The sequence below is a fragment of the Stylophora pistillata genome, chromosome 12, assembly GCF_964205215.1.
Source record: "Stylophora pistillata chromosome 12, jaStyPist1.2, whole genome shotgun sequence".
NCBI classification, from domain to species: Eukaryota; Metazoa; Cnidaria; class Anthozoa; order Scleractinia; family Pocilloporidae; genus Stylophora; species Stylophora pistillata.
The window spans coordinates 7931308-8003396 of record NC_142530.1 but is presented as its reverse complement, the minus strand read 5'-3'; the positions used below and the strand labels follow the sequence as shown (position 1 = coordinate 8003396).

At 39.2% G+C, this 72089-nt stretch overlaps 5 protein-coding genes, 1 long non-coding RNA gene and 2 pseudogenes across 7 annotated transcripts; 3 read left to right on the top strand and 5 right to left on the bottom strand.

Moving 5' to 3' along the window:
* Positions 1–488: 488 nt before the first annotated feature.
* On the bottom strand, positions 489–1975 carry LOC148718649 (uncharacterized). The gene is made up of 3 exons (XM_088742083.1): positions 1809–1975; positions 1080–1325; positions 489–604 (listed from the first exon to the last, which is right to left on the bottom strand). The coding sequence occupies exons 1-2, from the start codon at positions 1955–1957 to the stop codon at positions 1109–1111; spliced, it is 366 nt and encodes a 121-aa protein (XP_088598209.1). The 5' UTR covers positions 1958–1975; the 3' UTR covers positions 489–604; positions 1080–1108.
* Positions 1976–8764: 6789 nt separating this feature from the next.
* Positions 8765–10338, top strand: LOC148718648 (uncharacterized; annotated as a pseudogene).
* Positions 10339–19664: 9326 nt separating this feature from the next.
* Positions 19665–20566, bottom strand: LOC148718647 (5-hydroxytryptamine receptor 4-like; annotated as a pseudogene).
* A 639-nt stretch (positions 20567–21205) lies between these two features.
* On the bottom strand, positions 21206–23223 carry LOC148718646 (uncharacterized). Of its 2 annotated transcripts, none has more exons than XR_015994230.1 (3): positions 22961–23223; positions 22335–22502; positions 21206–21407 (listed from the first exon to the last, which is right to left on the bottom strand). It is a non-coding gene; the product is annotated as an uncharacterized LOC148718646 (long non-coding RNA). The 2 variants fall into 2 exon arrangements; XR_015994229.1 differs by having other exon boundaries at positions 22340–22502; positions 22961–23221.
* A 3479-nt stretch (positions 23224–26702) lies between these two features.
* LOC111347514 (uncharacterized) lies at positions 26703–28063 on the top strand. Its single transcript, XM_088741808.1, has 3 exons — positions 26703–26869; positions 27137–27340; positions 27924–28063. The coding sequence occupies exons 1-2, from the start codon at positions 26736–26738 to the stop codon at positions 27303–27305; spliced, it is 303 nt and encodes a 100-aa protein (XP_088597934.1). The 5' UTR covers positions 26703–26735; the 3' UTR covers positions 27306–27340; positions 27924–28063.
* A 6992-nt stretch (positions 28064–35055) lies between these two features.
* On the bottom strand, positions 35056–50581 carry LOC111347515 (uncharacterized). The gene is given in 20 exon segments (XM_088741771.1): positions 35056–35648; positions 35650–35751; positions 35954–35995; positions 37257–37377; positions 38475–38557; positions 38689–38755; positions 39217–39298; positions 39423–39573; positions 39661–39763; positions 39861–39964; positions 40058–40190; positions 41456–41505; positions 41634–41724; positions 45357–45426; positions 45564–45671; positions 45945–46149; positions 46591–46650; positions 46753–47414; positions 48143–48481; positions 50338–50581. Coding segments are annotated over 20 exon segments (2733 nt in total). The 5' UTR covers positions 50399–50581; the 3' UTR covers positions 35056–35549.
* A 9330-nt stretch (positions 50582–59911) lies between these two features.
* LOC148718645 (uncharacterized) lies at positions 59912–61477 on the bottom strand. Its single transcript, XM_088739884.1, has 3 exons — positions 61286–61477; positions 60557–60802; positions 59912–60081 (listed from the first exon to the last, which is right to left on the bottom strand). Exons 1-2 carry the CDS (start codon positions 61432–61434, stop codon positions 60586–60588), a joined length of 366 nt encoding a protein of 121 aa, XP_088596010.1. The 5' UTR covers positions 61435–61477; the 3' UTR covers positions 59912–60081; positions 60557–60585.
* Positions 61478–69224: 7747 nt separating this feature from the next.
* Positions 69225–69827, top strand: LOC148718644 (uncharacterized). Its single transcript, XM_088741490.1, has one exon. The coding sequence runs from the start codon at positions 69318–69320 to the stop codon at positions 69825–69827; it is 510 nt and encodes a 169-aa protein (XP_088597616.1). The 5' UTR covers positions 69225–69317.
* The last annotated feature ends 2262 nt before the right edge of the window (positions 69828–72089 follow it).

Genomic DNA, 72089 nt, shown 5'->3' with positions numbered 1-72089 from the left:
TGCTAACGTCTTCTGAGTGTCAAATTACTATACCCTAGTATTTTCTGATATTTGAGCTGTGCATGTTGAGCATAAGCGAAACTTTCTCGAAATAAAACATTGACGTCACAGATTTGAAAAGATTTGAAAACAATCCTGTCTTAAAATGAGAATATAATAATCGAAAGTAGAAGTGTTTTGTATTCCCTTCTTAAAAAAAAGCGTGTTTCTTTCAGCTCAAAATGGACCTCTAGAGGGAACCTCTGGAACTTTCGCTGTCTTTAATTAATGTACTAGCCGTGTAGCGGCTAAACTGGATACTAGGTTTATTGTATTTATTGAAGAACAGAGTCACAAAAGGGAACGAAGTGAGACGAGACCCTCCCCCCCCCCCACCCCACCACTGTGCACAAGAGTGTTTGAATCAGATATTATTCCTTACGTTTTTTGAGGCCACGTTTACTTCAAGGTTGTATTCATCAGTTTCAAAAATAAGTTCAAAAATAAATACAATGAGACTAACACCTCGATAAAGTGATTTAAAACGTGTTTTATTCAGTCCCACAGGAATAAAGGCCAATATCTTCGTCATGTCAGTCTTCGAGTCTGGACGATCTCTCTAAATCTGATATAATAAAAGAAACAAATAGAGATAAAATGGATGTTTGATACCTAGAAGCCCTTTAAATGGTCCTTAAGTGTTAAGTGTAGGATCCCTATATATAGGAAATGTCTCAGTTTAAGTGCAAAAATATGGATATCCCATTGGTAAGCTTTCTTACTTGATGGCCCTTTTGCATTTATATGTGCAAATAATAAAATGGCAAAGAGTATATCATACCTAGTGTTTGTGTAACCGCGCATGCATAACTGATAAATTGAAGAACGGTTGTTGTGGAATTTATAATTTGACTTGTTGCTTGTTGACCTGATCATAATAAAGTCCTCCGGATCACATAAGAGAAGCAGGATCAAACTGTATCGAAACCCGACGCAAGATAGGAAAATCAAACCCAGAAATCCAGACCACAGTTGTAGGAGATGAGCACGCTCACCAAAGTGTAATCCCAGCTTAAATCAACTTTATCAACAGTCCCTACCTTCCTTATGATTATCAACTGTTTACTTTTCAACCGCGACGGTAATAACGACGTCTAAACCATGGGCGTACTGCCCGGGGGACTGGACGTGGGAGTCTGAACCGCGATATCGGATCCGATGATTTCTTCAATACGTTGAAAAGACCATTCTTCCCCTCGACATCTTCAGTGTCTTCTTCATCATCGTTGTAAGCTTCTCGTTCGTTTTCATCGAGGCCATCACCTTCTACATTCCAGTCTAAGTCACTTAAGATGAAAAAGATATTGTAAGCTCTTCTGATTTTCAACTTTTAGCCGGTGCGTCATTTTTCTCCTTGACGAGGCCAAGTGCATTAATCGTTAAGTCTAGATAGACACCCACTTCAAAACGGCAGTATTTTTGGAACGGCGTTAGCCGCAAAAGTCCAATATTACAAATGGCTGTATTTGTTGAACTTAGCTAGAGTGTCCAGCATATAACAGGTAAACCTAAGCCCAAGTAATTGCATGAGATCGAAAGTTTCTGGAAATTTAAACCTCTCTTTAGTGTTTGATTTTTTTGTACTTAGTTGATACAATCATTGAAAGATTCTTTATGCCAACCATGTCGTATGTAAAGCTGGACATAAATATCGGCATCCAGAAGCAAATTTCTGTCACCCCTATTTAAGGCAAATTCGACCGGGCTGAAAGAGCCCTGCGAAACTTAATGCGACCGGAAGATTTAACAGGTAATCCCAAACTTATTACCTGAAAGTATCTTCGAACACTGATTCTAAGTCCATCGTAGATTCTTTTAACACTGGTGAATTTCCTTCATGTTCATGACTGGTAAAAGATACAGCCAAGCTGATGGCAAAAGCCGATCCAAATACGGCAATAAGGTGAGATCTGTTCATGACGACGTCTTCTTTAGCTCTGGCTTGTTAGCAAAGGTAAAGGTGCATCTTATATCTTTAGAGCATGCATTTTATCCCTTATCGCGTGGCCTTTTTCATCTAATAACCAAGAGCCCACTTCAGTTAAAAAAGTGCCCACCACCAATACTAAAGCCTCGAATATCAACCTGACACTGTTCTGCAAACCACTGAAATCGACCTTAGAGACAGTAGCGACGTAAAAATAATTATCAAACGTTAAGTTCACCAACTCTCCAATCCTTCAGCTACGCCAACAATACACTAAAGAATCAAATACTGCATTCTTTAAACTTCATTTCTCTTCACCAGCAAAATTACCAAAAGTAACCAGTGGATGACATCACTCGATGGTTTCTAGAAACACAACATTTTTTTACCAGAAAAAAGAGAAAAAGAAGTAATTTTTGATGAATATTTCCTTGTCGACTTCTGCTGGCCTTAATGCTATGGCTTTTCAAGCCTCATCATTACAACATTATAGTAAGGGACCTCTGGTGAATTTTTGGTCAGCCAAACAATACATTTTAAACCTAAAATAAATTTTGATTAATAGTTATGATGACGATGTTACTATTTATAAAAATTATCACAATCATACTTATAATAAGACGATAAATCGCATAAGAGGTACATGAGTGTTGAAACTAAAAATAAAACAAATATTGTAATGGTGAAAACTTGCGATAGCTTCTCGAAAGTGCTCCGGCATTGAAGAGTGACTGTATTGTAGTGTACTTCCCTTTTTCTGTTATCATCAGTCGAGTGTTTCTAAATCTGGTTGTTTTAGCAGTTCATTCACGATTTGTATTATGCTCATTACGCTTGTATTCCCGTTTTAGTCACATATTACACTTATTAATCAAAATACTACACATTACTACGGGGAAAGATCTCCAAGATTGAATTTTCCATCAGTCTTCGAGTTTGGACGGTCCTTATAAATCTGTTGCGATAAAAGGATTCAATATTAATAAATTCATCAACATCATAATTAAGGGTCCCTAGTTGCACAGTGCATGTACAAGAAATGTATTTCATAGCAAATGTGAGAGGTGACCTGTGAATATGCGATATTCAAAGATAGTATTTCTGTTTTTTTGTACAACCGTATAACGTGAAACAGTCAAGTAACTCAGTCGCTTGAAACCATGCATTCAGAAAGGCCCTTTGGAGTACAAAATACAACTAAATGTGAAGGCAGGTAAGATGATCAAACCCAGACCGAAGCTGTGAGAGGTGAGCACCCTAAAAAAAGCGCCGCCCTTGCTGATGCACAATCGGTTTGCGTCTAGTTTCTTGTATTTTGAAGGATGTTATTTCCAATCTGTTTTTGTCTTCTCCATTTTTACCCTTCTCTGTTCCTTCGTGATTTACCACTATCTCCTTTGTGTTTTTTTTTTTTAATCTTACTAAACTAATATTTTGTGGTCATTTACAATCTGTGTTTACTGATCTTTTCTATTCTTCTCCATTGTTTATCCCTTCAAATCTATCATACGAATGAGTTTGGAGAGACGATCAATATAAAGTATTGCACCAGAGTATCTGTAGAATCTGCAAGTCCGCATTAGAATTAGCTCGAACCCCCGCTCGAAAAACCTTTTGACGGGTATTTCATAATCATTAATATAATTTTTTTATCATCATCATCATTAGTATCAACATTTTCATTATTATCATTATTATCATTGTTCTCATTATTACCATGCGGCAGTATATACATCTGTATGCCCAGAATAAAAACAAAACTATAGTTGGGGTTGGGCGTTAAGCCATGGCCACCCACAGCGTCGACTATTATCTATACATACAATTAGAAATATAAATGGGTAAAAATGATTAAAAGAATTTGTAAATACTTTGAATGTCTTGATGTTCAATAACGTTCGATGGAAATAAATTCTATTGTAACTATGTAATATCTAGTGACTTAGCTTAATGTTCTTGCAATATGAAGTGAACTTATAAGGATGGCCTTCTGCATTTGTCCCAAGATAGATTTACTCTTGTCTTTCACCAGTTCCTTGATATTCTGCTCCACCTCTCTTGAGCAACCACCAAGGACATCTATGATTATATTGTATTGAATGATCTTGTACCCAGGGTATCTGTTTGTGAACTCTAATCATAGTTGGTGATACTTTGTGATCTTTCAATGTCTTTCGCCTCTCTGTTTTCCAGCCACGGGCAGCTATTCTCGATGACTGCATCTCTCCTGATTAATTTGTCGATAATTGTAACATCTCTTCTGTTAGCTTTCACCAATGTTGTATCTGCATGTAAGGAGACGTCCCAGTAGGCGGTAGCACGTTTATTCTCGTACATTGACTTTGATATAGCTGTTGAGAACCATGGCTCCACTTTGCTAATGAAGTTCAAGGGTCCCAGGACTTCGAAGAATAGGATCTTAAGGGCATTGTTATGTCTCTGTAAGGACTTGGTTTGGGCCAAAGCGATGCAGCCAAATAGAATGTGTTGTACCTTCTCTGTGAACGTTCCACATAAACAGCAATTTTCATCAATGACTTGCGAACTAATCTTTCAGTTGTAGCATAGGTAAAGCTCTTGTATTCCTGCTATGGTGTTTGTAGAGGCATTCTTCCATGAAGAAAGCCACGCAAAGCATTTCTGAAGATCAACTTCTTCGTCTTCCCATCTGTTCCTGATGAATTTTCCTTGACATCTCTCCTCAGATACAGTTGATTGAGTCTCCTGCTCCCGTGACTTGTTGATTACTGGCTTCACCTGTTTGGACTGTACTTCTTTATCCCCATCGATGACAGTTGGGTTTGGATAACTTAGCCTAGTTGAAAACCCAGATCAGCTGCATACGTCGTTACATCTTGGATCTTGGAGTGACGACCTTTTTGTCCAGCAAGCTCTTCAAAGGATCTTACAGTAGCCATCGTTGGGTCAGCATTACAGTAGAGCTTTATTGCTGCTTTCATATTGGTCTTCTTGTATTCCTTCTCCACCGACTTAAGACCTCTTCCATCGTGCCTCCGTGACATATAGAGTACTGCCTTTGATCCACGAGGGTGATTTCCTCCATTCTCTTCAATGATCTTTCTTTCCTCGCGGTCTACCTGTTTAATGTTTGCTATCGGCCACGTTTGTGTCTACATCAGGTATGTAAGTACCGGAAGTGCGTACTGATCGGTTGCCTTAACCTTCGAGCGGTCTGACAATGGGTTAGACCAGATGGTCAATAGCCTTCGCCGCAACCTCTAAGATTTCCTTGTCCTCTTGCTTGGTGTTTTTTAAGGACGACCAGAAATTTATAGGTGATATCTTTACCTAAGTTCTTAGGTTTAAGGTTAGCAATATTCATGTCTTCTCTACCTTGCTCGGTATGAGCTTTCTTCACATTTACCACAGCACACTTTTTCTCATTCCACGTTAACCAGATACATCCCATTCCGTTCTTTACAGCCGTCAATTATTATTATTATTAGTGTTATTAGTGTTATTAGTGTTACTGTTATTTTGTTATAATTATTATAAATATCATCGTTATAATCATCAGCTTCATTATTAACAACATGGCGTCTGTGTCATGAATATGTAACTTGGTGTCAGGATTGGGATTACGAGCGCCACTGAATAAAACCAAACACAACAAGATGGCTAAAGGATACGCCAATTCGTCGATCAACTGGCCAAGAATGAACTGGGCCGCTACGGACATGAGCAAAGAATGGGAGAGATTTTACTAACACTGTGAATTCACGTTCGGAAGACCGCTCAGCAAATGCACTGAGAAGGAAGAAATATGCAACCTTATGAGCTTCGTCGGCGACAAAGGCCGAAACATTTACCTCACTTTCCAATGGGAAATTGTTCAAGTTGGATCTGGAGAAAGTGCACAAAATGTAAATGAAAAAGAGATATTCCATAGAGTCGTTGGAAAGTTCAAAGCACATCTTGAAGCAAAGAAGAACCCGATTATGGCGGCTGTTAAATTTGATCGAAGACGCCAGTTACAAGGGGAAACGTTTGACTCCTTTGTCACCGATCTTTAGCTCCTGGCCTGTGGTCTGGACATGACAGTGTCAAATAACTTGATCCGAAACGCCATTGCATGCAAATCTCTGGACGAACGAGTAAGACAACGTTGCTTAGAAAAAAGTAAAAACCTTACCCTGGTAATGGCAATTGACATAATAATAATAATAATCATAATAATAATAATAATGATAATAATAATAATTTATCTACTTATATAGCGCCCTTTAACAGTATGGGATGATCAAAGGCGCTTTACAATCCAGGAGAATTAACATTTACAGTCGGATGTTCGAAGCGACCAAAGATGGAATGCAAGTGATGCCTGGCGAAGACCCGAACGTGGAAGTAATAAACTTGCATGGAAGAATAGCTCGTCTAAGAAGAATTGCTCGTCAAAGAAGAAACATGAACAAGTTCAAAAATGCGATAGGTGTGGATAAAATGCTCACAAGCCACGTGAACAATGCCCAGCCAAAAATGAATCATGCAACAAGTGCAGAAAAACTGGATATTTTGCAAAAGTGTGCAGAAGTAAGAAAAACAATGTCCAGACACTGCAGGAAATTGTCTACCCTGGAGAAGACTTCTCTAGTGACGAGGAGGGCTCTAACAGCAATGTACAACTACTTCACATAGCTATCTTAGAAATGAATGGCATCACAGACAGGCAAAAACGTATGAAAATAATGAATGGTGGGAAGTTGTCGAAGTGGACAATAATGCCCTGCATTGTCAAGTTGACACTGGTGCCTATGCAAGTGTAATTAACACCACTCAGCTCAAGCAAGTAGCACCCAATGCCCAGATCAAAAAAACAAGAAGACACTGGTGTCATACAGCCAACAGCGAATCACACCAAAGGGTTACGTCACTCTTCCAATAAGATTCAAGGACAGGGATTTAAATGTGAACTTCTATGTCATAGATAGTAAGCAGAAGCCAATATTGTCAGGCAAAGTTTGTCAAGCACTCAACTTGGTTCAGCAGGTACATAACCTACAGACACATGTTGATAAAAACCTAAAAGAGCTACTTTATCAGTACCCAGATTTACAAAGTGCATCCGGAACCATGCCTGGAACTTACTCTATGAAGATTGACCCCACAGCAACACCTGTAGTGCATTGGCCTCGCAGACAACCTGCAGCACTCCTTCCCAAGATCATTGCCAAGCTCAAAGAGATGGAAAAAGAACGACAGCTATCCAATGTCGCACAGCCCACTTACTGGGTTAACTCAAGCTGAACTTTTTGAAGGTCAGAGTACGAAACAGCAAGTTCAATATGTGGGCCACATTATCTCAGCAGAAGGCCTCAAACCAGATCCAGAAAAAGTAAGAGGTATGAAGGACATGCCACCTCCTAGAACGAAAGAAGTCGTGCGTCGGTTCTAAAATCTACATAGTATTTGGCCAAATTCCTCCCGATACTGGCAGAAGTCGAAACACCACTGCGTGAACTAACCAGAAAAGATGTACTCTTCCACTGGGACAAGCCACAGGTAGCTGCCTTTCAAAGGCTTAAGGATATGTGCTGTGAAGTCGCAGTGCTATCCTACTATGACGTCACAAAAGATGTGACCATAAAATGTGACGCCAGCAAGAGCGCGGTGGGTGCTGTCCTACAGCAAGAGGGAAAGCCGATAACCTACGCATCCCGTAAACTTAGAGCATGAGAGCTTAATTGGGCGCCAATAGAGAAGGAAATGCTGGCAATCGTGTTCAGTATACAGAAATTCAGAGAGTACGCTCTGGGAAAAGAGACTTTGGTCCAGACTGACCATAACCGCCTCCCAGTTAGCTCAACTGATAGAGCACTGGACTGTTGTGCGGGAGGTCGAGGGTTCGAGCCCCAGCCGGACAAATACTTAAGGTCTTAAAATAATTGAAAAGAGTATGCTTCCTTTCTATAACATCAAGAAATGGTTAGATATTCTAGTCTTCTCGGATAGGGACGAATAAATGAAGGTCCCGTCTCCTGCAGGAGGGTTAGGAGACGTTAATTTCCCACGCACGAGATAACTGTGTGATGGATGTCCCTCCCCAGGGTAGGGTGGGTGGGTTGGGTTTAAGTAGATGAACCTAGTAGGGGACTACGTGTCCTATTGTTTTTCCACCTGTACAATGTACAAATATTTAGAAGACGAAGAAGAAGAAGAATAAACCCCTAGAAATGATACTGCGCAAGCCCATGGCAACGACACCATTACGATTGCATGCAATGATGCTGAAAGTATCTGGCTATGATCTAAAAGTGGAATATCTTCCAGGCAAGAAGCAAGTCCTCGCAGACACCCTCAGCCGAGTAAGTCTAAATGAGGCACCACCGGAAGAAGAAGGGATACAAGTAAACATGTTGGAAAGAATCTCGACTTCTGAACCGAGGTATGTAGAACTTCAAAAAAAAAACAGCAAATGAGCTCCATGAGCTGTATGTTATGATTCAAGCTGGTTAGCCAGAAACTAAGCAACAAGTCCCACACAGCATCCGCCAATACTGGGACACTCGGGATGAGCTTGCTGTACTCGATGGAGCAGCATACCGAGTAATGTGAATAGTAGTACCTCCCTCGATGAGGCCAGCCATGCTGGAGATAATGCATGGAAGACACCTGGGAATTTTAAAGTGTAAGCAAAGAGCCAGGGAAGCCCTCTACTGGCCCGGCACGAGGGCACAAATAGAAGACAAAGTGAAGGACTGTACCATATCTTGTAAGTATGTCCCTGCACAGCAGAAAGAGCCTCTGTTACCAAGCTCTGTCCCAGACCTGCCTTGGGAAATGGCCGCTTCGGACATATTTACCTTTGAAGGTGAACATTACCTGTTGCTAGTTGATTATTACATTAAGTTTATCGAGGTGACCAGACTGAAGGATCTCACATCACAGGTGACCATTGGAGTCCTAAAAGAACATTTCAGTCAGCATGGCATCCCCGCAAAACTGGTCACTGACTGTGGCAGCAAGTACACAAATAACAAATTTGAGACCTTTGCTAAAAGGTACAGCTTTTAACACGTCCAAGCTAGCCCAGAGCACCTAAAGGCGAATGGAGAAGCGGAAGCTGCAGTTAAAGCAGTGAAGTCTCTATAGAGAAAGAATAAAGGCAAGAAAAAAAGCACTCCTTGAGTACAGATCGTCCCTGCCTCCAGGAATTGACTTTTCTCCATCATACGGCTCTCTATGGGACGCAGGCTACGAACAACACTACCAATAGCACGTAGCCTGTTGGAGCCTGAAACACACAACACCCAGAAGATAAGAAAAGGAAACTCTTTATTCGCACTATTTCAAGAGGTTACTACAGATTATAAAAGTCAGAATACATGAAAGAAATTAAATTACATCAATAATCAAAAGTAAAATGTGCACAGTGGCCAAAGTAACATAGCTTTCGAGTTGGCCACTGTCACGCATAGTTAAGTGGTGTATCTTAACATTTACACAAGACTTACTTTAATTCTATATTTACACTAACCAAGGTATTTATACACAATTAGTATTAAAAACAAAGAGAATAGAGAAGTGAGTAAATAAGTAAATAAATAAATAAAAATTTAATTAAGTTAAAAGAAGGAGAATTAAATTTTTTTATATTGAATCAAAAGAACAACGACTAAGAACAAAAAAACTAAAGTAAACTAAACCAATGCATTCTAAGAAGTAGATTGTGAAGTTAGCAGATATAGCTTGAATTGTTTGGAGAAGCGAAAATAACATAGTTTTTTTAAATGCAGTGGAATAGTCTCCCATATTTTCGATGCAATGAAAGTAAAAGTAGGAGCTCCATAATTATTACGTATTAGAGGCCTACGGAAGTTAAGGTTAGAAACAAATCTATTGTAATGGCTATGATAAAGGCAAGAATGAAACATAGCAAGGATAAGCAAAAGTACTACCATGACTGCCAGGGTGCCAACGAGCTACCACCACTCAAATCGGGTTATTACGTCAGAGTCAAACCGGAGCCAAGGTCAAAGGAGTGGAGAGCGGCAACAATAGTGCAGAAACATGCCCTGCCTAGGTCATATGTGGTAGAGATGGGCGGCCAAAGAATCAGACATAATCGAATAGCCCTGAGAAACGACTCAACAAAGTCCCATATGGGATACCTGAAACGTCAAGGAAACATCGCACAGCAGACAGAGCCTGAGCTAGACAAATCAAATGCAGGACTCACGTTCCCAGCAAGCCCACAAATGGAGAGTTCACTACAGGGATTCCACTGAAGTCCTTCAGCTGCTGAGGAAATCCCAGCTGAAGATGTACCACCTTCAACAGACGTAGCGGAAGCCAAAGACCAGCCCTGGTATACAACCCAAAGTGGAAGACTTGTCAAAAAGCAGTCAGACTAGACCTGTGACCAGTTGTTCGGAGGCAAGAGAGTGTGGGACATGAACAATGATAGACACTCATTGATGTTGAGATAACTGTTCCTTTAGTTTAGTTTTTTTTTTCTGTTTCCTTAAGTGTGATGTGAATAAGGGGGGATGTTATGAATGGCAATACCACTGGTCATTATTCACAGTTATGTAATTTTCGAGTTGTTTGTTAACCAATCACATTAAACCACGCGGTTTGGATTGGAGACCCAACATGGCGTCTGTGTCATGAATATGTAACTCCTCGTAAGCATAAGTTTCTTTCCTCCAGAGTTAAGCACTATGCCAAAGGCTAGTTCTAAGCGGAGATGTCTATTTAAATCCTGACCTTACGGCTTTAAACTCAAGTTGCACCAGGAAAAATTCAAAGTTGAACTGTGTTCTGTCGAACAGTCGCTCTCTTTGCGACAAAATAGTAAAATTCCAAGGGTAAGTTTATGGTAGAAACTTGGATGTGGTCGCTGTTACTGAGACATGGCTCCATGATGGCTATTTTGATGAGGTAATACTATTTTCTTCACCATATACAATATTCCGAAAGGATAGAGGCGGCTGTAAAAGAGGTGGTGGTGTTACTTGCTGTGAAAACAGACGTCTTGGCCTACAGAATACCTGACCTTTAGCCACAAAACTCTGAAATTCTCGTGTGTGATCTTGTCTTCCGAATAGCTTTAAAATAACGTTTTGATTGTGTTACAGACCGCAGAACTGTTATTCATTTATGGATAACTTTGAGTGTTTAGTTGCAAATTTGCATGAAATCAGGTAGAATTTGCATCGTTGCCGATTTCAACATGCCTTCCATTAACTGGGTTCATGTTATTGACTCGAAAAATTCTATTGATGGAATCAAGTTCTGCAATCTACTCAATTCCCATTTTCTTACTCAAGTTGTGAAGGAACCTCCTAGAATTTCTAAATCCAACATGACTATTTTGGATCTGGTTTTTTTACATTTGTCCTTAAGAAATACTTAATGTTAGCCCCATTGAGGACTTCAGTTCTAACTATCTCGTGGTCAGTTTCTCTATGTTAACAAAACGCAAGCGCCTGAAGAAATCAGGTCGGACAGTTTACAATCAAGAAGGCTGATTTACCCGGCTTGAGGTCCGCTCTGAGGAATCTCTTGGAACACTGTGTTTGTGGATAATGACATTGACGCCAGTATTGCATGTCATGACATGTCTGGTATGATATGTCTTTATCACGTGTGGATGAATTTGTTCCGAAAGTGGTATTCAAAGATTCCAATAGACCGCCGTGGATTGCTAAAGAGGTATTATTGTTAATATGAAAGAAGAACAGAACTCGACGTAAGGCTAAGTTAAAGGATTCTGTAAAGTTATGGGAGATTCCGTGAGCTCAGACGAAAGGTTGAGAAAACAGTTAAATTTAAAAACTGTAGTCACCTCACTAAGCTTAGTTGTTCCTTAAGGGACAATCCTCACAAATTCTGTTCATATTACAAAGCAACTACTTAAACTACCAGAACTCCTGGGTTAATGAAACACGAATTGGTACAGGCTACCAGACCTATTCATCAAGCTAACTTATTCAACGTGTTTTTTCACTCAATTTTTGCCCTATCTGACTTTAGCAGCGCTACTGTATGTTTACCCATTGTAATGTTTTGATAGTATTGTTTACTGGAAGTTGTGTTTGCGGAAGTTCTTGGTGTTTGTACACATGCAAAGGATCAAGGATAGTTGTGTGGGCCATGCTTCGGGGTGTCATGGCGGCTGAATAAAGTGTAGTTTCTTTTTAAAGTTACATCTGGTTTATTATACGGCCATCCAGGTGACATCGTTACATTGGCGACAAGGATTCAATTCGTTTTGTGAGGTAGTGGATGTTTTTGGAAGTCATTTCTGCGGAAAGTCCTGGCATATTCTCAAAAGATGATGGGTGGTGGAACCGGTTCGAGTACAACGTCAAGTTCACAAGCTTCGCCAGCTGCGACGTTTGTGCCTCTTCTTGATGTGGGCAGCCTTACTCCCTTCAATCCAAAGGAAGATCCAAACACACTTTCAGTTCACTGGAAGTTGTGGAAACGCTCGTTTAATCTGTATTTGGTGGCAAAAGGTATCACGAAGGATGAACATAAAACTGCATTGCTGTTGCATACTGGAGGCTTGAATTTACAAGACCTTTATTACACGTTATTGACCGGTGCGGATATCAAGCCGTTCGCTGAGTATGGAGTTGTTGGATAACTATTTTATTTTATTTATTTCGCACCACAGTTAAATGTTCCATTCGAAAGGCATCAGTTTAGGCAAATGGACGAAGCGTCAGGAGAGTCGGTGGATCAGTTTCTTTGTCAGTTGAGGCAGAAAGCAATCTCATGCGAGTTTGAAAATGTCGATGAGGCAATAAGAGATCAGCTTATTGAGAAATGTAGGGATCCCAGCCTTCGCTGAAGGATTTACAAGATTCGGCTCGTGTGCGGGAAGCAGTGAACTTGCAGGCCAAGGCTATGGATCAGTCATCCGGTCAAGTAAATACTGTTTCCGGCAGACCTCACAGCATAGGAAAAGGAATAAGGAAAGTACAGGGTAGAGGCACAATAATAATAATAATAATAATAATAATAATAATAATAAAAATAATAATAATAACAATAATAATAATAATAACAATAATAATAATAATAACAATAATAATAATAATAACAATAATAATAATAATAATAAACAGTTTAATGTGGAGAAACACTTAGCTAGAAGCTAGTTTACAGGTTTTCCCCGAAACAACGTAAACAAATCATTCAAATTGAAAATAACGTTGTTAAGAATCCCAACTGGCCGAAGGCAAACCTGTTGGCTATATTACAAGCATGGCCGAGGATTTGAAACTGGGGCTACCGGGAAACAAATCCAAGTAGTGGCCAGGGCGGGACTTGAATCCGGGAGCGACGGATTGCAAGTCCGACCCGCTGACCACTCGAGCATGCTGCCTTCAGCAATTTCCTTCAGGCAGAGGAAATAAGCCCGGTAAAACCGTCTAGTGGTTCTCAGGAGACAAAAGTGAGAGGCTGTTTTCGCTGTAATTGCACTGACCATATGGCACGTGACCAGAATTGTCCTGCCCGTAGCAAGAAATGTAAAACATACGGCGAGATTGGACATTTTGCAGTCTGTTCCACAACAAAGGAACTAAAACCTTTCGCAAGGGATGACGAGCGAAGGAATAATACACGGGAGATAGCTTACCAACTATCAGAGGATTCAGCCCCTGGCCAACAAGATTATTATGCATTTGCAGTTGGAGTTGGTCAGCCTACAAGTTGTAGTGAAGTAGATTTGAGGATTGGAGGAGTGATGTTACCCGCGGTACTTATTGACTCTGGCGCGTCATGTAACGTGATCAACCAAGCAACCTGGGAAGTTTTGAAGGAGAGTGTCCAGTGTCAATCCAAGAAATCAAGCAAAAGGTTGTTTGCTTATGGGCAGAAAGATCATATTGAGGTGATCGGGACATTTGTGTCTGAGATTGTATGCGAGATCAGTGGCATCAGTTGTGTGGACGAATTCACAGTGGTTAAAGGTCCAGGAAGACCTCTATTCGGAAAGAACACTGCAGAGACCAACTATCAGAGGATTCAGCCCTTGGCCAACAAGATTATTATGCATTTGCAGTTGGAGTTGATCAGCCTACAAGTGGTAGTAAAATAGATTTGAGGATTGGAGGAATGATGTGACCCGCGGTACTTATTGACTCTGGCGCGTCATGTAACGTGATCGACCAACCAACGGGGGAAATTTTGAAGAAGGGCGTATTAAGGGTCAGTCTAGATGTGTGTTCGTTAACTGTTGAGAGAAGTGATACCGACATCCGTGAGAAGTACAGAGAGGTTTTTACAGGGGTCGGGAAACTGAAGGATTTCCAGCTGAAATTACATATAAAAGACGATGTTCGCCCCTTGCACAACCCTTACGGACACTGCCATTTGGGTTAGGAGCCAAAGGTTGACGAAAAGTTAAATGTGCTTTTAGCAAAAGACATCATCGAGGAGGTGTCACATAACCCAACTGAGTGAGTGTTGCCGTTGGTTGTTGTCCCGAAGACAGATGGTGACATTCGGATTTGCGTGGACATGCGCAGGGCGAATTCAGCAATAGAGAGGGAAAGATATCCTATCCCTACAATTGAGGAAATCTTGTACGACCTTAATGGCTCAACTGTTTTCTCAAAACTCGACATCAAGTGGGACTTCCACCAGGTGGAACTTGGTGAAAGATCGCGCGAGATCCCAACGTTTGTTACCCACCTTGGTTTGTACAGGTACAAACGTTTGATGTTTGGGGTAATATTGGCGCCTGAAAAGTACCAGACAATTGTGGCGGATGTTTTGCATGGTTGCGAGGGAGTGGCTAATTTGGCAGATGATTTGATTGTGCATGGTTAAGGTATAAAGGAACACGACAGGAATTTACATGCCGTTCTGACCCGATTGAGAGAAAGGACTAACTTTGAATGGGGACAAATGCAAGTTTCGTCTTCCCAAGCTGAGAATCTTCGGTCATGACCTGAGCAGGCAAGGTGTTGCACCCAGTGAAGAGAAAGTAGCCAAGCCCTCCACAAGATTCTTCACAGGTTAGATCATTTGTTCAGCTTGTACAGTATTCTGCAAAGTTTCTTCGCAATTCGTAATAAAGTCGTTATGATAAATCAGATACGATGAATATATGAAGTTCATATGTTTTGAACTGCGGTTATAGATAGGTATGATACACGATCCTCGCAGTAGAGAGCGCTACTTATCATCACGGGTTTGTTACGAATCAACTTAACGGCCTGCTCCCAGTTGGCTTGTTAGCTCAATTGGTAGAGCGCTGCACTAGTATCGCAGAGGTCAGTGGTTCGAATCCCGTACAGGCCTGATCTTTCTTCAGGTCTGATTTTGGCTATTGCATAAATAGCGCCCTCTACTTCGAGGATCGTGCATCATACGTATCTATAACCGCAGTTCAAAATATATGAACTTCATATATTCATCGTAGACTCAATCAATGTGAACCTAAAGACTCAAGTGGGGAGGAATTTGACTTTGTTAAGGCAGTCGCCGAGGAGAGTTTACCTGTTGCTCTGACAGCTAAACAAGTCAAACAAACTTCTGATAGTGACCCAGAACTTGCTAGCCTGAGACAGCACATTTTAAGTGGGGACTGGTCTCAATGTAAGAAGACAGCTTATGTATGTGTCAAGGATGAATTGTGTGTGTTGGGAAAACTTGCTCTGCGTTGTACAATAAGTGTTGTTCCGAAGGCTTTACGGGGAGATGTCTTGCGTCTTGCCCACGAGGGACATCAGGGCATTGTAAAAATGAAGGCATGTTTAAGGACAAAAGTTTGGTGGCCAAAGATTGACTCAGACGCAGAGCGGATGTGTAAGTCTTGTCATGGATGCCAAGTCGTAGGTAAATTTCAATTTCCTGAGCCCATGAAATGAGTAAAGCCGCCAACTGGACCCTGGCAAGACATCGCCATAGACTTGATGGGTCCTCTTCCCACTGGAGAAAGTTTGCTCGTAGTCGTAGACTATTACAGTACGAGGTAGTGATCATGCGTTCAACAGCAGCTAACAGAGTGGTGGGTGTACCGACACAGATATTCTCCAGCTATGGATTTCCATTTACACTCAAATCTGACAACGGTACTCAGTTTTGCTGTGAGGAGTTTGAGAAGTTTCTCTCTGATCACGGAATTGAACACTTGACATCTCCACCACTCTTGCCGCAGGCTAATGGACATGTCGAAAGACAGAATAGAACTCTGCTTAAGTCTTTGAAAGTTGCTCACGTCCACGGAAAGAACTGGCGTGAAGAACTGCAGAAGTTTTTGTATAGAAGCACACCGCAAACAAGCATTGGCGTTACTTCTCCGTTCCTCATGTTTGGCAGAGAGTTGAAAACAAAACTTGCAGAGTTAAGGTGCGCTGTAACCTGTTTGACAAGGGGGTCAGAGATCGTGATTGGAATCACAAGTTGATTCACGAGGAACATGCTGACAACAAGCGGGGTGCCGCCGAAAGCCCTGTAGTGCCTGGGGATCTGGTTTTACTGTAGAACACGAAAACGTCTGGCAAGCTGGAAGAAAATTTCGAGAGTGAGCCATACACAATGCAGACTAAAGAAGGCAGTCGCAGTGAGGTGACTGTCAGGTCCAAAGAGGATGTGGAATATAGGCGGAACCGTGCATTGGTTAAGCGGTACAACCCACCAGGGGAATTACCGGAAGCCACAGAGGCCATTTCTCAACACGCTTCCAATACCCTTCCACATGAGGAGAATAAAGCGACATCAAGACCAAGGCGGATCGACTGTCAGAATGCCGGAAAGTACAAGGACTATGTACTTTATGAACTGAACTCTGTTGACACGTTGGACTTATGTTGAAGTCTGTTAGATTCGGTTTCATGTTACTAAATTTATTAAACAGTTTTCATGCAGATAGATTCTTTTTTTTTTTTTTGCTGTTATCTGTTTGTCTCTAAAGAAAGGAAGGGATGTAATGTTTTGATAGTATTGTTTACCGGAAGCTGTGTTAGCGGAAGTCCTCGGACATTGTAAACATGTAAAGGATCATGGATAGTTGTGTGGGCCATGCTTTCCGGGTGTCATAGCGGCTGAATAAAGTGTAGTTTCTTTTTATAGTTATATCTGATTTATTACACGGCCATCCAGGTGACGTCGTTACACCCTGACTCAACTACAGCGTTATACGTAAATTATATGAAGTACGCCTTAGCCCTAGGAACATTCTCAAACAGCTCCAATCGCTTGATGTTAACAAAGCTTCCTCGGGTCTTCCCAGTAAGTTATTGCAAGCATGTGCTAATGAAACTTCACCTTCGTCATGCAGATTATTCAATTTGTCCTCAGAGCTTGGGATATTTCCATAAGAATGGAAAGATGAAAATCTTATCTCTATTCATAAATGTGAGTCTAAGACAATGGTCTCAAACTACTGTGGCATTTCACTTCTTGATATTCTATCTAAAATCTAGGAAGCCGGACATGTTTATAATGAGATCTTTAGTGTTATTTACCCGCATCTTACCCACTGGCAGAGGCCTATTCTGGGGCCTTAAGTCGCCGTAACTTTGGGTGACTTTGGGCAATTTAAGGCGACTTGAGGCGACTTAAGCAGAATTGGCAGAAAAAACATTGCGACTTCGGGCGATTTAAGGCGATTTAAGACGACTTAAGGTGATTTTATATGACTGAAGTGATAAAATCAAAGTTAGCAACAGTCTCTACATAAACCTTAGAAATATTTATAGAAACCCTTGCAATAAACACAACATGATTAGAGTGGGGCGAATGGGGTCGATTGGGAAGGGTGGAACCCTCATAACATCGCGTAACCAATAGCGACTTAAGGCGACCTAAGGCGACTTAAGGTCCCAGAGCAGGCATTAGCAGCATGGGTTTCTACCAGGAAAACCCACTGTGTCTCAACTATCTCGAGTTGTTCATCAATTTACTAACGTTCTTGAGAGGAGACAAGTTGATATTATTTGTTTTGATTTTTCTAAGGCTTTGGCCGTGTGTCTCACGAAACAATTTTATTTAAGCTTGAGTGCCTCGGTATTAGTGGATCCTTGTTAACTTGGTTTAGATCATATTTATTTGGTAGAAGACAGAGTCGTGATGGATAACGAGTAGTCTGATTTTCTCCCTGTAACATCTGGAGTCCCGGAAGGGTCCATATGTTTTAGGGCCTTTACTGTTTTTGCTTTTTTCAATGACATTCCTAATGCAGTTCCAAAAGTGACATCGTTACCCCTCTTTGCTGATGACTCTTAGTGTTTTCGCTTAATTCTTGGCCAAGATGACGGCGAAAAATTGCAGGGTGACTTCAATAAGCTATTTCAGTGAGTCTCGAATTTGGGGAGTAGATTTTAATGACAAAAAGTGTAAGGTCTTAAGGGTAGCTCATTGGAGATCAATTGACTATTATCTTGATCGGATTAATCTGGGTTGTGTCGATGTTGAGAAAGACCTAAGGGTTTTGGTTAGCAACAATTTAAGCTGGAATAATCACGTTGATCTTATCTCTTCTATAGCTAAAAAAATGCTCAATGTCCTTTATTGAACATGCAGGAACATAAATGATATTAGTACAAAGAAATTACTTTATACATATTGCTTGGGTTCGCTCGCGCCTAGAATATGCTAGAGTGGTATGGTCACCTTATACCAAACGAATCATCAACAATTTGGAACAAGTTCAAAGCAGGGCTACAAGATTCATACTCGTAAGGGATTATTCTGAATACGAGCGCCTTATAAAGTTAAATCTATTACCTTTGAAGTATCGAAGAGAAATTAATGATTTAGTCTTCTTTTTAAAATGTCTTAAGAATATACATATATAAGTTAAACATTTTCGATTATGTATCGTTTCGCTTTTGTACCAAATCGTTTTAGAATGTTGATTATTTACCGTTTGACGTCCCTTTCAGCAGCACTGACGTCTTTAAGAATTCTTTTTTTGTTCGGATTTGTCGACTGTAGAATGAATTACCTCTTAGTTTGATTTAAGAGAGTCAAATACCTTGTCAATCTTTCGTAAGAATTTGATGGCCTTTTTTTATGATAAGTTTAATGTAGATTTTTTTTAATTGTATCTTTTTAATGACAATTCAAACTGACTAAAATGAAATTATTACTTAATAATTTCTCTAGATGTATGCATGATGTAATAATAGGTGGCTTAATTTTAAAGGAGTCTTGTACTCTGTTTTAAGCCTACCTCAGATTGAGCGGTTGATTGATTGAATTGTCTTTGTGATTGTAAAATCTTAGATTTGATTAAATTATCATTATCGTTATAATTTTATTTAACAATGAGCTCAAAGGTTTGGGATCTTTTCAATCCGAAAAAAGACATCTGACAAAGTCTTACTCCCGCTTGTCCTTGAAATCCTGGACTCTGATGTTCAAACGGATCCACGAGAGGAGTTGTTGTTATTCCTAATTGGCGGACTTCAACGGTGATGTTTACAATAGATCTCTTGTTGGTATGGCCAAACTTGATATCCCTGATGTCATTCAAATCTCTGCGCTTTCCATAAATCCGCTTCTACACATTTTTCACTGCAGCTCTAAAATCTCTTTTACGAATGGAGTAGATGATTGGGTTAGAAGCTAAATTGGCAAGAGCAATGCAATTGAGGACTTATGTTACCGTGGCTGGAACTTTTCTGCTCTGCAATAAATGACGACTGAGACCACCTGCCTAAACAGGAAGGTAACATGTCAAAAGAACTGCTATGATGATGGTAACAGCTGTTCAATATATAGCTGTTCTGCGTTCAATTCGTTCCTTTGCCCTCCTTGATAGACTTTGTGCTTGGTTTTCCGAATCATGTAAGGTACTAATTTGTACAGCAACCGCGTTCCCTTGCAAAGTATGGTTTGCTCTCTTTAAGACCGAGTAATTGAAAAACGCCATGGACAGAAAAACAAGAATCGTGAACACTATGTACAAAGCTATTTTAGGTGCATTTGTTTATCTGAAATGAAAACCTCTGGGTTATAAATGTTTCTATCCGACCCAATGAACGCATCAATGAGGATTGGAATCGGAATTATCCAGATCAGAGCTACAAACAGCACTCTCAGCTTGGATATTTTGCCATCGTAAGTCAAAGGCGATTTGATGATGGCCTTGTATCGTTCGTAAGATACAGCTGTCAGATGGAGAAATGTGTTGACGTAAAGATATTGCACGAAAACTGGATGAAGATGACACATTATTTCACCGTAAGGCTATTTTTCTTGTGCCTTGCTCACGATTCGGAATAAGTTCACAAATATTATGAATAACACATCTGACACTGCCAGGCTAGCCAGAAGAATATACCGCATCACACGCAATCTATTCTCCAAGGCGATCGTCAAAATTACAAATAAATTTCCAAGAAGACCGATGACGTCGATCATGGTGTGGAATACTGCAATTATTTAGGGAAAACCATTTTCTATCGAAGCGTTTTTTCATGATAAGTTTCTGTCAAAAGCGTCGTGTGCAAGGATAAGAGTTTTATTTCGGCCGTAGAATAGAGAAAGGTGTGCTTCGTTCTTGGTTTTTTCTTTTCATTATTATTATTTTTTATTTTTATTCTATTTTATTTTATTTTTTTGCGATTAGGAACCCTTCTCACAATTCATATCGTTCTCTGTGTTCAACATGTTACATTGAAGTGCAAAATTCGAATGTCTGTGACTCGGATCCTCTTTAGGAAACTAGCGTGTTTTCTTTTACCCACTCTCCTGTTAAAGCTAATAACATGTTTCTTCCCCCAAAGACCCGGGCCTAGAAATTTTCCATCGCTTTTTCATCTTATGATCATTGCTACGATTATTCTCAAATAACCGATCGTAAGCACTAAAATTTGAAAAATAGTGTATTAATGCTGCAGTGGTGGCAGAGAAAGTTGACCAATGAGTAAATCAGTGGGCGGGAAGTAATAAAGATCCCCAAGGGGATGGAATAAAGTTGAAAGCATCACGTGGTTATCATCATGTTTTTAGTAAAGTAAGGAAGAAGACAACGAGGTGTTTTCGCGAACAGGCTAAGCGTCGATTACTCTAACATATTGATGGCGGATATCCGAAATTTGTTGCTATTACTTAGGCTGAGGGCTTACGTAATAGAGTGTTATGTATTGTCGCGATGAAATAATGCCATCTTGCAAGACTATGCAGGCAAATGACTTCGATACTAAAATATAATTAAACGAACTATTCTTTTTTTTCTGACGGGGTCAAAACATTTGAAATTAAAAGGAAAGCCACCTCCCACTGACCCACTGAGCAGACAAGTGAGTGAATCACGTTTCTTCTTTATTGTTTGCGTTTGACGTAGTTATAAAATAAATGACTCATTTTACTCTTTATTTTTTTATTATCTCTTTTTAAGGTGAGCTAGTGTCTGACAATGTTAATGTATCCTATCTATGTATCGCTTAGAAGATAGAGTTCCATATCGAAGTTTTGTATCAGTCATCGAGTTCACACGGTGCTTATAAATCTGTTCAAATAAAAAAAAGCCGATATTAATGAAAGAGAAATTTGGTAATCAGAAGCACAATGTAGGGCGTACAGTGTATCCATAATAAATATCTTTAATCGCAAATGTGTGGATATCCGATGACACACTTTATTTAGAAGTAGTATCGACTATTGTTTGTGCAACCGTAACATGTGAAATAGTTAAAAAACCCAGCCGCTCAGTCGCTTTGGAATTAGCTTTGGCACGATATTTGTCGGTGAGGTGGTGGACTAAGGAAAACCACATAAAAATTATGAAATTTTTTAGACTACACAAAGGAAGCGGGAAGTAACTGAAACGAAATTTGACACCTGGTCAGGTAATCAAGCTGAGACCACAGGCGGCCCCAGCTCTCTTTAAGAACCACACAAGAAACACAATTTGCATATCGATTTATAAGGATTTGTATGGGGTTTTCTACAAGATATCCATGGAGATAGTTAAAAGTGAAAATATTAAATTAAAATGGCTTACCTTATTCTATACGTGTGTTGTTTGCTCCTGGTCTCGTTATTTCACCGATTTAACTTGATTTAAGCGGTTTTATTAATCCTGGTTTTCTCTTCTTAAACCAGGATTTAAAAAATATCCGCTTAAATCAAGTTAAATCGGTAAAATAACGATACCAGGAGCAAACAACACACATATAGAATAAGGTAAGCCATTTTTTTATTTAACACATTCACTTTTAACTATCTCCATGGATATCTTGTAGAAAATCCCATACAAATCCTTATAAATCGATTTGCAAATTGTGTCTCTTGTATAGTTCTTAAAGAGAGCTTAGGCCGCCCGTGCTGGGACCAGACCTGTGAGAGATGAACACCCCCAACAAAGCGCCATCCCTGCTCGACGGACTTCTGTTTAGTAGTATTTACTTAGAAGTAACAGGACGTTTTCTCCTACCTTACCTCGACTTTTGAAATACTTTAGCCCCCTCTACGTCGGCGTCTAATAGGAGGGCGCACTCCCGTGATTTTCTTATTTTTCCATCTCTTCTTATTTTCATCATCGGTGTCCCCTTGTGGTTGGTTTTTATCAAGGTCACCATCCTCAGCATTCTGATCCAATTCACTTTAATTAAATGAGATGAACAGTGTAAACATCTTCAACTAGTGCACCAAGTTTAGTTACTATCATAATAAAAACCAGGGGATCAAATGAAGCTCGAGTATTGTCAAGTTCACTCCACGATCAAGGTATCTGATTCCAACAAACTCCTAGTTCAAAACGCCGCCATTATGATTAATATAACGTCATGGATTGAAGACAAGTATCGCGTTCCCCATTTAGGTGAACAATAGTATCTAAATCAACCCTCGCACAAATTGAATCATCAGTTAATCCTATGATTTGTTACACTTTTGACCTGGCTTCGATCTGAAAGATCCTGTATGCCTAAGTCATGAGTGAATTCAGCCGTAATTCCCAACACCAATATATATGAGCAAACTTTAAGTCTATTCCAAATTTTTACGTCCGTTCTTAATTGGTGGTCGTAAAAGATACGATTTCTATTTAAAAATCAGTACCTTAAAGATTCTTTGGAGACTGCTTCGTCGTCTTCTTCTTCATAATCAGTCACACATAATGCCAAGACGATAGTAAGAACCGATCCATACATGGCGATACAGAGAAATCTGTTCATGGCGAAGTCCTCCTTGTCTCTGGCTCTTTTGCAGGGGTAGACAGTGCATTTAAACGATTTGGTAGCAAGTAAAAGTGAATGATTTTCATATTGCGTGTTCGTGTCCTATGAGCCTTCTTTATCAACATGTAAAGTGCTGGATCGGTCCTGTGCACCAATATTTAAGTTTGGCATGCAAGCCTGACGCTGATTTGTAACCATGATGAAGTAAAAGGCTGCAAGGGCATATATAATAACCCAAAACAATCCCTCAGCTACATTATGATCATTAATTGTTAATGAAATTATTTCTTTTCTTAAAAACCGATTGATTTATTATGAGAGGAAAGAGAGATGAAATACTCTTCTGGATGAAATGCTCAATCCAATGTGGATTTTTGCTGCGTTCAATATTCTGGCTACTGCAAAGGCTCCATGATGAAAACGATAATTGTTTATTGACGTATGCATGTGAAGTGTTTTTTCTTCTATCAGATTCAGCTGATGTCATTTTACTGATAAAGTACTCCAGAAATATCCGCGACATTCGCCCGTACTGAAATAACAATTTGGCGTGTTGGATAATAAATCTCTTATTAGAAGTTTTGTTGCGTAGCATCACTGAGTATTTGTACCCGTTGTCTGTATTTGGCTCGCCGTACGGGCTCGTCAAAATACGGCGCAACTCGTAAAAATACTCAGCGATACTACACAACAAAAATTCTAATAAGATATATGTATTATTCAACACGCCAAACTGTTATTTCAGTGCGGGCGAATTCCGCGGATATTTATTTACGGGGAGTGCGTGACAGAAGTATGCGAAGCGGAACGGAATTGGCGCGTTGTTGTGTTGCTGTTTCTATTTTCTTCATTAAATGAAGAAATTTTCTGATCGTCAAGCTATTTTTCTTCGTTCGATTCATGTAATGAACTTGGATCTATATTTGCCAGCAATTCTGACTCTTCGCCGTCGGAAATATGATTCAAATTGTCCGCCATTTGTTCCTTTTTTCGTAACTACATTCCAATTCTTCGCTTGCGCGATGCAAGAAAACCTGTTTAACCGGTACTCTACAATAGACGAGTACAAATACCACGTGATATTTGTACTCGTCTATGGCGTTATTTGTACTCGTCTAGGTGTAGTTGGATAATAATCAGCCATACTACACAAGAAAACGTCCCATAAGATATATTTATTTATAATTGTAGTCTCCTCTTTGCGCCACTAGGCGTTCAAAATACTGCTTGGTACTCTTGATTATGATGCACAAATATAATGTCTTGACCATTTATCCATTTTGGCGTAGAGCGGAAATGTTGGGAAAAAAAACCTGAAATTGTGTTATTATTCCTGAAATATCTAGTGTCAAGAACAATGGCAATTCACTCTTTGAAAGTGCTAAATGGAGGCTAACTTTGAAGAAATGAAGCCGTACATTCCTCCCTGTTTATCATCATTACAGTGTTTCTAATATACATGCACTTGACAAGACTACTGGACTGTTTATAGGTCCTCAGGCTGATACACTTGCAACGCTCAGAGATATTTCGGCCGACACGATTTTCACAGAAATTAACATGATCGCCTCTTAGCGATAAATTTTATCAAGGAAGAAGCAAATGACAACACGTACGATGGCCATTCCTCGAAATGGAAACCTGGACCCCGTCCCATAGGGATGGTTTTAAAGAAACCAAGGAAGTTTAGTAACTTTGGTGATAGAATACTGAATGGCGAGTGTTGTAAAATAAAAATTTTCAAATAAAAAATGGAGAAGAAGCGTTTACTAATACTATATAAATGCTTGTTCGAAGAAAGTGATCTAGGTAAAATTGATACTCAAGTCCTTTACCACAGTGAAGGAGAAAGCGTACAGAAAACAAGTAATTATCCAAGATTCAAGCCTGGCTTAGCGATAAAGCGTCTCAACGCAATATCTGATATGTATTATTATTTTCTAAATTTGTATTTCAGTACTGGAAGCTACGTGCAATAGCTAAACACGAACGTGAATATGAGCGCACTTTTATGAGGTGGCTAAAAACAATATCACGGCCACATTTGCTTCGTGCTTGCTTCGTGCTTGCTCGAAGAAAGTGATCTAGGTGAAATTGATACTCAAGTCCTTTACCACAATGAAGGAGAAAGCGTACAGAAAACAAGTAATTGTCCAAGATTCAAGCCTGGCTTAGCGATAAAGCGTCTCAACACAATATCGCATATCTATTAATATTTTCTAAATTTGTGTTTCAGTACTGGAAGCTACGTGCAATAGCAAAACACGAACGTGAATATGAGCGCACTTTTATTAGGTGGCTAAAAACAACATCACGACCACATTTGCTTCGTGCTTTGGCACATATCTCCTTGGAGATATTTCTAATTTCAAGATTTAAAATTCAGAGTCTGACGCTGATCAGGAACAGATGAGGACTAACATTCTACTCCTTACAGTCTCGGCGCAAATGCCCAGGCGTGTAGTCCATTATTCAAAACACGTAAACGTACCCTTCCTAATAACAGGACGGAAAATACCTCGTTAATTCATTGACCATGGCATAATAAGAAAGCTTTTCGTCAAGATCAAGACCTATTTTTGTCCTCGATCACCTATTATTATTTTACGTTTCGCTGATGTAATTATTTAAGGATACTCTTAATTCTGATTATGGCTTCGGTTCTTCATAGGTCTTAGGTCTTCATTGTTTTTAAGCAAAAATACATGCTAAAACAAGAAAATTTACATAAAAATAATTACAAGGCTATCAACATTACATATTTCAAGACATTACATTAGATAGCTACTCTATATTTAAAACAGAACCTGTTAAAAAATATATTTTTAAAACGCTGGGTATTTACCTAGGGAGTTGACTATTAGGAACTCGAACGCGCGCTGAGCTTTCTTTCGTTTTAGGGACAGAAGGGTACTGAGAGTGACCAGGCATACTGGCGATCTTCTTGAATAGTAAGCGATCAACCTCTTCTAACACACTATATATATCAATTTGGTACGAAATATATTTGCGTTTAAAGCAGCGCTGTTCCTTCACTCCCCTCGAGTTGTCGAAACGTCAGTTGTCACGATCAGCGACAATCCTTTTCATGACGGCTCTCACGTTCGATCAAACCACATGGACTGTAACTGCTATCTTCAGGTCATTTACAGTACGACATTAATCACTAATGCACGTTTCTACTGCGCATACCCTTCGAGTTTTACATAGGTATTCCAAAAAAAACCACAAATTCCCAAAGCAACTTTGAGTATGATAGGAAGTGGAAAATTTCAGATAACATTCCCATTTTCCTTAATGTGCGTACATGGGTGTGTGTGTGAGTGTGTGTGGGGGGGGGGAGGGGGAGCGTAGATGGGTATGGAAACGATATGTTATTCAGAATAATTGCCTTACTACTCGAAGAAGACAATACAGTGATAATGAAAATAGATGACAATAGAAAGAATATCATTGTCAATATCTGTGTGTTCAGAAGTTTAGTTAGACGTAAATAAACTTTTCCGCAGTTGTCAAAACATTCACGTCAACCAGGATACCTGCTTAGCATTCTGGCAGTTTTTTTCCGACATTTTCTTCCGAGTCTGTCTGATCGAAAGGCAATAAAAGGCGCTGTTTGAAGCTAATTGTTTGCAGACGAGAAAGGCGTCCCCGTGATGAAGAAACTGTTTCTTTTAGCGTTGGTCGGCTTTATTCTGGCCATAGGATTTGCCCTGCAAGATGATGAGACATTAAACAGCACCGAAATCGAAAAAGGTGCAATTGACTTGAAATCAGCAGGCGCTGAGAGGTAAGAGAAAGAATTCACTCAAAATAGCTTTCTTATCATCTAACTGCTGCTTATCAACAGTTCCCGGTATAAATTGAAGAAACCTCGCACAGCTGTAAAATTCTATTTCAAAAAATTATCCTTGTCATAGAAAAAGTGTAGACGATCCCCTTTCACTTGCTTCAACAAAAGATGAAATGACCCGGTAAAAATCGCATCTAGCAGACCTTCATCCGCTTTTTTTTTTTTTTTTTGTTAACGTTTTGATTATTTTTTACTTTCTTTCAGTTTTATGGAACAAAGTTTATTAGATGCAGGGGAAGATGATCGGTATCCACGCGATACTGTCGACCGATACCGCCGTCGTTCCCCTTGCCGTCGACGTAGACGACGACGAAGACGTCAACGTCGACGCAGACGTTGTGGCTGGCGTAGACGTCGTCGTCGAGAGGACTAACAGCCAAAAGGGCTGCTTTGTCTCAGAATATTTAGGTGAGCTTAAAAGGAAAACGATGAAAGGTTTACGCTGGTAAACTTAAGAAAATAAATCAAGTTTCCTTTCAAATTATTATTTTTAAGTAATGATTAGCCGGGTATAGGGGGTTCTTCTTACATAATTTGCCTTTATCATTTGATCCGTCCGGCCCCACTCGCGCATTTCCATAGAAAACAATTTTGAAAGGCCGCAGTTGTAAGGCCTTGTTGCAAAAAACGAAAAAACACATTGTTCGCGCTTGTTGCAAAAAAATGAGTGACGGCAGTGAAAAAAAATGAGAAAGCAAGTCACGTTTTTCAGTGAACCATGAGGTTCTTCTTCTGACTCGAAAAGCTTTCATTGTAGAACCTTTTTTGTGGTTTTCCCGCGTGCGCCAGTCTATCGCACCCCATTTAAATTAAAACCGACTCTTTGAATTTTTCAAAACTTAGTTTGTTATATATCATATGACAAAATGCTTATTGACTCTATACTCAGGATCTCAAGGCCACTTTTGATATATGATGATATGATTTGATATTAATTTCTAATATGATCTAACATTTATTTGTTGTTATCCCTTGGCATCTTTCTCTCTAGATTTCCAAGGAAGATGTCCCTATTGAAAATATTGGACTTGGATTATATGTGTTTTCCTGCTCTAGCAGGATTTTTATGGTGAAGTAAAAGCTGGGATGTAAAACATACAAGTGAGCAATAAAAGCAGCCTTTTAAGGAAAGGAATAGACTTCTTGTTATAAATTTGTTTAGAAATAAACTGGTCTACTCGAACATAAATTTCGAGTCAAAAAACCGGCTTTTACAGAATACCCTAGGATAGTCCTTAGGATGTAGCAATTAGTGTCCTCTAACTTGTTTTTGAGTCCATTACTTATTCCTAGCAGGAGTGGGCCACAAGTGGGGTAGTACAGATCCTTTGTAAAGGCGAATCATAACATCTTGTGGTATAAACTTACGCAGCTTACGCATGGCAGCTGCGATTACGTGATTTGAAGACGTGTTTATTCGGTCCCACTGAAATAAAGGCCAATATCTTCGTCATGTCGGTCTTCGAGTCTGGACGATTTCTAAAAATCTGATATAATAAAAGAAACAAATAGAAATAGAATGGATCTTTGATACCCAGAAGCCCATTAAAGAGTCCTTAAGTGTAGAGTGTAGGATACCTGTATATAGGAAATGTCTCAGTGTAAGTGCAAAAATATGGATATCCCATTGGTAAGCTTTCTTATTTGATAGCCCTTTTGTATTTATATGTGCAAATGATAAAATGGCAAAGAGTATATCATACCTAGTGTTTGTGTAACCGCACATGCATAACTGATAAACTGAAGAACGGTTGGTGTGGAATTTATAATTTGACTTGTTGCTTGTTGACCTGATATAAAATCCTTCGGGTCACGTAAAAGAAGCAGGATCGAACTGTATCGAAATCCGGCCCAAGATAGGAAAATCAAACCCAGAAATCCAGACCAAAGTTGTGGGAGATGAGCACACTCACCAAAGTGCAAACCCTTCTTAAATCAACTTTATAGCAGTTACCTGGAAACGGTCCCTACCTTCCTTATAATTATCAACTGTTTAATTTTCAACCGCGACGGTAATAACGACGTCTAAACCATAGGCGTACTGCCCGGCGGACTGGACGTGGGAGTCTAAACCGCGATATTGGATCCGATGATTTTTTAATACGTTGAAAAAACCATTATTCCGTCGACATCTTCAGCGTCTTTTTCATCATCGTTGTAAGCTTCTCGTTCGTTTTCATCGAGGTCATCATTTTTTACATTCCAATCTAAGTCACTTAAGATGAGGAAAGTATTGTAAGCTCTTCTGATTTTCAACTTTTAGCCGTTGCGTCATTTTTCTCCTTGACGAGGCCATTCATCGTTAAGTCTAGATAGACACTCACTTCAAAACGGCAGTTTTTTGTGCATGGCGTTAGCCGCAAAAGTCCAATATTACAAATGGCTGTATTTATGGAACTTAGCTGGAGTGTCTAGCATATTACAGGTAAACCTAAGCCCAAGTAATTGCATGAAATCCAAAGTTTCTGGAAATCTAAGCCCTTCTTTAGTGTTTGCTTTTTTTGTAATTAGTTGCTACAATCATTGTAAGGTTCTTTATGCCAACCATGTCGTATGTAAAGCTGGAAATAAATAGGGGCGTCCAGAAGCAAATTTCTGCCCCCCCCCCCCCTATTTTAGGCAAATTCGACCAGGCTGAAAGAGCCCTGCGAGACTTAATGTGACCTGAAGATTTAACAAGCGATCCCAATCTTATTACCTGAAAGTATCTTCGAACTCCGATTATAAGTCCGTCGTAGATTCTTTTAACACTGGTGAATGTTCATGGTTGGTAAAAGATACACCAAAGCTGGTGGCGAGAGCCGATCCAAACACGGCGATAAGGAGAGATCTGTTTATGACGAGGTCCTCTGGCTTGTTAGCAAAGGTAAAGGTGCATCTTATATCTTTAGAGCATACATTGTATCCCATATCGCGTGGCCTTGTTTATCTAATAACTAAGAGCCCACTTCAGTTAAAAAAAGTGCCCACCTCACCAATACTAAAGGTTGGAATATCAACCTGACACTGTTCCGCACACTACTGAAATCGGCCTTGTAGACAGTAGCACCGTAAAATAATTATTAAACATTTAGTTCACTAACTCTCCAATCCTTCAGCTACGCCAACAATACACTAGAGAACCCAATACTGCAGTGTTTAGACTTCATGTCTATTCACCCGCAAAAATAACTAAAAATAACCAGTGGGTGACATCACTCAATGGCTTACATACATACATACATACATACATACATACATACATACATACATACATACGTACGTACATACATACATACATACATACATACATACATACCTACCTACATACATACATACATTTATTGAAGCTCCCCGATAGGGGCTTTTTAGCCACAATGTTAAATAAATTACTTACAATAATAGTAAAATCGACATGAGCATAAAACTAGAATATAATAAGTAGCTAATCTAAAGATTTACATACAATCGGGAAGAAAATTAAATTAGATTTCCTTAAAATAGTTTCATTAAATTCTTTTTAAAATCACACAACGAGGTAGCTTCTAGAAACAAAACATTTTCTTTCCAGAAAAAAGAGAAAAAGAAGTGATTTTTGAAGAATATTTCCTCGTCGGCTCCTGCTGGCCACAATGTTCTGGCTTATGAGGCTTCATCATGACAACATTATAGTTATGAACCTCTAGTGAGTTGTTGGTCAGCCAAACAATACATTTTAAACCTAAAATAAATTTTAATTAATAGTTAGCTCAATGGATAGAGCGCTGGACTGTTGTGCGGGAGGTCGAGGGTTCGAGCCCCGGCCGGACCAACACTTACGGTCTTAAAATTATTAAGAAGAATATGCTACCTTTCTATAACATCAAGAAATGGTTAGATATTCTAGTCTTCTCGAGATAGGGACGAATAAATGGAGGTCCCGTCTCCTGCAGGGTTTAGGGCAGGAGACGTTAATTTCCCACGCACGAGATTACTGTGTGATGGATGTCCTCCCCTGGGGTGGAATGGGTGGGTATGGGATGGGTGGGTAACAGGATCCCTGTTGATACCAATGTTTACTACACTAAAGAGGCTATCCTTTATAAATATAGATGTCTACTCTACTCATAAGATAACGATGTTACTGTTTATAGATATTATCACACTCGTACTTATAAAACAACGATAGCAGATAAAAAGAAAGCATCTCCAGTTATGATAATTAATTGACTTTTCATATCGATTTAGTCTGCTTACAGAAGATCCCGTCATTATGTCACGTCCAAAATGGATAATGATATTCATACTCTCAGGCGTTGACCCTTCCGTCAAAAACTTCTTGAAACTCTTGATTATATTGCGGAGATAAATTCCGATAACTGACATGGACTTTCATTGGCCGTGATGTCAACATTTACGAAGATAAATCGCATAAGAGCTACGTGAGTGTTGAAACCAAGAATTAAAACAACAAAAAGTGGAATAGAGAAAACTCGCTTCCCGTGCCTCGCCACCGAAGAGTGACTGTATTGTAGTGTACTTCACTTTTTCTGTTATCATCAATCGAGTGTTTCTAAATTTGGTTGTCTAAGGAGTTCATCCACGATTTGTATTATGCTCATTACACTTGTATTCCCTTTTTAGTCACATATCATACTTAATAAAATTACTACGCATTACAACGGAAAAAGACTTCCAAGATTGAAGTTTCCTGACAGTCTTCGAGTTTGGACGGTCCTTATAAATCTGTGGAAATAAAAGGATCCAATAATAATGAATGACAAATTTGATCATCAGCTTCACAATGAATGGAATGTAGGGTCCCTGGTTGTACAGTGCATGTCTAAGAAATGTCTTTCATAGCAAAAGTGGAGGGTGAGCAGTGAATATGCGATATTCAAAGATACTATTTCTGGTTTTTTGTGCAAACGTACGTCTTGCCTCAAAGACCCGGGCCTTGAACTTGTCCATCTCTTTTTCATCTTATGATCATTACTACGATTATTCTCAAATGACGGATCGTCATCACTAAAATTTGAGAAATAGTGTACTTAATGTTGCAATGATCGCTGAGAAAGTTGGGCAGGAAGAAATCACGATCTTCAAGGGGATGGAATAAAGTTGAAAGTATTACGTGGTTATCATCATGTTTTAGCAAAGCAAGGAAGAAGACCACGGGTGTTTTCACGAACAGGCTAAGCGTCAAATATTCTAAAATGCCGGTGGATATCCGAAATTCCTTAATTATTACTTATAGGCTGAGGGCTTACGTGGAGTGTTAGGTATTGTCGCGATGAAATAATGTCCTCTTACAAGACCATACAGGTAAATGACTTCGATACTGAAATAGAATTAAAAGGACCATTCGTTTTTTCGGAAGGGGTCATAACATTTGAAATGAAAAGGAAAGCCACCTCCGGCTAAGCACACAAGTGAGTGAATCACTTTTTTTCTTTATTGCTTGTGTTTGTAACCAAATTGACACATATGAAATATGTTACTTTATTATCCAACTACAGTCCGTAGAGTATAAATAACGCTATAGACGAGTACAAATATCACGCGGTATTTGTACTCCATAGAACCGGTTAGACAGGTTTTCTCGCATTGCGCAAGTGAAGAATTAAATTGAAACCTGGACAATTTGAATCATATTTCTGACGACAAAGAGTCGGAATGGCTGACAAATGTAGATCCAAGTTTATCAGATGAATCGAACGAAGAAAAACAGTTAGACAACGAGGAAATTTCTTTATTTATTGAAGAAAATAGAAACAGCAACACGACAACTCGCCAATTCCGTTTCGCTTCGCATACTTCTGTCACGCACTCCTCGTAAACAAACATCCGCGAAATTCGCCCGCACTGAAATACCAATTTAGATAACTTATTAGACGTTTTGTTGTGTAGTATCGCTGAATATTTTTACGAGTTGTGCCGTATTTTGACGCCCGTAGGGCTCGTCAAAATACAAAAAACGATTAAAAATACTCAGCGATACTACACAACAAAACGTCTAATAAGATATTTATTTCTTATTTATTTGTTTTTCTTTCTTTTGGTTTGTTTTGGTTTCGTTTTCTTTTCTTTTCTTTCTTTTTTACGGCGAGCTAATGTCTAAAAATGTTAATCTATCACATCTATCATATCACACTTTTAAGATATTTGGATTTCCCCTGATTTTGAAGTTTTGTATCAGTCATCGAGTTCAAACGATGCTTATAGATCTGTTTTAATAAAAAGAAGCCAATAATAAGAAAAGATAAATTTGATAATCAGAAGCGCAATTTAGGGTTTACAGTGTATGCATAATAAATATCTTTAATCGCAAATGTGAGGATATCCGAAGACACACTTTATTTAAAGTAGTATGGACTATTGTTTGTGCAACCGTAACATGTCAAATAGCTCAAAAACCCAGGAATTAGTTTTAGCACGATATTTGTTAGGGAGTTGGTGGATTAGGAAAACCACTTTAAAATAATGAAATCGTTTGGACTACCTTAAAGAAGCGAGGAGTAACTGAAACAAACTTTGACACCTGGTCAGATAATCAAGCTAAGACCAGACCTGTGAGAGATGAATACCCCGAAACAAAGTGCCATCCCTGCTCGACGGACTACTGTTTGGTAGTATCTAATTAAAAGTAGCTGAGGACTTTTTCTCATACCATATCTCGACTGTTGAAATATTTTAGCCCCTCTCACGGTCGGCGATATTTGTACTCTAGAAATATTCGCGAAATTCGCCCACACTGAAATAACAATTTGGCGTGTTGGATAATAAATCTCTTACTAGACGTTTTGTTGTGTAAAATCGCTGAGTATTTTTACTCGTTGTTTGTATTTTGACTCGCCATACGGTCTCGTCAAAATACGGCACAACTCGTAAAATACCTAGCGATACTACACAAAAAAACGTCTAACAAGATATATTTATAATTTTCGTCTCCTCTTTGCGTTTAAAATACTTCTTGGTACTACTGATTATTATGTGCAAATACCATGTCTTGACCATTTATCCATTTTGGCGTAATGGGGATGTGTTAGAAAAGAACCTGAAACTGTATATTTCCTGAAATATTTAGCGTCAAGAATAATAGCAATTCACTCTTTGAAAGTGCTAAATAGAGGCTGACTTTGAAGAACTGAAGCCATACATTTCTCCTGTTTATCATTATTAAAGTGTTTCTAATATGCATGCACTTGACAGGACTGCTGGATTTTTTATTGGTCCTATAATACACTTGCAACGCTAAGAGATATTTCGACCGACACGATTTTCACAGAAGTTTACACAATCGCCTCCTAGCGATAAATTTTATCATGGAACAAGCAAATGACAACAGATGCGATGGCCATTCCTCGAAATGGAAACCTGGACCCCGTCCCACGGCGTCCCACAACGATGGTTTTAAGGCAATTGTAAACTTTCTTGAATGTGATTTGCTGGGCGAACCATACCATTATAGTTCGCAAGCTAAGACCACTAGAAATGCAAGGTATTACTATTAGCTGGATACTATATAATCTGTCTGACAGTTTCTACATAGTTAAGCGTGTGGCAGGGGGCTTTTTGTCGCATATCATAGGACCCTTCCCCCATTTAGGCTTCCCTCAGGTTACCAAACTAAGGCTTTGGCGGATGTTCAACGATATGGCTTCTCGTAATGCTTTCTTCTGGAAATATATAAAAACGCAAAGGTATCAGAGGTTTCCCATAAAGAACTAGTCTTAGAAGAAAAAAAATTAGTTCAGTCTTGACAAAGGCAAGGAATTACAAAAACATTTCACTAAGAACAAAGTTTAACTTATTCCCGTGATTGAAGAAGGCCATAACCTAGAAGCTGTTTGTTCCTTTGAGACACTGCTAGTTACCTTTCTTGAATGAAGCATGTATCCGAAGGGCTACCTACTAGTGTCCTTAAACAGCTGTCGTTACTGCATGAGAAAGATGGCCTTTTTTCTTCCTAAGAACCGCCTTGCCTCACCCGAACACCTCTAGCTATACTTTCGACCACGAGACACTGCGCCTATCCCTGTCGCTTTTTCATGATATTTTAGAGGAATCAGCTTCGATCATTTGATATCGCCTTGCAAGTTCTCCCAATATATCTTTAGGCATGCCAGAACATTTGACTAGAAATGATTTTAATGTATCATAAATGGCTTCTGGTAAACGTTTATTGAAGATAGTCGTTAGTTTTCTTTCTGTCTAAGTAATATTTTAATCGAGTCTCAGAGAGCTTTTTACAGTCGTTCTGTATACACGAAACTGGTTTATATTATGGATACACGAAATTAATTGTCTGCCTGCGATGTACATAATATTTCTATATTTCATTAAACGAAATAAACGATTGATGAACTTTGCTACGGTTTCATAAGCTGTAAGACCTATCGAGATATGAACTGCTCTATTGACTCGAACTGAATCCTCCAACTCAATTTGAGTAAGACTGCGGAGGGTTGATTCATCAGATTACTCTTAAAAAACGTCAACGGCCTCCACCGCTCCACGAACAACCTAATTTCTGAATTAACGAACGGTCCACTAACCGAGCAGAAAGACGAATTGAAACGGATCAATTGCGACTAAGGAATTATCGTCGCTTAGCTATCACCCGCCGCCTATCGAATCTATTTGATTGTATGTATTCCTATTTCAACTCATATTTTCTAGAAGAGTGCAATTTAATTGCCAACACTGCATCACCGTCAAACGGATGGATCTTTGCATTCTTTCTGGCTGAGTTTTTTGTTGTTCGGAGATGGGGAAACAACGTTCATTCTCCCTCTCAAATGAGCTCTGATCTGACCAATTTGCTTCGGGATCATTTTTCCTTTTAGGCACTCCATAATCTGTGAATAAACAAGTAAACATAACGTGACATGAGTCAGTTTCTCTCTTTAAAATCGTCATCCAATTGTGTAGAATTCATGATTTACACTATTTATTATTATAATTATTTTTATTATGATGATGACGATGATGATGATCATCATCATCATCATTATCATCATCATTATTATCATTGTTATTACTTTAAATTATTGCTCTTACCTGACTATTTCGCAGACAGTGCAGGATGAAAATCAGGACACCCTTTAATAAAAGTGTAATTATGGATAACAAGTCATGTATGAATAAAGCTACGTAGAGAGATTTTTGCTGAACGGAGCTCTAATTAACTCAAATGATCTTAACATATCAGACTGTCCTGAGTCTTAGAAAAATTAATCAGGCTTGTAAAGGAACAAAAAGATATGGCGAAGTAGAGAAATTTTTCTTTCATGGATTAAGGAATCGAAGGAATAACCCATTAGCTGAACTGCTGAATTGCTATCAAATTGACCAAATGACTGAATGGTTGATTGATGGTTGGAGATAACCATGGACTGACTAAATAATTGACGGTCAGATATCTTGATAGAAGATATCTGACCAAACTGGGACCTAGCTATGCTAATCTTTTTGTAGGTTTTGTCGAACACCAAATTTTCAGCTAATACAACGGCTCCAAACCTGAACTCTACGGTCGCTACATTGACGACTGTATCGGCACTACCTCCTCTACCAGAGAGGAGCTGACGCAATTCATAACCGCAGACAATTGTTTTCACCTTGCTCTGAAATATACCTGGGAAATTTCTGACATTTCTTTATCCTTTTTAGACATTAAAATTTCAATTGAAGGCAACGGCTTATGCACTAGTGTGTATTACAAACCTACAGACTCGCGTAATTACTTGTTATATTCGTCTTCGCATCCATCTCACGTCAAGAATTCCATTCCTTTTTCTAAGTTTCTAAGACTTCGTCGTTTATGTAGTGATGACTCTGATTTCCACCACAAATCAGAGTCAATGTGCCAGTTTTTCGATAAACGTGGTTACCCTGTTTCTGTCGTTCAAGCGGGTTACATCGAAACCAGTCGCGAGACATTTTAATTTACCTAATCATTCTAAGCAACATATGGCAATCTGCGGTCTTTCCTTACACTTAGGCAGCACGGGAAGCCGTAAAACACTTGAACAAAAGATCTTTCAAACCGGCAGTCTAAATCCTACAGGGATCAACGTTTTTTTCTCGTTGCAATGTTCCCACCAATAACGAAGCTCCATTTTCTGCCTTTAAAAGCACATACAACCCACAATTCCTCTATTCGCTCCGACGAAGCGCTCGAAACGTCAGTTTTTTAATCGTTACGGTGGCCAATTTACCATTTCAACTTTGTTGATATATCCAAATTATCTTGATAGAAGGATTGATTGATAAATGGATTTATTGATTTTTGTCCCTTTTTAAGCCTGTCAATTTTTAGTTGCAATGCCACCCTAATTTATCGAGGAAATGCACAACAAACCTGCATAGAGTTGAGAATGGTGAAAGTGTAGGTAAAAGTCTTGTGCAGTGGCGATAGAATACCAAACGACCAAGTGATACCCAGAAGGGGAATCATCACCACGCATATTCTGATTCCATGTCTAAAGAACGACAAATGATAGTTAATTCTATATGTCAGATAACTTTGGCTCTTACAGGAAATCAAGCAAATAGATACCTTCTTAACCCTCGCACATACATTCAAGCGAATACCCAACTGTGCAAGGGGGATGGGTGGAGGAGGTGATTGTAAAACTTACGTTGCCATATTTTGAAAATTGTTTACTTTGAATTGAACATATGTTATGTCAACTGCAAATGGCGCAGCGTGCATGAGGGGGGGGGGGGGGAGGAGGGTGACCTCATCTAACATGGAGGACTTTGGCGTTAGATTTTTCACTTTTTCCACTGTTCTTGGCTTGTCATGGGAACAGTTAGAGTCAAGCTTGACACGAAAATAGAAAATAAGATTCAGAAAGTAGATAATTGGTTTACCGTAATTCCCATTTGAACCTAGAACCCGTAGCCAACATCTCACTTGTCATTTTCTAAGGTAAACTACTAGCTACTGAAGTGGACAGTTGCCCAGATAAAATCTTCTCGATATATTTTAATGAAAGGAAAAAAACCAGAGGGCAGAATCGTATCCACCACTCCCTCCCCCTCCTTAACCCCTACCCTCTCCTTCACTCCTCCCCTCACTTTCACCCCTCCCCCCTCCTTAACCCCTCCCCCTCCTTCACCCCTCACCCCTCCTTCACCCCTCCCCCTCCTTCACCCCTCCCCTCTCCTTCACCCCCCTCCCTCACTCCTTCCCCTAATTCACCCTTCCCCCTTCCTTCATCCCTCCCTCTCCTTAGCCCCTCCCCCTCCTTCACCCCCCTCCCTCACTCCTTCCCCTACTTCACCCTTCCCCCCTCCTTCATCCCTCCCTCTCCTTAGCCCCTCCCCCTCCTTCACCTATCCCCCCTCCTTCACCCCTCCCTCTGCTTCACCCCTCCCTCCTCCTTCACCCCTCCCCCTTCCTCCAACTCCTCCCCATCTTTCACCCCTTCCCCCCTCCTTCACCCCTCTCTTTCACCCCTTGTAAGTCCGCGGGTTAGGGCTCACAAACAATGCTCATCACTACTACTCAGATTGCAAGAGAATTAATCAAAGAAAGTGATTTTCTCTCTTCGTGATTTTAATTCAACTGTACCGGACTCGCTGAATCTGGGTGGCTCCTGTTTGTGGAAATGTGGTCAACTCCCGTATGGCTCGTGCGAGTATAAAACTGCTGAGCTGAAAACCAAACCAAAAAATTAAAGAAGATAAAAACCGTAATAGAGCAATTTGCATGTGCTATAGGTCAAGTATCTTATGGAAAAGTTAAAATTTGATATTTCATTGCAAAAACTTGATAGTAAACTTACCACTGCAGTTGCTGTCAGAAATGCAATAAATATCCAAATCAAGTCATAAGTTGATGACAACCAACAACTAAAGAAGACGGAAAGAGGAAAGACAAAGCTAAAGGAGCCAGAAATAAAGCTAGCATCATATCTTAAAAGCAAGTCAAATCAAGATCAAATCACAGCTCACAATTGAAAATTAAAAGAAAAGATTAAAAACAAAAGGTCGGCGGTAAAACAGACTTAAAAGAAAAGGGAAAGACAAAGAAATGTTTTTAGAGGAAAGTAAACAAGTAGTTTGCTATGCTGGCTATAAAAAGGGGAATGTATTTAAATAGATATATTTGAAGACTGAATAGGAGTGTAAGAGAAAGGATGAAATAAGAAATGAACTAGATTGCAAACATAAGAAAAAAAGGAAGATGTGGGCAAGACGAAAAAAAGATATGAGGGAAATATAAAGTAAAGTAAACCCAAATCAGAGAAAAACCAAAACATGTAGAGGGAGGAAAAGGGGAGGAATCAATGAACGTAAACTGTGTTTCTTACTATTTATCGCTGGTATAGCTTTGAATCTCTCCTTTTCCGATTGCGACGCGAAGAGAAATGCCGACCATGGTGATAGGGAAACCTGCACACAAAGAAACGGAGGAGGTCAAACTTCGCATATAATCATATTATTAATAAACTGATGGGAAATAGGGCAGATCATTATTGAAAACAATAGGTAATAATTATTGATTGAAGAAAAATACCCCATGCCATGACGTGACATACGATCATCTTATTGCTGATGTCGTAAACTTTTACAATAAGCAAGTAAAAGTAAATTTCTTCCATCAGCATCCAGCAGAAGGCGGCCATCAAGAAATACTGCGTAAGGCCTGTTGCTGTTATGCAAGCGACCTGCAGAAAAAGGAAAAAGAGCTTTTCTTCTATTCTCTTTTTTTTGGAAATTTCGAAAACAGGAACAAACACAAAAACCACACTCACAGTGTTACCCATGGCGTGCATTCCGCCGAGAAAGCTTATTTGACCAGCTCCGAGCGACCCGGCGATACTCAGTCTTATTTGAGTCAGAGGTTGATGAATATCTCTGGTTTAAGAAATATAATACTAGCAGTGGTTTATGTACATCTCTTTGTTAGTCTCAACCAATCAAAGGCCTAAGAAACTAGACAATGTTTACTCACTTGAAAAGGGAATACATGATTATAGTTAAAATCATTCCGATGACTGAAAGGCTCAATCCTACGTAAGTGATTATCTCGTGAATATCTTCGTCCTTCTGGGAAAGCTGCAGAACAAATCAAAAACAGACGGAATAGGATGTTTATCAATTTAATGCCCTTATAAGCAATGCTAGAAGCAATATTGAACAACATAATACCACGTGCACACTCCCACCACTGTAGTCTACTAGGACAGCAAAATGAGTCAAGTGACTGCAGCTGCAGACTGTTTCTTCTGAGTTGCTTTGTGATGTAATTAAATGACAGCCATCTTTCGAAAATCCATCTTGACTGAAAAAAGAACGAGAATTTTAAACCGAGAATACTTATCTAATACACAAGCTATATAATGAAAGCTTTAATAGTTTTTTTCATTTCCCTTACTGGGATTATTCAGACTTGGTTTACACTAGAGGAGAGTTTTCCGGATTCGTAAATGTTTCCAGATTCATCAGTTTTGGAGTATTCGGATTCGTAGGCGTTTACACTGAAAGGATATTCAGATTCCTGACCGTTTACACACAATGACAACTCCGGGAACATTCGGAATGGAATGGTTACCAAGCCGAGTGTTGTCTCGTCAGTCGATCAACAAAGTGAAAATATGCCTCCCAAAAAAAGGCTAGAGTAGATCCAGATGTCACTGAGGCAAATTTGAGTTGGACAGATGCCAAGCCATCTACTTCGTCGGCGATTAAGTGTGGCCGACGTTAAACTTCCTTGCAATAATAACTTGCGTTTCCTCAGAAATACTGCGTTACACATGATAAAATTCATCGCCTGAACCTGCAACAAGATTAGGCAACCGAAGACCGCCTGCAATGTTAGCACCGGATCCTCCATTTTGGCTTCACCGCAATTCAAAAGATTGCAGGCGGAAACAATATCCGGATTCGAGAAAAAAGCGGTTACACGACAAAACTTTCCGGATTCAAAAGTTAACGGATTCAAAGTTCCCACTTTAAATTCCGGATTCAAAATCTTTGGAGACACGACCAAACTGGGGAGTTTTATTTCGGATTCGTCCACTTTCGTGTAAACGGCAAAATCAATCCGGTACCAAAACGTTTCGGATTCATCACGAATCCGGAACAATTTCCTCTAGTGTAAACCTAGTCTCAACTAATTAAGCTGGTTGAATATCTTAGACTGAAGTCAGAGGCGGTAAGCATCATCGATTTGCTTGCTCACGACAGAGCCCAGTGCATCTTTTTCGTGTCGCGTTTGGCTTTTGACTTCGATGGGTTTTGTTTCTATCACTCAGAGCCAAGGGTATTTTGAAGCTATAAGTGAAAGAAAACTCTCAAAACACAATCCCTTCACTGATATCTTGTAAACACTTATCGGTCAGACTTCTGCTCAGGTCGTTGAGACCATACTTCTTATCAAGACTTCTATCACCAGTTGGACTGTAACACAAACGAGTGATCAATGATATTCTGTCCTCCTTGCAATTCAAAATTCAATAAATTCAGAAAAAAAGCAAGCAACAATTGGTAGGGTTTTGGGTGATATTGTTGCTGGTGGTGTTGAAGTTAGTTGTTGTCCCGTTTTACCTATTGCTGAGGCCACTCCAGAACACGCAATGCTTCTCTCTAGTGTCGATCTGAAAGGAAGAAAGAAGCAGTTTTAAGCTGTATCTCGTTCAAATGAGTCTGATGATAAAGTAACTGAAACTGAAACTGAAACTAATATGAACTGAATCGACTGAATTTGACTTTCCCTTTTTGTCACCTTCAAGTTCTTAAACTTCATGATTACATTCTCTTGTAACTTTCCTGGTTTGGGATCCATAGCTGTCATTATAATCCTAGTTAACACACGCCTAAGTAACCAGAAAAACAAAAGCATATGAGATATTGCTTGAAAAGTGAAGGAAAACGCTCACTTTTCTGCCAATGTCGTGGACAATGACGAGCTGGCAACTTTCATTTACCAATGGCACGTAAACATTAGTTTTTTTAAGAGCATGTCTCTGTAATTTCCGACCACTCGAAATTGGTTCAAAAATAAATCTTCCCTTAAACTTTGCATGTGCATGGGGAAACCATTGCCTATCATCGAAACAAAATTGGTTTCCCTCAAATTTCAAATTTTTTTTATTTTTTAACAATTTTCCGCACGTAGGTTAAATTGTGAAATTGACATCATTTGTGTACACAAAATGAGCAATCTTTATTAGGATCTCACACTGTCAAAAATGATTCAATACGAGACATATTCTGGAATACAACAGTTTAATACATCAACTTTCCAAGTGTGATCACAAAGGTAGAGTATCTGGATAAATGGATACACTTTGGTTACGTCAAGTATGCCACTACTTGACTAAGCCGAAAAGTGGTACTTTTTAAATTGCGATTTCTCCGTACTGGGACAAAACTAGACATCAGGAGCTACACACACTCAACAATCGTGCATGAGAATGCTATATTCCTTAAAAATATCCATGGCTATTATCGTTGGAAAAAAAAAAGTGAAGTAGAAATGTGTGATTTTCACTTACCTGTACGGCGCTGCTTTCGGTAATTTGCATTCGCAATTAGCCATAATGAATCACAATATATTCGCAAATGAACAGCTCAGTGCATTTACTAATACTGTAGAATGTCTGTAAGTCAGGTTTTATTGTCCGAAGGTCCTAGGATTCCAAGGATTTCTTTCCGGGTGCGAGTCTGTAGGAATTTAGGTCATTCATTCTGAATGACGATTCAGCGGTACCGAGTATTTGTATACTAGTACTGTAATCCTGTCCATCTTCCAACTTTAAAGCCATGCTGAGAGCAGTATCCCCTAAAATACACAGCTCCATCCGAATTCAAGTTGTAGACTGTTCCAAATTTGCTGCTCATTTATAAGAAATCGAGTAACATTCACCGTGAAATTCTTCTCTTTGATAAACAGCCTGTGGCCTCGATTGCATGAGAATCTAGACAGCCGCGGGCCGGGGGCGGGGAGGGGGTAGGGGAGGGGCAGTCATTGGAGACAACCGCAGTCTGTGACCAGTTCTTCTGTCTTTGCAATAAAGTATTCTTTTTTTTGTCCTTCAATGTGTAAGTCATGTCATAATAATCAAGAATTTCCTTGAGAATTGCATTATTCAGTTTCAGGAGTTTTCGCTCAGTAGCATCTTCACAAACATCGAAAGTGTCATAGATAACGAGGTGTTTCAAAACAATGTGCGCATGGATAGAGTTTAGAAGCTCTACTTCATCTTTAAATTCTTTCCATTCAACTCCCGCTACCTCCTCTTCTTCTGAAGGTGTTGAATATTTTAAAGAAAGCCAGATAGATAACTTCTTCACCAGGCTGGCGTCCTCTCGAAAACATTCAACACCTTAAGAAGAAAGGGAGGAAGTGGGAGTTGAATGGAAAGAATTTGAAGATGAAGTGGAGCTTCAAAACTCTATCCATGTGCACACTGGTTTGAAACACCTCATTATCTATGACACTTTCAATGTTTGTGAATGTGCTACTGAGGGAAAACTCCTGAAACTGAGTAATACAATTCTCAAAAGAATTCTTGATTATTATGACATAACTTACGCATCGAAGGACAGAAAAAATGACTTTGTTGCAAGGATAGAAGAGCTGGTCACAGAATGCGGTTGTCTCCAATGACTGCCCCTACCTCACCCCCGGCCCGCGGCTGTCTAGATTCTCATGCAATCGAGGCCACAGGCTGTTTGTCAAAGAGAAGAATGTTACGATGAATGTTACTCCATTTCTTACAAATGACCGGCAAATTTGGAACAGTCTACAACTTGAATTCGGATGGAGCTGTGTATTTTAGGGGATACTGTTCTCAGCATGGCTTTAAAGTTGGAAGATGGACAGGATTACAGTACTAGTATACAAATTCTCGGTGCCGCTGAATCGTCACTCAGAATGAATGACCTAAATTCCCACAGACTCGCACCCGGAAAGAAATCCTTGGAATCCTTAGACCTTCGGACAATAAAACCCGACTAACAGACATTCTATAGTATTAGAAAGTGCACTAAGCTGCTCATTTCCGTTTATTTTGTGATTCATTGTGGATAATTATGAATGCAAATTACTGAAAGCAGCGCCGTACAGGTATGTGAAAATCCCACATTTCTACTTCGCTTTACTTTTTTCCTGCGATAATAGCCATGGATATTTTTACAGAATATAGTGCTCTCATGCACGGTTGTTGAGTGTGTGTAACTCCTGATACCTAGTTTTGTCCCAGTACGGAGAAATCGCAATTTAAAAAGTACCACTTTTCGGCTCAGTCAAGTAGTGGCATATTTGACGTAGCGACAGTATATACATTTATCCAGATACTCTACCTTTGTGATCACACTTGGAAAGTTGATGTATTAAACTGTTGTATTCCAGAATATGTCTCGTATTGAATCATTTTTGACAGCGTGAGATCCTAATAAAGATTGCTCATTGTGTGTACACAAATGATGTCAATTTCACGATTCGAACTACGTGCGGAAAATTGTGAAAAAATAAAAAAACTTGAAATCTGAGGGAAACCACTTTTGTTCCGATGATAGGCAATGGTTTCCTTATCCACATGCAAAGTTTAAGGGAAGATTTATTTTTGAACCAATTTCGAGTGGTCGGAAATTAGAGAGACACGCTCTTAAGATCCATGAAATATTCTAGATATCAAAGTAAGTAATAGTAATCAAAGTTTAACGTCTTTACATGGGGCATGGTTACCCATATTACCCAAGCCAGAGGCTCATGTATGAAACGCAAGACAACAACCCACCCATCCCACCCATCCCACCCATCCCACCCCAGGGGAGGACATCCATCACACAGTAATCTAGTGCGTGGGAAATTAACGTCTCCTACCCCTAACCCTGCAGGAGATGGGACCTCCATTTATTCGTCACTATCCGAGAAGACTAGAATATCCAACCATTTCTTGATGTTATAGAAAGGCAGCATATTCTTCTCAATTATTTTAAGACCTTGAGTGTTGGTCCGGCCGGAGCTTGAACCCTCGCCCTCCCGCACATCAGTCCAGCGCTCTATCCATTGAGCTAACCGGGAGGCGGTATATATCTCAGTTAAAACTTCCCAAATTTGGGAAATTCTAACTAGGATGCTGATACTTTGGTAAGATCTCAACGCGTTAGGTAAGTATGCAGTTTTCCTTACCTCGTTCACTCTTGGTTGTCCATCGCTTAAGGACGGGAGAAATCCGTAAGGCTGAGTAAGCTTTAATGGTGGGGTCCACTGACCATTGCACCTTTCTACCATTTCAATTTTTCATCGATGGGGTTTTTTGATAAAACGGACAGAGGGGTGTACGACTAGAGACTAATTACCCTTTGAAACTACTTTTGCGAGGCATAAAAATCCTTCTCTTATTAGGAAGAAACTGAAACGAATCCTTGAATATTCTCAAATGTACTGACTAGGTAAGGTTAGATTACATTATATAAATTATATAAGCCATTCACATACCTTGTTTTCTTAGAATGTGTTTGGATTAAATCATGTAGATTCTTGTACACACACACAGCTATTACTGATCCTAAAAGAGAGCAAACGGAGCTTATGCGTAGCTTAGATGTCGGCAAATGGAAATTTCAAAAGATTGTGTTTTATCAAGGATGGTATGTAAAAGCGACGAATTACTTACGATAAAATATATCGTCGGTGTATACAAACCGTTGTCCACAAAATTTCCAGAAGAAATATTGATATAGGCTTGCCATTCGTGATTCCCTGAGTGGAAGTCACTTGCAGTTTGTTTGTAATCTTTTTCAATAACAAGTACTTTCGAAAGAATGGAAAAAAATTATGTTAGTATACCAGTAATAGACAAATTTTCGAAATTAACAAACAAAATTTATTCACTTATATTTCCGCCAACAAATCAGTTAGATGATCCCCCAGCAAATCAGAGAGACGATTAGTGACTCTGTCAGCCAGCCAGTCAGTCAGTCGACTAGTAAGTTACCCAGTTATTCACTCTCTCAATCGCTCAATCAGTTACTGAATAAATGGTCATTACCACAAATCTGAAAAGACAACCATGTATGTACTCACACAAGTTGCGGTGAGGGTAACTGATCCTTTTTGAACGGTTTGTTCCACGCAAGTGGTATTTGCCATACCTAAGAACAATTTTCTCGAAGGCAACTGCCACCTTAAAAATGGACTCCGTTCTGAGCTTTTCTACTCCAGGCTGTCCTTCTCCAAGGGTCATGTTTTGATAATTAGTGGTGAAGTTTTCAAACAAATTAACAGCTTCCTGTTGGTCCATATAATACACATTATTCAGGTTTTTAACGTTACCGAGGTTAATCACAATAAGATGTATATTAATTCATTGTGATACTTGGCAAGGGCAGCATATACGGGCGCTTGCGATTTAACAGCAACAACTATTGGAAAAAAAGTAATACCGCATAGAACATTCTCTAACCTTTGTCTATATATAAGTTTCAAATGGTCCTGTAAGGCTTTTACCATTAAAAGAAAAAAAGGAAAAGATCACTGACAAAAATAGTCTGGGTACTAATTACTTTGAAACCATGGGTAGAAGAGATATCGTCTTTGCGTGGATATTTTTTGCGTTTACGTCTCATATCTTATACCACCTTCAAAAATTGACACGAAGATTTTTGCTGCTCTTTCGTTATACATTTAGATTGAAAGATGGATTTTAAATTTAATCGTTGAAACCACATACCTGCAAGGAATTGTTGCTGGTAATATTTAGGCTGTCGAACTCTGAAATAATATCATTTGCCTAAGATGAAGAAAATTGCAGCGAGGTTCATGAACCACAAAAATCCTTGAAAAACGGAAAAAGTTTAATTACATGTACAATACATAGATAAGAAAAAATTACCAGCTCCTGAATTTTCTTTGACAGTGATGACGATGATGTTGATGATGGTTGAGGCATAAGGAGTGATGACACTGTCGATGATGTTACTGACGAGTATGGTATTAGTGACAACGATTTTCCAGATGAAATTTTTGAAGATGGTAATGGTACTGATGTTGACGTTAACGCTGCGGCCACTGATGCTATTGACGACGGGGTTTTAAGTGACAGCGTTGGAGCTGGTGAAACTATTGACGACGAGGTTGTCAGTGCTAATGCTGTTTCTGATGATACTATTTGTGACGATGATGCTGAAGATAATGTTTGTACCAATGATAATATTGATGACGATGATGTTGGTGAAAGTTTTTCTGTTGTCACTGATAATGCTAATGACGACGAGGTTGTCAGTGCTAATGCTGTTTCTGATGATACTATTTGTGACGATGATGCTGAAGATAAGTTTTGTACCAATGATAATATTGATGACGATGATGTTGGTGAAAGTTTTTCTGCTGCCGATGATAATGCTAATGACGATGATGTTGTTATAAGTGTTGCTACTCCTGATGCCACTGATGTAGAAGATGTTGGTGAAATTGTTCCTGCTGCAGATGATAACGCTAATGAGGATGATGCTGCTATCACTTTTCCTACTCTTAATACTTTCAATGACGATGATGCTGATGGTAGAGTAAAAAATCAAGATCATCATGTAAAGCTTAGTTGTATTAAACTGCGTCTGTAGACAAGCTCAAGACAAATAAGTATTTAGAAGAAATACTTATGAGAAAAAGTGTACATATATTTCTCAGCCTTAAAAGATTTAGCTAAACTATATATCTGTACTATTTTGTTTATTTATAGTTATTATAAGCCATAGCTGTATGATAATAAAACGATTCCCTAACTACTTGAATTAGGCCAACCAACGGTGATTGGTCCTTGTGTCTGGGTGCATTTCAGGCTGTAAAGAAAGTTTCCCAAGATAACTTTTTCCTTGGTCCGAGATCATTGTGAAATTTACTATTTATTTTAACAATTAAGTTAAACGCTATTTTCAAGAGAAAAGTTACTTTTAATGTAACACACCTAAAACAATTTCTAGCCACTATTAGTTGTTAGCACAGTTCAGTGAACATGCCGTTTCCAGCCCATATTTGCTTTCATTTTTTTCAAGCTTCAGAATCTCCCAAAGTGCTTTATATAACCTAGCAGGGGGAGGGTTGGTTTAAGTTCCGGACCCCAACAAAGGCAAATTGGGTTTTAGTTTCTCAGAATCTTCTTCGTGGCTTGAAAACTTACAAAAGTTTGATGTAATCACTTTCTAATCTAATAAACATTAGAAACATGCGGAAATTTGTGCACTGTTTAGATTTAGGTTTGTTGTTTTCTTTGTTGTGAAACCTACCAGTTGTTGTTCTTTCTTGACGCCCTCTCTTTGTGCAGGTAAATTTGGGCTTAACATTTGTTTTATCGATGTCACCGACACAATAGATTGTTTTTTTATCGCTTTCCAGATCACATTTCTGGCACGTTAGTTCACATGTAGGTTGTGAGGATCTACTACATTTCACATTCCAAGTTTGGTCGGTGCCATGATTCGACGTGCAATCCTGGTCGTTGTTATACTGATTATCAGCACATTCAAAAAGGTCAGTACTACCCGGTGGACATCTTTCTGGTCTGCATTCTATCCATACTCTTCTCGAGATCGGTGGAGTAGTCATTTTAACTGCTGAGGACGCCTCTGAAAAGGAATTGGAATGAGCTGAAAACACAATCATGAATCACTTCAAAAAAAAGACAAAACAATTTAAACAGACAGACCGACAGACAAGAACAACATAAACACAAACACACACACACACACACACACACACACACACACACACCAATACACACACACACACACACACACACACACGCACACGCACACACGCACACGCACACACACACACGAACAACACAAAAGAAATCACACCCATAAAATGGAGATGGCAAATAGCTAACTGTGCGATTATCGGAGGCGATAGGAAGAGTGGAGGCCAAGTATATATTTAAAGCTATACATTTAATGGGAAGAGGAGCTTACAAGAGCAAGGCCTGAGGTCAACTGAACTGTTGTATAATCACATCAGGATATTTATAAGTCGAGCGCGGTTGTTAGGTAAGAGGATTAAGGGCTAATCCCACACTAACGAGGCGCGTTGCACTAGGTTGGCTTAAACCATTCCCTTGTCCTTTGGATGCGTATAAAATAATGTGACCGTTCAAGTTGAAAAATTTCAGGCTTACAGTGAAGCCTTGTGCATATTTACAAAATAATTTTTTGCGGTGTGGTAATAAAGGATTATATGGTATTACTAAGTACCTAAAATACTCAGCCAAAAAAATATAACGAAAATATAACAGCCATCGAGGTAAAGAACAAAAGCATTTGATGTTATTTAGAAATTGGGAACATGGACTTATGGAATAAAAAGATGCAATTAAATACACGAATCAAACAAAATCTAATTTAAAAAATTAATTCCCTAAAAGCAAGTGATGTTGTCACAGTAGGAGCTAAAATTATACTGCAATACCCAGAGTAATTATGGGACTTTGTAAAATGAGGGCGGAAGACTGCAGACGGTGCTCAATAAAAATAATATGTAAGGAGAAAAATGAATTTGAATCTCTTTTCCCCCACCCCCTCCCTCCCCCCATAAGGGACCATGTGTTGTGGCCTTGGACCTGGGGGGGTAGGGGAAGACCCCGCTTCCTTTCGTGATGTGGTGTTAGCCTTTTGCATAGTGTTTAGATTTCAGTTCAGAGGGTAGGAGAAGAGTTAGCAAGGTAATCTGCAATTTCATAGCAGTAGTTCGAGCTTCTGAGCTTAACAGTTACCTTTCACTGAGCGGTATTACATGCCCTGGTTCATTCAATCAACACCGGCCTGTCAACAGCTTGAGGTACCAGGTAAACCGTTTGAAGTTTATACCTCTCAGTAATATGAAAGTGAAACTTTTTGCAATTTTGGAAACTTTTCGAATAATTTCCAACGAGTTTCTAGCAGGAGACCGAAGATGTTTTGAGAAATTACGACGTCAATTAATTGTTTTTTATCTATTTATCTATGTATTTATTCACACTATATTTTCATTGTGCACTGTCTGTCGCCCGATGTCCGCCACCCTCCGTTTACATCTTCAGTTTTACAGATAGTTGAAATTATATTCTTTCCACAGCTCTTTGACTTTCTATATTCATCGTATTTTACAAGGCGAGCGCTAGTGTTCATGTTCGGTTAGCAGCCCGTGGTTTTCACCCTTTATGCCCAAAGAGCAAGCAGCCTTTTGTATCTACTGCGATAAACATTATCATAACTTTGTCGGTTCGCACTTTGAACAACTGGGCACTGGATGACTCTTCTTTACGATTTCATTTGGTTACGGGCTTCAACAAATGATACAACCAAAAATTGATTCTTAGATCTAGAGAATCGAAAGTTAAATCTATGGAATTCGTCTTTAAGTTTTTCTTTCGAGAATCGTTAAAAAGTAAAAAAAGAAAAAAGAAAAGAAAAATAGGAAATAAACAAAAACAATACGTTGTACTTACTCAGCGCAAAAATTGTTAACAGGGATATACAAATTTCAGGGTATACATTTCCAATCAGCATCGTGACCAACTTAAGTCCAGGTTACAGTCTGTTATTAAGTATCTTTTGTCGTCGATGATAGAAATGCGTATGCTTCTGAGCAGTTTCCTTCCCAAGGAATTCCAAACTGTTTCTTAAATGGTTCAGAGCGATGCAAATCTCTGGGTCGACGATTATCACAGTACCAACAAAACTCGGAAAAATGTTATTTATAATGGACCAGTCAGAGCGAAGACTCTCATCGCCAGGTGTTAACCATTGTCTTGATGAATAAAAATGTAACATTTTCGGCGTGAAAATTTCCGATGTTTTCAAGTTTCACAAGCAGCAAATACTTGTGTGCATGTAGAAATAAGATAACTTTCATTTTATTACTTTAAAATAAAAACTTTTATTTCAGCGACGGTTTCTCTAAACGGAAATTGTGCCATGCAAACTCTTAAATAATTGAAAAATTTCCCATGCCATCTGTTTTTTTTCCGAAACTTCTGGTTAAAGGCTATTGGTTAACACACATTAAAAAAAGCCTCTTGCCTGAGGTAAAGTTTCTGTAATCTTTCTTCAGCTTTAGTCTTCTAGATGACTTCTGTTTACTCAGCAATCGGCAACAATCTCTTCCAGTTTCGAAAATTCAGCTACTCGCACCGTTAGACTACCATTTTCCAGAGTGTTGCATCATTAAAACTAACAACTCTGCGCCTGGAGCATGAGGTTTGAGGGAAACTGATTGGCTACTGAGACGTAATCAGATGCATACATGCTTTAGGGCTTTTGAACCGGTTCTGGAGATAGCATCGGCATTAACAATCGAATAAGCGAACCAACAAAATATTCAGGGTGGAAAACATGAACTTCCATATAGAATGCAGGGAGTCCTGACAAGGTCTCACCATCATCTTGATCGAAAACCGGGCTGTGTTCATGCGTATTATATTATTTTACCTCTGAACCTCCGGTATCATAGAAAAAAGCTATCAAGCGCCCCTCTCAGCAATAAAATCAACTGTTGTTATTAACATAAAAAACACTTTTCGGCACGGGTTTGATGCCCAGGCGTTTTTGTTGGAGCTAACCCATCACTCCACTCCGCCCCTCCTCTCCGATGCACACGCATTGAGACTATGGGTTAGTTTCCTGGGCATGTATGTAAACATGCAAATATATATATCTTAGACGTTTTGTTGCGTAGTATCGCTGAGTATTTTTACGAGTTGTGCCCTATTTTGACGAGCCCGTAGGGCGGGTCAAAATACAAATAACGAGTAAAACTACCTATCGATACTACACAACAAAACGCTATTTATTATCCAATATGCTAAATTATTCTTCGCTTACACTTTGCAAAAAGATCCTTCTATTATTATGGTTGCACTCTTTTTAACGAATTATCTTAATGATATTTCGTGTTATACATCTTTTAATCTTTTACTTGTAAATAGTTCTCTATTTATATTATTACCTGTTTTAGTGTAATGTTTTAATGTTGTTGCTCAGGGCTCCCATTGATAACAGACAGCTTTTTGCGTCAGAAGGGGCTACCCTGAGCCTTATAAATTAATAAAGGTTTTCATTCATTCATTCATTACACGACGCGAGAAAACCTTTCTAACCGGTTCTCTGGTGTACAAATGCTGCGTGATATTTGTACTTGTCTATGGCGTTATTTACACTCTACGGAATGTAGTTGAATTATTTCCATTATTATTTCCACGATTATTTTCGTGCACCATGAACCCAAACCTAAGTTTTGGCTGTTATTTTAGTTTCTTCCAATGATACATCTTTCGTTCTGCTACGATTTCACGACTGAAAAAAAGTTGGGCAACAATTTCGAATAAGCCATTTCTTCATTAAAAGAAAACATGGCAAAAAATGGGTTGCATTTGAAGCCAAGGCTTTGCAAAAGGACAATTTTCTATGTAGCTAGCTATATTGTTGGTGGTATAAATAAGGTTTAGGTGATTTTTTTTCTAAACGATAGCTTTGCGATGCAAATTCGGAAGTAAATATTGCATCCATCTGTTCTTTTCAGAAACTTATGATTCACTCTTATTTGACTATAATGAATAAATAAGCATCAGTTTACGTATGAATAGCAAATTTTGCCCTCAAGCCTCGTTTACCAGATGCTGACTGGCGAGCTCATGATAAGAAAGGAATATCAAAACTTCGATGAAAATAAAATGTAAAAGAAATTGAGCAAAGTAGGGCTCTAGTAAATTATAGTCGAGCGAAGATTTCAGAGGAGTTCTCGGGATTTATATCCTGCCTGAGCGCTGAGTTATCAGTAGTAATTTGAAAAACAAAACAGAGGAAAAAGCAAGGCCCACGAAATTTCGTCAGGCAGAAGAATTTTCATATGACTGTTAACCAATAGTGTTTAACCATAAGTTTCTAAAAAGAACACATGGATGCCAGTGTTTAATATTGCAAGTCCAGTCATGGATCGCGTGATTAGGCCTAAGTTAATAGACTTTAATCCTAGTTAAAAACATCGTTATATTCTGGGTGATTTTTTTTATAAAACTAACCCCTGTTAACCCCCTGCCAGCAGACAAAAAACCTCATAACTTGGCCATACAAAACTTAAGCTCACTTGGTTTGTCGTTATATGCAGTATCCCTTACAATATTTGTTTAGAAGTGTTTTTCTAGCCATTTTCCCTCTACAGAAGCCCTCAGGACAGCATCATTAAGCTGGAATGTGGGTAGAGGTAAGCCTCTGAAAGAAAACAGAGGTGAGAGGTGGTTTCATGTAGACTGGACCGCCAAAATGCTTTCATATAACCTTGGCGAGTTCACAAGTGAAGTCGTGTCTCTGGCCGATCTGTGGATGGCTACCAGAACCTACCAAGGCTTTTTGGGTCAGTTTTGAGTGACAAAAGTCTCGATGGAGGTGATATCTTGCTGGTAGGACTGGGTGGCCCGACACGATTCTAATCATTTGTTAAATTTGAAATGTGAAGTGTTCCCTCCTCGAGTTGTGGTGGAATTTCCCAGAGCTCTTTTCGGTCATAAACGAGGCAAAGGTCGTGTTTGCGACACTGGCTTTCGTCAAATGGAGAAACAAGGGCTAGCGGATAAAGTGAGAAAACATTTTCCAGTCAAACAGCAAGATCTGGCCCTGAGGTGTGTTTTGAATGCAAACTTTTGATTTCTTGAGCAAGTTTTGATATCAAAAGATCGACACTTTTTCAGCGTTTCTCTTGGAGTAGAATGCTGGATTTTTGGGATTTGTTGTTATATGAACGGATCACTGCAATAGAAATCGGGAATCATTGTGGCTGTTTTAGGCTGCAATAGGTGTCACATCAAACAGCCTTCATATGTACACACTTACATAATGTTGTCTCTTAATTTCAACAAGAAACAAATAACAACAGTAGTCAGTATAATTACACTGATGTATGCATGGCTTGCCCTGAAAGAGTTAAGTAACCAGTCAAGTAACCAGTCAAGTAACCCGTTCCATGAGACTAAAAATTTCCCCCTCTTATCAAATTCTGTTGTTTACATAAGCATACATGACACAATTTCCAGACTGAAACGATATTGTTAAAATTCCCATTCCCTTACTTATTCAGCCTAAGTAAAAAACTGAGAGATTATTAATTGTGACGATAGGTTTTCCCGGCGTGCGTAACCGGAAAAACTGAACCTTCGCCGACGGCACAACAATAACTGAGGTAAATTAACTCGGTAGAGACCATTTGGCAGCGAGAACGAAGAGATCATTTGGAGTAGGGAAAGGAAGATTTCCTTGCTCCCGGCGAATAGTGAATGAACAGACACTGGAATAACTTTTCACAGGCTGGGGGTTGCCTAATGGAATTTGCGCCTAACAAGACCGTGGATATGCAATATTTAGTATTCCGGCAATGCTGACCGAAGGCTTACACAAGAATTAGTGAACCAAATTTCTTGTTTATTGCTTTTTTAAACCAAAGTTCCATTGATGAAAAGATTATGAATATTAAAACTAACTATTTCGGAGTTTTACGTTCGAGTTAGCGTCTAAAATATTACTTTATAATAGTATTGTGTATTACTGCAGAGATTTGATTGTCATGCTCGAAGCTAAGTTTCTTGTTAGTCTTCAGGTTCGGATGGTCCTCATGAGCCTGTTGAAATGAAAGGAACTAATAGTAACGAAAGACAAATTTTGATAATCAAAAGCGCATTGTAGGGTCTTTGGGTGTACAGTGCGTGTAAATGTATAAAGATTAACATATTCAATTGATAGAACTTTTTTATTCACTATCATAACACAAACTAGTGGATCACATGAAGCGCGAGTGCTGTCAAATTCATTCCATGATTAAGGCATCTGGTTCAGAAAAACATCCAGTTCTGTGAAATGGGATTCTTGTCAATTGGTTGATTCTAAAATTGTTTTCCGCCGTGGTCATGTTCCAGAGTCTAATTACCTTGACCGTACACTAGCCAGCCATAGCTTCAATGCAGGTGGACATATTTTGGAGATAGACAAGTGGATATGTGCTTTTTAAAAAAAATTCCTCTTTAAACAACATATCACGATTTGCCGAACACTATTTTTTTTTTCTGATCTACAAGCGAACGCCAAAGGGATCGAGATTATTGGTAATTTATGGATTTTCGATTATTACGGCTGAGAAAGGTCTCATTTTGTATATTTTTATGTTTTGAAGTAACATGCAGTCCAATACTCGGAGGCGTGACCCGTCTGACGAAGAGCTTCAAATGAAGCAGTTATGATATAGGGATCTTTTTTCTAGGAAGTGAACTTTCGTTATTTTTACTGAAGTGGTTACCTTTGTCAATACTCCAGCTTGGATTACAAGACCCGCCTGCTATCAATTTTTTTTCTTCCCAGACTATTCATGATATGATATCAAACTGAAACACAATACAGATCTCTTGCAGCCCGACTAATATCAAAAGGAATTGTTCAAAATCGCGCAAAACAAGGAAGTATTTCACATTGCAAAAAGACGATCGTTTTCGTTCCCTGTCGAAAAGTGTTCCACCATTCTTTCGATCGATTTTTGTGCATTCTTATTCGAATATTCTATGGGTCTTTAGCCAGCCATAGATGCGTTAGTTTTTATCTATTACGAATGTCTCCTGAGTGTGAAGGTCAAATTACTAAACCCAAAGTATTTGCTGATATTTGGGTTAGCCTGACAGAATTTGACAAAAAATACCTCAGCAGAAGCGAAACTTTCTTGATATCAAAGATTGACGCGACAGAGTCTAAACAATATGAAAACAATCCAATCTGTAAAAATGGAAATATAAGAATCGAACGGTAGAAGCATCACCAGAAATCGGGGACATTTCGAGCCCGTTACGAAATGTCAGCGGTATATCGTATTACAGACAGTTCAATATGGCAGCGATGGAAGTGAAGTGAACACGTAACTTTCTATTTCCGTAAAACCCCACCTGAGAAAGGCCTGGTACCTTTTTATCCCAGAAAGCCAAAGGAGACGCTAAAACAAGGAAAATGGCGGCCAAATTATGTGGTTACTGGGATTTGTATCTTTCGTGTTCTTCCTTCCTAAAATTGGGGCATTTAAACATGTGTATTTGGCTTTTTAGCTCAATAAAAATACGAAGAGTTTCCCGGTTCGAGGAAAATTTGTGGGTCAACCGCATATTCGACCGTTTATGAGCGATTTAGTTGAGCAAACTTCTGCAGAATGCATATCGAACTACGCAGTTGCGAATCTTCACAAGGTTGTTCCCACGACAAAAGAATTGTAACCCCTATTTGAAGCAGGTTTTAAGAGTTTGTATGGGAAAATGGAGTCAGAATTGAGTTTACTCGTATACCTTGGGAAAAGGTAGACTCGAATTTGAGTGTTCCTTTTTCGTAGCGATGGACGCTTTAACCGATGCAGGCTGCATTTCCAAGTACGCAACGAAAGAATATCCCATTCTTAGACAGCTATTTTGAAAAAACAATCTTTTCCCATCTTTTTTCTTATACTGTTTCGGCGCCATTTTGGTTGTAACACGAGAACCGCCTCCGCCGTATTGTCCCAAATTTCTGGCAATGTGTTGCGTATTCCTTTCTTGAAATAGAACATACTTATTTCAGATTAAAAATACCCGGTCGAGAAGGGGTTTTCGATTGAATATCAATAGATAGTGTAGACTTCTGGAGCTTTCGCTGACCTAATAAACTTACCATACTCCACGTGATGAAAAAGAGAGTTCATTGCTCGCTGGAGATTTGTCTCCCAACCACAATAAAACATTTTTGGGTGAAACATTAAAACTTACCACTGTTATATTCTCAAGTAACCCGTTCCATGAGACCAAAATTGTCCGTCCTCTTATCAATTTCTGTTTATTACATAAGCTTGCACAATATGATTTATACCAAGACTAAAACAATACTGTTACCTTACGCATTCAGCCCTAAAAATACCGACCTGCCAGTGAAAAAAACTACATACTCTTAAAATCATGTGTAAATATTCGCTTTAGCGTTCATAGACAGGTTAAAATTTCTTCTGATTGTCTAAGTTCTTAGTTTTCCCAGCGGTTGATGGCACGAGGAACACGAGGGGTAAAGATTAAAGCAGAGCATCACTTACCGTTAAGCCAGTAGGAAACTCGTTGGAGTACAAACTGCAACAAAATGTGAGAGCAGGTAAGGTTATCAAACCCAGACCAAAACTGTGAGAAGGGAGCACCCTGCGCCGCCCCTGCTCATTTGACTACAATTTTGTACATGCAGCTGAGAAATGAGGACTTTATTCGTACCTAACTTATGGGTATCATCTGCTTGAGGTGCCTTGGTTTCTTCTGCGTAAAGGATAGGGGCGTACTGCATGAGAGGATTCTTCGACGGTGTTCACATATCCGAGCTCGCTATAACCAAGTTGTTTACCACACAAAGAATGACAAATTACAGGGAAGACTATTTCAACACTTTGTTTAAAGATAGAACTAATGCAAAATTACAATCTATTGACACCTAGCCTCTAGAACGCAAACAATGTCAGTGGAGCTTCGTTTAGTTAACTATTATTCTTGCGTTCTAGACTGAAACGTTAACTTAAAGAATAAACGAGATTTATATGAATTTAAATATTACCGTCAAAAGTAATGGGAGACTGTATATGTTTTAAAAAGTAAAAGCTTAGTTTAGTCCATAGATAAAATCATCAAAGTGTATCGCATTCGAAAGTTGCGAACTCGAAAAGTAGCGAAGCCAGTTGTTTACTGATGATGAAAAAGAGAAAAGACAGAGCTTGTGAGAAAAGTAACCCACAACGGTACCAACCTTTCTCTCTGTGCGGTTTATATAGTTGTCTAATTCTCAAAATGGTTGTATGGATTGAAAACAAGCATGAATTGCTCCTTTTTAGTATATAAACTATTTATTTTTTTCTATTTAAGATCCTAAGTATGGCTAAGTTGTTGATGAAGTTAAATCATTTTAATTCCCAAGTTATTGTATAGCTTCTCAGAACTTCTTTTTTCACTCCGGCTGAGTCAAATCGATCGGGCAGAAAGGGTTCTGCCCGTTTTAAGATGTTTACATTGAATTTTATCTCTCTTTTACCACTGTTCTTATCTGGTGGCGATTGAAGAATCGAATTTTAGAGTGAATTTTTCTTTTAAATTAAGTACCTTGAAACATTTTCAAATTCCGGGTCAACGTCACGCCTAGATTCTTTCGAGACTGCTATGTTCTTCTCATCTCCATAATCAGTAAAGATAAATGCTAAGGCTATAGCAAGAGTCCATCCATACATAACGATAAAGAGAAACTTGCTCATGACGAAGTCTTCCTCTCGCTCTGACCCATGCGCTTTGGCGCACGATGCATTTTGTACCCTTTTATGAGTGATTGATTTCCATATTGCGTGATCGTGTTCTATGAGACTACTTTATCAAGGAATAGAGAGTTATTTTTCATCAATATCTAAATTTGTTATGTAAGTCAGACACTTTAGTGTAACCTGAGGTAACCGACAGCGAAGAGATATTAAACCAAAAACTACTTCTGGTTCACAAAAAAGATCCAGAAATTACTCGGTAACCTTTCATGACCCTTTCGGTATTAGAGGTCTGCTTTTTAATTTTAATCGAGCTTTGAAAGAATGCAAATATCCCGTCAGTGTCATCGAAGACGTTGCTTTTGAACGCGCAAAAAAAGAGCAAATTTAAAAGGAGGCAAAGGTAATAGACCTAATACAGCAAAAGCCCAAAGCGATGATGAGATGAGTTTCCTCTTCGAAAAAAAGCTTCTCGTAAATTTCAAACAGAGATGCATTGAAAAACACACCTTGGCTCTTCAATTTACTGCATTTTGGTCTGCGATGAAGAAAACTGTAAGCAAATCTTAATTTGTATATAGTAGACAAACTTCATAATGGGAAGTGTTTTGGTATGATATTTATGCACTCGTTTGGTTTGAAAATAAACTCGTGCGTAAATATAGTACGTCAACACTTTCCATGAAGAAATATTTATTTCCTTCATTGACGCATGCATGCGAAGCGTTAATTTCTTTCTTTTATCAGATTCAGTCGTTTATGCAAGCTCGCGCATGATGTAATTTTACCGATAGATTTACGTATCTAGATTTTTCATTGTTATTTATAATTGTTGTCTCCTCTGTGTGCCCTTAGGCGTTCAAAACACTTCTTGGTACTCTTGATTTTGATGCACAAATATAATGTCTGCACCATTTGTTCATTCTGGTGTTAAGGGAAGCTGTTAGAACACAACATTTTATTTAATTAGCCACACTGTCGAAATTTCTTTAACTGTGTGACACAAGAACGGATGCAAGCCTTTAGACTAAATTTTTCCTCAAATGTTTACTGTGATATTGATAGAACGTAGAACTGAAACGCAATACAGATCTTTTGCAGCCGAATCAACATCGTAGAAAAATCTTCAAAAGCGCGCAAAACAGAGAAGTATTTCAGACCACAAAATGATACTTAATTACACTCTCTATCGAAAAAGTTAAGTTATTCATTAGATCGATTTCTGCGCAGATTCATGGCTTGACCGGTGTATATTTTGATTGGAATATTTGAAAGGTTTTCAGTCATTTAAAAATGCGCTAGTTCAACTTTGTTGCTAACGTCTTCTGAGTGTCAAATTACTATACCCTAGTATTTTCTGATATTTGAGCTGTGCATGTTGAGCATAAGCGAAACTTTCTCGAAATAAAACATTGACGTCACAGATTTGAAAAGATTTGAAAACAATCCTGTCTTAAAATGAGAATATAAGAATCGAAAGTAGAAGTGTTTTGTATTCCCTTCTTAAAAAAAAGCGGGTTTCTTTCAGCTCAAAATGGACCTCTAGAGGGAACCTCTGGAACTTTCGCTGTCTTTAATTAATGTACTAGCCGTGTAGCGGCTAAACTGGATACTAGGTTTATTGTATTTATTGAAGAACAGAGTCACAAAAGGGAACGAAGTGAGACGAGACCCTCTCCCCCCCCCCCCCCCCCCCATCCCACCACTGTGCACAAGAGTGTTTGAATCAGATATTATTCCTTACGTTTTTTGAGGCCACGTTTACTTCAAGGTTGTATTCATCAGTTTCAAAAATAAGTTAAAAAATAAATACAATGAGACTAACACCACGATAAAGTGATTTAAAACGTGTTTTATTCAGTCCCACAGGAATAAAGGCCAATATCTTCGTCATGTCAGTCTTCGAGTCAGGACGATCTCTCTAAATCTGATATAATAAAAGAAACAAATAGAGATAAAATGGATGTTTGATACCTAGAAGCCCTTTAAATGGTCCTTAAGTGTTAAGTGTAGGATCCCTATATATAGGAAATGTCTCAGTTTAAGTGCAAAAATATGGATATCCCATTGGTAAGCTTTCTTACTTGATGGCCCTTTTGCATTTATATGTGCAAATAATAAAATGGCAAAGAGTATATCATACCTAGTGTTTGTGTAACCGCGCATGCATAACTGATAAATTGAAGAACGGTTGTTGTGGAATTTATAATTTGACTTGTTGCTTGTTGACCTGATCATAATAAAGTCCTCCGGATCACATAAGAGAAGCAGGATCAAACTGTATCGAAACCCGACGCAAGATAGGAAAATCAAACCCAGAAATCCAGACCACAGTTGTAGGAGATGAGCACGCTCACCAAAGGGTAATCCCAGCTTAAATCAACTTTATCAACAGTCCCTACCTTCCTTATGATTATCAACTGTTTACTTTTCAACCGCGACGGTAATAACGACGTCTAAACCATGGGCGTACTGCCCGGGGGACTGGACGTGGGAGTCTGAACCGCGATATTGGATCCGATGATTTCTTCAATACGTTGAAAAGACCATTCTTCCCCTCGACATCTTCAGTGTCTTCTTCATCATCGTTGTAAGCTTCTCGTTCGTTTTCATCGAGGCCATCATCTTCTACATTCCAGTCTAAGTCACTTAAGATGAAAAAGATATTGTAAGCTCTTCTGATTTTCAACTTTTAGCCGGTGCGTCATTTTTCTCCTTGACGAGGCCAAGTGCATTAATCGTTAAGTCTAGATAGACACCCACTTCAAAACGGCAGTATTTTTGGAACGGCGTTAGCCGCAAAAGTCCGATATTACAAATGGCTGTATTTGTTGAACTTAGCTAGAGTGTCCAGCATATAACAGGTAAACCTAAGCCCAAGTAATTGCATGAGATCCAAAGTTTCTGGAAATTTAAACCTCTCTTTAGTGTTTGATTTTTTTGTACTTAGTTGATACAATCATTGAAAGATTCTTTATGCCAACCATGTCGTATGTAAAGCTGGACATAAATATCGGCATCCAGAAGCAAATTTCTGTCACCCCTATTTAAGGCAATTTCGACCGGGCTGAAAGAGCCCTGCGAAACTTAATGCGACCGGAAGATTTAACAGGTAATCCCAAACTTATTACCTGAAAGTATCTTCGAACACTGATTCTAAGTCCATCGTAGATTCTTTTAACACTGGTGAATTTCCTTCATGTTCATGACGGGTAAAAGATACAGCCAAGCTGATGGCAAAAGCCGATCCAAATACGGCAATAAGGTGAGATCTGTTCATGACGACGTCTTCTTTAGCTCTGGCTTGTTAGCAAAGGTAAAGGTGCATCTTATATCTTTAGAGCATGCATTTTATCCCTTATCGCGTGGCCTTTTTCATCTAATAACCAAGAGCCCACTTCAGTTAAAAAAGTGCCCACCACCAATACTAAAGCCTCGAATATCAACCTGACACTGTTCTGCAAACTACTGAAATCGACCTTATAGACAGTAGCGACGTAAAAATAATTATCAAACGTTAAGTTCACCAACTCTCCAATCCTTCAGCTACGCCAACAATACACTAAAGAATCAAATACTGCATTGTTTAAACTTCATTTCTCTCCACCAGCAAAATTACCAAAAGTAACCAGTGGATGACATCACTCAATGGTTTCTAGAAACACAACATTTTTTTACCAGAAAAAAGAGAAAAAGAAGTAATTTTTGATGAATATTTCCTTGTCGACTTCTGCTGGCCTTAATGCTATGGCTTTTCAAGCCTCATCATTACAACATTATAGTAAGGGACCTCTGGTGAATTTTTGGTCAGCCAAACAATACATTTTAAACCTAAAATAAATTTTGATTAATAGTTATGATGACGATGTTACTATTTATAAAAATTATCACAATCATACTTATAATAAGACGATAAATCGCATAAGAGCTACATGAGTGTTGAAACTAAAAATAAAACAAATATTGTAATGGTGAAAACTTGCGATAGCTTCTCGTAAGTGCTCCGGCATTGAAGAGTGACTGTATTGTAGTGTACTTCCCTTTTTCTGTTATCATCAGTCGAGTGTTTCTAAATCTGGTTGTTTTAGCAGTTCATTCACGATTTGTATTATGCTCATTACGCTTGTATTCCCGTTTTAGTCACATATTACACTTATTACTCAAAATACTACACATTACTACGGAGAAAGATCTCCAAGATTGAATTTTCCATCAGTCTTCGAGTTTGGACGGTCCTTATAAATCTGTTGCGATAAAAGGATTCAATATTAATAAATTCATCAACATCATAATTAAGGGTCCCTAGTTGCACAGTGCATGTACAAGAAATGTATTTCATAGCAAATGTGAGAGGTGACCTGTGAATATGCGATATTCAAAGATAGTATTTCTGTTTTTTTGTACAACCGTATAACGTGAAACAGTCAAGTAACTCAGTCGCTTGAAACCATGCATTCAGAAAGGCCCTTTGGAGTACAAAATACAACTAAATGTGAGGGCAGGTAAGATGATCAAACCCAGACCGAAGCTGTGAGAGGTGAGCACCCTAAAAAAAGCGCCGCCCTTGCTGATGCACAATCGGTTTGCGTCTAGTTTCTTGTATTTTGAAGGATGTTATTTCCAATCTGTTTTTGTCTTCTCCATTTTTACCCTTCTCTGTTCCTTCGTGATTTACCACTATCTCCTTTGTGTTTTTTTTTTTTTTTAATCTTACTAAACTAATATTTTGTGGTCATTTACAATCTGTGTTTACTGATCTTTTCTATTCTTCTCCATTGTTTATCCCTTCAAATCTATCATACGAATGAGTTTGGAGAGACGATCAATATAAAGTATTGCACCAGAGTATCTGTAGAATCTGCAAGTCCGCATTAGAATTAGCTCGAACCCCCGCTCGAAAAACCTTTTGACGGGTATTTCATAATCATTAATATAATTTTTTTATCATCATCATCATTAGTATCAACATTTTCATTATTACCATTATTATCATTGTTCTCATTATTACCATGCGGCAGTATATACATCTGTATGCCCAGAATAAAAACAAAACTATAGTTGGGGTTGGGCGTTAAGCCATGGCCACCCACAGCGTCGACTATTATCTATACATACAATTAGAAATATAAATGGGTAAAAATGATTAAAAGAATTTGTAAATACTTTGAATGTCTTGATGTTCAATAATGTTCGATGGAAATAAATTCTATTGTAACTATGTAATATCTAGTGACTTAGCTTAATGTTCTTGCAATATGAAGTGAACTTATAAGGATGGCCTTCTGCATTTGTCCCAAGATAGATTTACTCTTGTCTTTCACCAGTTCCTTGATATTCTGCTCCACCTCTCTTGAGCAACCACCAAGGACATCTATGATTATATTGTATTGAATGATCTTGTACCCAGGGTATCTGTTTGTGAACTCTAATCATAGTTGGTGATACTTTGTGATCTTTCAATGTCTTTCGCCTCTCTGTTTTCCAGCCACGGGCAGCTATTCTCGATGACTGCATCTCTCCTGATTAATTTGTCGATAATTGTAACATCTCTTCTGTTAGCTTTCACCAATGTTGTATCTGCATGTAAGGAGACGTCCCAGTAGGCGGTAGCACGTTCATTCTCGTACATTGACTTTGATACAGCTGTTGAGAACCATTGCTCCACTTTGCTAATGAAGTTCAAGGGTCCCAGGACTTCGAAGAATAGGATCTTAAGGGCATTGTTATGTCTCTGTAAGGACTTGGTTTGGGCCAAAGCGATGCAGCCAAATAGAATGTGTTGTACCTTCTCTGTGAACGTTCCACATAAACAGCAGTTTTCATCAATGACTTGCGAACTAATCTTTCAGTTGTAGCATAGGTAAAGCTCTTGTATTCCTGCTATGGTGTGTGTAGAGGCATTCTTCCATGAAGAAAGCCACGCAAAGCATTTCTGAAGATCAACTTCTTCGTCTTCCCATCTGTTCCTGATGAATTTTCCTTGACATCTCTCCTCAGATACAGTTGATTGAGTCTCCTGCTCCCGTGACTTGTTGATTACTGGCTTCACCTGTTTGGACTGTACTTCTTTATCCCCATCGATGACAGTTGGGTTTGGATAACTTAGCCTAGTTGAAAACCCAGATCAGCTGCATACGTCGTTACATCTTGGATCTTGGAGTGACGACCTTTTTGTCCAGCAAGTTCTTCAAAGGATCTTACAGTAGCCATCGTTGGGTCAGCATTACAGTAGAGCTTTATTGCTGCTTTCATATTGGTCTTCTTGTATTCCTTCTCCACCGACTTAAGACCTCTTCCATCGTGCCTCCGTGACATATAGAGTACTGCCTTTGATCCACGAGGGTGATTTCCTCCATTCTCTTCAATGATCTTTCTTTCCTCACGGTCTACCTGTTTAATGTTTGCTATCGGCCACGTTTGTGTCTACATCAGGTATGTAAGTACCGGAAGTGCGTACTGATCGGTTGCCTTAACCTTCGAGCGGTCTGACAATGGGTTAGACCAGATGGTCAATAGCCTTCGCCGCAACCTCTAAGATTTCCTTGTCCTCTTGCTTGGTGTTTTTTAAGGATGACCAGAAATTTATAGGTGATATCTTTACCTAAGTTCTTAGGTTTAAGGTTAGCAATATTCATGTCTTCTCTACCTTGCTCGGTATGAGCTTTCTTCACATTTACCACAGCACACTTTTTCTCATTCCACGTTAACCAGATACATCCCATTCCGTTCTTTACAGCCGTCAATTATTATTATTATTAGTGTTATTAGTGTTATTAGTGTTACTGTTATTTTGTTATAATTATTATAAATATCATCGTTATAATCATCAGCTTCATTATTAACAACATGGCGTCTGTGTCATGAATATGTAACTTGGTGTCAGGATTGGGATTACGAGCGCCACTGAATAAAACCAAACACAACAAGATGGCTAAAGGATACGCCAATTCGTCGATCAACTGGCCAAGAATGAACTGGGCCGCTACGGACATGAGCAAAGAATGGGAGAGATTTTACTAACACTGTGAATTCACGTTCGGAAGACCGCTCAGCAAATGCACTGAGAAGGAAGAAATATGCAACCTTATGAGCTTCGTCGGCGACAAAGGCCGAAACATTTACCTCACTTTCCAATGGGAAATTGTTCAAGTTGGATCTGGAGAAAGTGCACAAAATGTAAATGAAAAAGAGATATTCCATAGAGTCGTTGGAAAGTTCAAAGCACATCTTGAAGCAAAGAAGAACCCGATTATGGCGGCTGTTAAATTTGATCGAAGACGCCAGTTACAAGGGGAAACGTTTGACTCCTTTGTCACCGATCTTAAGCTCCTGGCCTGTGGTCTGGACATGAGAGTGTCAAATAACTTGATCCGAAACGCCATTGCATGCAAATCTCTGGACGAACGAGTAAGACAACGTTGCTTAGAAAAAAGTAAAAACCTTACCCTGGTAATGGCAATTGACATAATAATAATAATAATAATAATAATAATAATAATGATAATAATAATAATTTATCTACTTATATAGCGCCCTTTAACAGTATGGGATGATCAAAGGCGCTTTACAATCCAGGAGAATTAACATTTACAGTCGGATGTTCGAAGCGACCAAAGATGGAATGCAAGTGATGCCTGGCGAAGACCCGAACGTGGAAGTAATAAACTTGCATGGAAGAATAGCTCGTCTAAGAAGAATTGCTCGTCAAAGAAGAAACATGAACAAGTTCAAAAATGCGATAGGTGTGGATAAAATGCTCACAAGCCCCGTGAACAATGCCCAGCCAAAAATGAAACATGCAACAAGTGCAGAAAAACTGGATATTTTGCAAAAGTGTGCAGAAGTAAGAAAAACAATGTCCAGACACTGCAGGAAATTGTCTACCCTGGAGAGGACTTCTCTAGTGACGAGGAGGGCTCTAACAGCAATGTACAACTACTTCACATAGCTATCTTAGAAATGAATGGCATCAGAGACAGGCAAAAACGTATGAAAATGATGAATGGTGGGAAGTTGTCGAAGTGGACAATAATGCCCTGCATTGTCAAGTTGACACTGGTGCCTATGCAAGTGTAATTAACACCACTCAGCTCAAGCAAGTAGCACCCAATGCCCAGATCAAAAAAACAAGAAGACACTGGTGTCATACAGCCAACAGCGAATCACACCAAAGGGTTACGTCACTCTTCCAATAAGATTCAAGGACAGGGATTTAAATGTGAACTTCTATGTCATAGATAGTAAGCAGAAGCCAATATTGTCAGGCAAAGTTTGTCAAGCACTCAACTTGGTTCAGCAGGTACATAACCTACAGACACATGTTGATAAAAACCTAAAAGAGCTACTTTATCAGTACCCAGATTTACAAAGTGCATCCGGAACCATGCCTGGAACTTACTCTATGAAGATTGACCCCACAGCAACACCTGTAGTGCATTGGCCTCGCAGACAACCTGCAGCACTCCTTCCCAAGATCATTGCCAAGCTCAAAGAGATGGAAAAAGAACGACAGCTATCCAATGTCGCACAGCCCACTTACTGGGTTAACTCAAGCTGAACTTTTTGAAGGTCAGAGTACGAAACAGCAAGTTCAATATTTGGGCCACATTATCTCAGCAGAAGGCCTCAAACCAGATCCAGAAAAAGTAAGAGGTATGAAGGACATGCCACCTCCTAGAACGAAAGAAGTCGTGCGTCGGTTCTAAAATCTACATAGTATTTGGCCAAATTCCTCCCGATACTGGCAGAAGTCGAAACACCACTGCGTGAACTAACCAGAAAAGATGTACTCTTCCACTGGGACAAGCCACAGGTAGCTGCCTTTCAAAGGCTTAAGGATGTGTGCTGTGAAGTCGCAGTGCTATCCTACTATGACGTCACAAAAGATGTGACCATAAAATGTGACGCCAGCAAGAGCGCGGTGGGTGCTGTCCTACAGCAAGAGGGAAAGCCGATAACCTACGCATCCCGTAAACTTAGAGCATGAGAGCTTAATTGGGCGCCAATAGAGAAGGAAATGCTGGCAATCGTGTTCAGTATACAGAAATTCAGAGAGTACGCTCTGGGAAAAGAGACTTTGGTCCAGACTGACCATAACCGCCTCCCAGTTAGCTCAACTGATAGAGCACTGGACTGTTGTGCGGGAGGTCGAGGGTTCGAGCCCCAGCCGGACAAATACTTAAGGTCTTAAAATAATTGAAAAGAGTATGCTTCCTTTCTATAACATCAAGAAATGGTTAGATATTCTAGTCTTCTCGGATAGGGACGAATAAATGAAGGTCCCGTCTCCTGCAGGAGGGGTAGGAGACGTTAATTTCCCACGCACGAGATAACTGTGTGATGGATGTCCCTCCCCAGGGTAGGGTGGGTAGGTTGGGTTTAAGTAGATGAACCTAGTAGGGGACTACGTGTCCTATTGTTTTTCCACCTGTACAATGTACAAATATTTAGAAGAAGAAGAAGAAGAAGAAGAAGAAGAATAAACCCCTAGAAATGATACTGCGCAAGCCCATGGCAACGACACCATTACGATTGCATGCAATGATGCTGAAAGTATCTGGCTATGATCTAAAAGTGGAATATCTTCCAGGCAAGAAGCAAGTCCTCGCAGACACCCTCAGCCGAGTAAGTCTAAATGAGGCACCACCGGAAGAAGAAGGGATACAAGTAAACATGTTGGAAAGAATCTCGACTTCTGAACCGAGGTATGTAGAACTTCAAAAAAAACACAGCAAATGAGCTCCATGAGCTGTATGTTATGATTCAAGCTGGTTAGCCAGAAACTAAGCAACAAGTCCCACACAGCATCCGCCAATACCGGAACACCCGGGATGAGCTTGCTGTACTCGATGGAGCAGCATACCGAGTAATGTGAATAGTAGTACCTCCCTCGATGAGGCCAGCCATGCTGGAGATAATGCATGGAAGACACCTGGGAATTGTAAAGTGTAAGCAAAGAGCCAGGGAAGCCCTCTACTGGCCCGGCACGAGGGCACAAATAGAAGACAAAGTGAAGGACTGTACCATATCTTGTAAGTATGTCCCTGCACAGCAGAAAGAGCCTCTGTTACCAAGCTCTGTCCCAGACCTGCCTTGGGAAATGGCCGCTTCGGACATATTTACCTTTGAAGGTGAACATTACCTGTTGCTAGTTGATTATTACATTAAGTTTATCGAGGTGACCAGACTGAAGGATCTCACATCACAGGTGACCATTGGAGTCCTAAAAGAACATTTCAGTCAGCATGGCATCCCCGCAAAACTGGTCACTGACTGTGGCAGCAAATACACAAATAACAAATTTGAGACCTTTGCTAAAAGGTACAGCTTTTAACACGTCCAAGCTAGCCCAGAGCACCTAAAGGCGAATGGAGAAGCGGAAGCTGCAGTTAAAGCAGTGAAGTCTCTATAGAGAAAGAATAAAGGCAAGAAAAAAAGCACTCCTTGAGTACAGATCGTCCCTGCCTCCAGGAATTGACTTTTCTCCATCATACGGCTCTCTATGGGACGCAGGCTACGAACAACACTACCAATAGCACGTAGCCTGTTGGAGCCTGAAACACACAACACCCAGAAGATAAGAAAAGGAAACTCTTTATTCGCACTATTTCAAGAGGTTACTACAGATTATAAAAGTCAGAATACATGAAAGAAATTAAATTACATCAATAATCAAAAGTAAAATGTGCACAGTGGCCAAAGTAACATAGCTTTCGAGTTGGCCACTGTCACGCATAGTTAAGTGGTGTATCTTAACATTTACACAAGACTTACTTTAATTCTATATTTACACTAACCAAGGTATTTATACACAATTAGTATTAAAAACAAAGAGAATAGAGAAGTGAGTAAATAAGTAAATAAATAAATAAAAATTTAATTAAGTTAAAAGAAGGAGAATTAATTTTTTTTATATTGAATCAAAAGAACAACGACTAAGAACAAAAAAACTAAAGTAAACTAAACCAATGCATTCTAAGAAGTAGATTGTGAAGTTAGCAGATATAGCTTGAATTGTTTGGAGAAGCGAAAATAACATAGTTTTTTTAAATGCAGTGGAATAGTCTCCCATATTTTCGATGCAATGAAAGTAAAAGTAGGAGCTCCATAATTATTACGTATTAGAGGCCTACGGAAGTTAAGGTTAGAAACAAATCTATTGTAATGGCTATGATAAAGGCAAGAATGAAACATAGCAAGGATAAGCAAAAGTACTACCATGACTGCCAGGGTGCCAACGAGCTACCACCACTCAAATCGGGTTATTACGTCAGAGTCAAACCGGAGCCAAGGTCAAAGGAGTGGAGAGCGGCAACAATAGTGCAGAAACATGCCCTGCCTAGGTCATATGTGGTAGAGATGGGCGGCCAAAGAATCAGACATAATCGAATAGCCCTGAGAAACGACTCAACAAAGTCCCATATGGGATACCTGAAACGTCAAGGAAACATCGCACAGCAGACAGAGCCTGAGCTAGACAAATCAAATGCAGGACTCACGTTCCCAGCAAGCCTACAAATGGAGAGTTCACTACAGGGATTCCACTTAAGTCCTTCAGCTGCTGAGGAAATCCCAGCTGAAGATGTACCACCTTCATCAGACGTAGCGGAAGCCAAAGACCAGCCCTGGTATACAACCCAAAGTGGAAGACTTGTCAAAAAGCAGTCAGACTAGACCTGTGACCAGTTGTTCGGAGGCAAGAGAGTGTGGGACATGAACAATGATAGACACTCATTGATGTTGAGATAACTGTTCCTTTAGTTTAGTTTTTTTTTTTCTGTTTCCTTAAGTGTGATGTGAATAAGGGGGGATGTTATGAATGGCAATACCACTGGTCATTATTCACAGTTATGTAATTTTCGAGTTGTTTGTTAACCAATCACATTAAACCAAGCGGTTCGGATTGGAGACCCAACATGGCGTCTGTGTCATGAATATGTAACTCCTCGTAAGCATAAGTTTCTTTCCTCCAGAGTTAAGCACTATGCCAAAGGCTAGTTCTAAGCGGAGATGTCTATTTAAATCCTGACCTTACGGCTTTAAACTCAAGTTGCACCAGGAAAAATTCAAAGTTGAACTGTGTGCTGTCGAACAGTCGCTCTCTTTGCGACAAAATAGTAAAATTCCAAGGGTAAGTTTATGGTAGAAACTTGGATGTGGTCGCTGTTACTGAGACATGGCTCCATGATGGCTATTTTGATGAGGTAATACTATTTTCTTCACCATATACAATATTCCGAAAGGATAGAGGCGGCTGTAAAAGAGGTGGTGGTGTTACTTGCTGTGAAAACAGACGTCTTGGCCTACAGAATACCTGACCTTTAGCCACAAAACTCTGAAATTCTCGTGTGCGATCTTGTCTTCCGAATAGCTTTAAAATAACGTTTTGATTGTGTTACAGACCGCAGAACTGTTATTCATTTATGGATAACTTTGAGTGTTTAGTTGCAAATTTGCATGAAATCAGGTAGAATTTGCATCGTTGCCGATTTCAACATGCCTTCCATTAACTGGGATCATGTTATTGACTCGAGAAACTCTGTTGATGGAATCAAGTTCTGCAATCTACTCAATTCCCATTTTCTTACTCAAGTTGTGAAGGAACCTCCTAGAATTTCTAAATCCAACATGACTGTTTTGGATCTGGTTTTTTTACATTTGTCCTTAAGAAATACTTGATGTTAGCCCCATTGAGGACTTCAGTTCTAACTATCTCGTGGTCAGTTTCTCGATGTTAACAGAACTCAAGCGCTTGAAGAAATCAGGTCGGACAGTTTACAATCAAGAAGGCTGATTTACCCGGCTTGAGGTCCGCTCTGAGGAATCTCTCTTGGAACACTGTGTTTGTGGATAATGACATTGACGCCAGTATTGCATGTCATGACATGTCTGGTATGACATGTCTTTATCACGTGTGGATGAATTTGTTCCGAAAGTGGTATTCAAAGTTTCCAATAGACCACCGTGGATTGATAAAGAGGTATTATTGTTAATATGAAAGAAGAACAGAACTCGGCGGAAAGCTAAGTTAAAGGATTTGGTAAATTCATGGGAGAGATTCCGTGAGCTCAGACGACAGGTTAAGAAAACAGTTATATTTAAAAGCTGTAGTCACCTCACTAAGCTAAGTTGTTCCTTAAGGGACAATCCTCACAAATTCTGGTCATATTACAAAGCAATTACTAAAACTACCAGAACTCCTGGGTGAATTAAACACGAATTGGTACAGGCTACCAGACCTATTTATCAAGCTAATTTATTCAACATGTTTTTTCACTCAATTTTTGCCCTATCTGACTCTAGCAGCGCTACTGTATGTTTACCCAGTGTAATGTTTTGATAGTATTGTTTACCGGAAGTTTTGTTTACGGAGGTTCTTAGTCATTGTACACATGCAAAGGATCAAGGATAGTTGTGTGGGCCATGCTTTCGGAGTGTCATGGCGGCTGAATAAAGTGTAGTTTCTTTTTAAAGTTCAAACTGGTTTATTATACGGCCATCCAGGTGACATCGTTACATTGGCGACGAGGATTCAACTCGTTTAGTGAAGTAGTGGGTGTTTTTGGAAGTCATTTCTGCGGAACGTCCTTGCATATTCTCTAAAGATGATGGACAGTGGAATCGGTTCGAGTACAACTTCAAGTTCACAAGCTTCACCAGTTGCGACGTTTGTTCCTCTTCTTGATGTGGCCAGCCTTACTCCCTTCAATCCAAAGGACGATCCAAACACACTTTCAGTTCGCTGGAAGTTGTAGAAACGCTCGTTTAATCTGTATTTGGTGGCAAAAGGTATCATGAATGATGAACAGAAAACTGCATTGCTGTTGCATACTGGAGCCTTGAATTTACAAGACCTTTATTACAAGTTATTAACCGGTGCGGATATCAAGCCGTTCATTGAGTATGGGGTTGTTGGATAACTATTCTATTGGATAA

Excerpts from the sequence above, each read along its gene's own strand:
- LOC111347514 (XM_088741808.1), top strand. The coding sequence starts at position 26,736 with ATGAAGAAACTGTTTCTTTTAGCGTTGGTCGGCTTTATTCTGGCCATA. Across the intron at positions 26,870-27,136 it reads AAATCAGCAGGCGCTGAGAG|TTTTATGGAACAAAGTTTAT; the intron begins GTAAGAGAAAGA and ends ACTTTCTTTCAG.
- LOC148718645 (XM_088739884.1), bottom strand. The coding sequence starts at position 61,434 with ATGAACAGATCTCACCTTATTGCCGTATTTGGATCGGCTTTTGCCATC. Across the intron at positions 60,803-61,285 it reads GTGTTCGAAGATACTTTCAG|TGACTTAGACTGGAATGTAG; the intron begins GTAATAAGTTTG and ends TTTCATCTTAAG.
- LOC148718644 (XM_088741490.1), top strand. The coding sequence starts at position 69,318 with ATGGCTATGATAAAGGCAAGAATGAAACATAGCAAGGATAAGCAAAAG.
- LOC148718649 (XM_088742083.1), bottom strand. The coding sequence starts at position 1,957 with ATGAACAGATCTCACCTTATTGCCGTATTTGGATCGGCTTTTGCCATC. Across the intron at positions 1,326-1,808 it reads GTGTTCGAAGATACTTTCAG|TGACTTAGACTGGAATGTAG; the intron begins GTAATAAGTTTG and ends TTTCATCTTAAG.